The sequence below is a fragment of the Callospermophilus lateralis genome, chromosome 2, assembly GCF_048772815.1.
Source record: "Callospermophilus lateralis isolate mCalLat2 chromosome 2, mCalLat2.hap1, whole genome shotgun sequence".
Taxonomy (NCBI): Eukaryota; Metazoa; Chordata; class Mammalia; order Rodentia; family Sciuridae; genus Callospermophilus; species Callospermophilus lateralis.
This window is the reverse complement of record NC_135306.1, coordinates 74,129,953-74,202,041: the sequence shown is the minus strand read 5'-3', so window position 1 is coordinate 74,202,041 and position 72,089 is coordinate 74,129,953. Positions and strand designations below refer to the sequence as shown.

Sequence of the window (72,089 nt, the reverse complement as noted above, 5' to 3'; positions counted from 1 at the left end):
TGCTGCTATAGCAAATTATTTGAATATGAGGTGAGGGGTCATGGGAATTCTGATTTATAGTCATTGGTCAGAAGCCCTGGAAGACAACCTGGGATGTATGATTGGCGTCAGAAGTGGGGGGCAGGCTGTGGGACTGATTCTTTAATGGGATCTGATGCTATCTCCAGATATATAATAGCAGAATTGAACTGAGTTGTTGTTTGCTGCAAAAGGAATTGATTGGTTGCTGGTGGGGAGAAACCTCCACATGTATTTTGGTGACCAGATTCACAGAAGTATTCTGTGTTGATTATTCATGAGAGTAGAATAGGGGGAAAAAAGACCTTTATTAGTTCCTCTTACTACTATTAATTATAAAGATAAGAGCTATATATAATATCTATATAGATATTTTATATCAATAATATTTATACATAATATTATATAGATAATTTTTGTATATGTCTTCTTTTTTCTTTTTATTGATTTTTTTTAATACAAGACAGAGGAATGCATTACAATTCTTATTACACATAGAGAGCACAATTTTTCATATCTATATATAAAGTATGTTCACGCCAATTCATACCTTTATACGTGTACTTTGGTTTTTTTTCCACATTACAATTCTTATTACATGTATATACCACAGTTTTTCATATCTCTGTATTTGGATAATGATGTCCATCACATTCCACCATCCTTGCTAATCCCCTGCCCTCTCTCTTTCTCTCCCACACCTCTTCTCTATCTAGAATTCATCTAATACTCCCATTCTCCCCCTCCCTACCCAACTATGAGTCAACCTCCTTATATCAGAGAAAACATTAGGCATTTATTTTTTTGGGATTGGCTAACTTCACTTAGCATTATCTTCTCCAACGCCATCCATTTACCTGCAAATGCCATGATTTTATTCTCTTTTATTGCTGAGTAAAATTCCATTGTGTATATACGCCACATTTTGGTGAGGATATTGAGAAAAAGGCACACTCATACATGGATGGTGGGACTGAAAATTGGTGCAGCCAATATGGAAAGCAGTATGGAGGTTCCTTAGAAAACTTGAATAGAACCACCATTTGACCCAGCTATCCCTCTCCTCCGTCTATACCTATAGGACTTAAAAACAGCACACTACAGGGACACAGCCACATCAATGTTTACAGCAGCACAATTCACAATAGCTAAACTGTGGAGCCAACCTATATGCCCGTCAGTGGATGAGTGGATTAAAAAAAATGTAGCATGTATCTGTCTTTTAATCTCTATCTATATTTAAGATCCACATCTTGCATTTTGGTTTTAAGATATAGAAAATAATAGTGAAATTATTTTTATACATTCTATCTTCTCTTGAGAATAATTATTTTATTTTTGCATTTGGATTTTAAAACACATTTAAAATACTATTAAGACATTTTAAAATGCAAATACTGTCCAGCCCTTTTACATTTTGACTTTCCAATATTTGTCACATTGGTGTTAGTTGGATGGAATGCATCTTGAGTTTTTTCTGAGCTAAGTATGTAAGTAGTCAATTTTCTGGGCTCTTTTATATCTGAGAATGTCTTTGTGTTGCCCTTATATAAAAATAGTATTTTTCTATTATAAAATTACTGGGCCATACCATTTCTCCCAGAACTCCAGGTGTTGTTTCATTATTTCTTGGAATTTAATATTATAGAAAAGAGTTTGGAGCAAATTGATTTTTATTTCTTTGTTAGAAATGTCGTTTTTTATTCAGCTTGAATACCACTAAGGTATTTTGTTTCTATCCTGACTTCAAAAAATTTTTCCAGTCAGTATCCAGAAATAAGTTCCTTAATTAGTTTTGCCTGTAGTGACCTTACTCGATACAAAGCTCTTCCCTTAACACAGGAATTTTTTTTTTCCCTGAAATTGCATTCATTCATGACTCTAGCCTTTCATTTTCTGTAAGTTCTTTCAACTATTTTCTTCATTTTCAGTTCTTCACAGAAAAGTTCTCAAGTTTTGCTCCTACAGGATCAGAGCTGATCTTTACTCAATCAATAGTGTGTTTTTTACTCTGACACTTTTAAAGTTTTGATTGTGTAAATAACACCTTTAATAAGTATATGCGTGGCTGAGCTTGATAAAATGAATGCTCATAATGAAACCTCCCCCTAAGAGCTGTGGAAGGTACTTCTTACCAGAATTAGCATGACCTTGGACTTCGTGTTTCTAATCCCTCTGATTTTTTTAAAAGAACTCTTTTATTTTATAATGGTTTGAGAATCACAGAGAAAATTGTGGAGATAGTACAGGGAGTTCCCATATAGTCCTGGCTATTTTAGTTAACATGCTGTAATTTGGATTCTTTTCTGATTGTTTGAATCTAATCTGTCTCATTTTTACCTAGTTTTCTTTGGACTGTAATAGAGTCCAGCTGCTCATATTTTATAGAAGATACTAGACAGTTTGCTGAAATTTTCATGCGTGTCCCTCAAGTAATCTTTTTTCAAGTGTTCTTCTTTTGAGCCCTCGGGATGGTGATTTTCCCTCTTATGTTGGCAGCAGTTTTTAATAAGACTCGTGTTAGTGTCCTAACTTTGCCCCAACAAAGCAGAGCCAACGGAGTGGCTAACAGAGCAGAAATATATTCTCTCATGGTTCTCATGGGTGGAACTCCAAAATCAAGATGCGAGGCTTCTAAGGATGACCCTTCCTTCTCTCCTGCTGCTTCTGATAGCGCAGGCACTCCTTGGCTGGTGGTTGCATGGGTGACTCCCAGTTTCTGCTCCATCTTCCTCGGTTTCTGTCTTCATGTGGCACTGCTGTGTTTGTGTTCCAATTTCTCTCTTCTTAGAAGGATGCCAGTCAGATTAAGGGCCCACCCTCCTCTAGCATGGCCCCATTTCAAATGAACTCATCACGTCTGCAACAACCTCGTTTCCATATAGGTTCACATTCACAGATGAATTCCCTGTCATATTTTGTTCCCGGTTCTCTTCTTTTCTTCTTCCCTTTGCTTTTCTTCATTTTTCTCCAGAGCTGCTACCATACTGAGGATATCTGTATTATCACTCATGTCCATCCTCTGATCCTTTGGTTTCTGGGATTTTCAATATCTCCTTAGTTGTGTGATGATAGGAATTGGGAAGGAAGGGTGGGGAAGGACTGCTCTGCAGAACCTGGAGGTGGTGCGATGAATATTGGCTTAGTGGTCTTGGTGATTTAGAACCAGAGGAAGGGGAGGGAAGCTGGGGTGACTGGCGAGTGGGAGCCCCACCAGCTGTGCAAATTCAGCTCAAGTTCTGGTGTTGAATGTTTCTTCAGTCTTAGAATACAGTGTTGTTGATGATGTTTGTCTTCATTCTTTATCTTGTATCTTTATGATAATTTAAATATTTACTAGAAAGTTGAATGTGTGGCCAAGGAAATAACATTAGAGACAGTTTTCTTGTAAATCTTTCTCTTTAGAGCTGATACTTTTCATTTTAATATTGTTGGCAATTAGAGAACTAAGACTGTTTAATTTTAAGCATATAATTTTCAATTTGGGAAACTACATAGTTCTGTAATAGTGCCCTGTAACAAATTACCACAAACTAGGTGGTTTAAAACAACAGAAATCTATTCTCCCATAGTCTGGAGATCAGAAGTCTGGAATCAGTATCCCTTGGCCAAAATCAAGGTGTTATTAGGGCTCTGCACCCTCTGGAGGGTGGGGGTGTGGGGTGGAGTGTGGAGTGGGGAATGAGTTCCTTGCCTCTTCCAGTGCCTGGTGACTGCCCACATTCTCTGCCTTGTGGCCACTTGTCAATCTCACCTTCCCATCTCCTATTCTGTATAAGTAAAACCTTCCTCTGCTTCCCCCTTAAAAAACACCTGTGATTGCATTTAGTATCTGAATGATAAATCTCATCTCAAGATCCTTTACTATACCTCAAAGTCCTTTCCCTGTATAAGTAAAAATTAAAGGTTCTAGGCATTAGAACTTCATATCGTTGAGGGATGCTTATTCTGCTGACCTCAGGCACCATCTACAATGAGCCAGCAATTGCACACACACAAATACATACACACACTCACACACTTCTTTTTTTCCCACCCAAAGTCATGCAAATAAGAGTTCATTGAAGCATGAACTATAGCAGTCAGAAACTAGAACATCCCCAAATCCATCAACAGTAGAGTGCATGAATAAGCTCTGATGTGGTTATACAATGGAATACTTTACAGCAATGAGAATGAAAGTACTCAGACTACATACAGCAACATGGATGAATCTCACACATGTAATGAGACTGAAAGAAGACAGATTCAGAAGAGTGATCCCTTTAAGAGTCCACTTGTATAATAGTAAAAGCTGGCAAAAAGAACCTGTGGTGTCAAAAGTTGGAATCATGGTTTCCGCAGAGGGCACTGGCCAGAAGAGGGTTCAGGAGGGTTTGGAGGTGCTGGTAAGATTTCTTTGGCCTGGATACTGGTTCCTCAGGTAATTTCACTTGGTGAAAATTTACAGAATCTCTCATTTATGTATATTAAAAAAAAAGAATAATTGGGTGGAAAAGAAAACTAACAGGTCACTCAGGATCAAGCAGAATTTTCAAGGACAGTGACCAACCCTCTGGAGCCAGAAGAGGAAGATGTCAGCCAGACTTTGGGTCAAAGTCAGGGCTTCAGGAGTTAGAGGCTACCAGAGCCTAAGAACAGATGGATGAAGCAGATAATATTTAAAGAAGTAGCAGATCTTCTCAAATTCTTCACAAAAACACAAAATAAATGAACCAGTTGGGATAGATGGACCGTGAGATAAAGCAGACGTGGGGTGTGCAGGCAGGAAGTTGGGTGGGTTAAGTCAAGAACTATTAAGGATTATGCTGTCCGATATGATGCCAATTTCTACCTGTGGTTATTGGTTACTTGAAATGTGGACAGTCCAATACGAGATATCTGTAATCAGATTCCAAAGATATAAAAAGAATAATATCTTTTTATATTGATTTCATGTTGAAATGACAATTTTTGATATATTAGATAAGATATATATGTATTATATAAAATAATATATGTATAAAATTAAAGCAAATTACATGTTTTTTTAAATTTAAACAGGTGACCACTAGAACAATTAAAAAGATTTTATATGTCTAGCATCTATGATTTGCTTTTTTTTTTTTTCTGTCAGGCAACATTGATCTAGACCTTGGTATATGTGATAGACAGTTGTTAGGTATGTGAGTTATTGTTTCTTCCTCTTCTGGCTAATGTAGGACTTGGACGAGGACCTGATTTGGTTTAGCTCTGAAATGGAAAGATTAGAGAGACTGAAGTTGGTAAGTGAACAAGAGAATTGTTAATTCAGACTTTTTATATCCATGGGAAACCTAATAGTTCAAGCCTGTGTGTTTAAAACTAAGGTATCAGTGTGAAATTGTGGTTATATAAGCTCTTAACAAATAAATCCAGGGTATAGATTATTATAAGCATCTTTTTGGGAGAAGATGGTGAAATAAAGTGGGCAGGGAACAGTCATTGAAATCAAACATTCCCTAATTGCAGCACAGGCTCTGTACTTGCAGGCTGGGTATACTTCTGGGACATCATTTCTCTGGATCTCATTTTCACAGCTATATAATAGGCTTATTAATCTCTACCTAGTAAGGTAGGCGTTAAGTTTAAAATAATGCATAAAGCATATAGCATGTAAATGACTGTCCAAACGTGGTAGTTATTTTCATTCTTGAGTTCATTCATTGAAAAGTCTACATAAATAAAATGTCCTAGTGGTTAAGCGCCCCTGGGTTTTAATCCTTGGTACCAAATAAATAAATAAATAAATAAATAAAGTCTACAGAAAACACAATAAACATTTTGTAGGCCTTTATCAGAAAAATTGTAAAGGTTCTTCTTTTGTACATTCTTGGGATACTGTACGGCTGTCTTACGCCATTCCAAACATTTGGTTTCCCTAGAAAATAAGCTCAGACACATACAGCCAGGCCACAGGACATCTCCCTTTTCACCTTGTGTACTCTTAGCTTTAAGGAATTAGTGCCTGGATCACAAAGAACTACTCTGCATACAAACCTGCAGTAATGACAGCTCCTGCCTTCTAGTCCCAGATGCGAATGGACCACTTCATCAATCATCCTCGCAGCCACCCATCAGTCTGTCATTGTGGTATCAGAGATATGTTTTGGCAGGCTCGCTGCAGGATACACGTAATCAGTAGAGACGCCACACTTAACTGTGATTGATGCCAGTCTTTTGAAAATTTCTCCTGCCAGACCCTTCCATCATTCTGCGGCACTGTTTTCCTGAGTGCTAAATAATTTCTCTGAATTATCACAGTCACTTTATAGACTGACTTGCAGAGATGTCTTTTGTCACAGCTGCCTTTGGAAGGATTTTAATCTTGTATGTTCCTTTTTAAACTTCTGATGTGTCTTTCCATGTTTCCATCACCCTCTCCATTCATCACAGTAGGATATATTTTTTTGAGGTAAATAAAAGGGACATTATAATCAGTCGAGCTGGGCAGATGTTTGAAATCCATTTCCAATTCTTCATTTGGCTGGCAGCATGACTTTGAAAACATAATTATTACTATGCCTTCATATTTCTTTTTTATTAGGCACTATGAGTTTTAAGAATTTGAGATTTCAGACTGATCCAAATAACATGGCCCATTCCCTCATAATCTGGCATTTGATGCTGGCCACGGGAACCTTCCAAATTCAGACTCATAAGAGAGAGCCTCAGTGGACCACTTTCCTTCTCCTTATCTTTAACTCCAACACTAAGCCCAGATGTGGAACTGTTACGGGACTGTCAGTAGATGGCAGGTTCAGGTGGTCTCAGTCACCCTTCTGTTGCAAGAGGAGGCCTTTAATTGACAGCTAGAGATATGCAAAAATAAAACACTTACTTTATCCTGTTTAGGGAAGAATAAGCAGCACTTTCATGTAATAGTACCAAAAAGACACGGAGAAAAGGGATAGCAATGTTCAAATAAATTTGAAAATATTTCCATCACCCTGAAATAAACTGGACCTATTAGCAGCCACCGTTAAGTTTTCACCCACCTCCCTTGCTGAAGTCAACCCTTAATGTACTTTATATTTCTATATGCTTATCTTTTCTGGACATTTCATATAAATGAAATCATATAATACGTGTTTCTTTTTGTTGTTGGCTTCTTTCACTTAACATATAAAAGCTTATTCTGCACTGGAGCATATATCTATAATTGATTGATTTTTTGATGTCTTTTATTGCCAAGTGATATTCCATTGTACAGATATACTGCATTTTATTTATTCATTCATCTGCTGATGACATTTGGGTTGTTTCCATTTTTTGGTTATTATAAATAATACTGCCATTAACATTTGTGTCAAAGTTTTCTTTATGTGTACATATGTTTTCAATTTTCTTGGGTATTCTTTTAGGCACCTAGGAGTAAATTGCTGGGTTGTACAGTCACTGTCTATAAACTTGGATGAAAGTCCAGACTATTTTCCAAAGCAACTGTACTATTTTAAATTCCTATTAGCAGTGTATGAAAGTTCTATTTTTTCTACATCTTTGCTAACGCTTGTTATCTGTCTTTTTTTATTATAGCCATCCTAGTACTTTTGAAGTGGTAGCTCATTATGGTTTTTTTTTTAAAGAAAGAGTGAGAGAGAGTGAGAGAGAGAGATAGAATTTTTTAATATTTATTTATTTAATTTTTTTTTAGTTTTTGGCGTACACAGCATCTTTGTTTTGTATGTGGTGATGAGGATCGAACCCGGGCTGCACGCATGCCAGGCGAGCGTGCTACCGCCTGAGCCACATCCCCAGCCCCTCATTATGGTTTTTATTAATGTATCATTAATGACTAATTATATTAAGCATCTTTTCATGTGCTTATTGGCCACTTATATATCTTCTTTGGAGAAATATCCACCCAGATTCTTTGATGTTTTAAGTCAAGTTATTTGTCCTTTTACTACTGACTTGTTAAAGTTACTTATGTACTTTTAATGTAAACCACTTGTCAGATATATGATATGCATTATATTTTTATTTGCCCTTAAATTCAAATTTTAATTTTGATGAAGTCCAGTTAATCTACTTTTACTCTTTATTATTCATGTTTAGGTAGAATAGCTAAGAAATTATTGCCTAATCCAAATCACAAAGATAATGCTTCCATTTTCCTCTATTGAACTAATTTTTTATATGTGTTGTGAAGCATCCAACTTTGTTCTTTTTCGTGTGTACATCACATTGTCCCAGGATCATTTGTTGAAAAGACCTTTCTCCAAGGATTTACCTTGGCATCCCTGTCAAAATCGCTTTGGACTAACAGGATTGGAGAGACGCCCAGTAGGGGAAGAGGAGCTGCCTTACAATTGGAGATATATATAAAAATAAAATACTAATCAGCCTTAAAAAAAGAAGGAAATTTTGTCATTTGCTTTAACATATATGAACTTGAAGGACACCATGTTAAGTGAAATAAGCTAGGCACAGAAAAATAAAATACCACATAATCTCACTTGTATGTGGAGTGTGAAAAAAAATCATGCTCCTAAAAGCAGAGAGTAAAATGGTAGTTACCTGAGAAGGGAACTGGAAAGCTATGGAAATATTGTTTAAATAACACAGTTTCTTTTTTTAAATATCTTTTTATTTGTTTATTTTTATGTGGTGCTGAGAATTGAACCCAGGGCCTGGAGTGTGCTAGGCGAGTGCTCTATCACTGAGCTCCAGCCCCAGCCCAACACCCAGTTTCTTGAAGAAATAACTTCAAGAGATATATTATACATCATGGTGATTACTGTTAATAACAACATATTTTATACTAAAAAATTGCTGAGAGATTTTGTGTTCTTACCACAAAAATAATAAACATGGGAGATAATGTGTATGTTAATTTCTACAGATTGGTGAACTTCCAAATTTATTCCTCTTACTGATTTCTAATTTCACTCTATTGGGATTGTAAAACATATTTCGTATGATTTCAATGCTTTCAAATTTACTGAGTCTTGTTTTATTACCAACCTCCACAATTATTCCACAGTTGGATTCAATTTAATCCAAGACCTTTTCCAAGGACCAATTTTGAGGCCAGTCTGAGAGGAGGACTTTTCCTATCTGTCATTCTTCTTGGTATGCTGTGGTAAAATAGCAATTCTGTGATTTCACTTATTTTTGCTTCCACAGAGCTAGCAATTTATTTTTAATTGCCCAGAACCAAAATTTCCATTGTTTTAAAGGGGGTCTTTAGGTTTAAACCTCCCCATACTCTTTTTCAAACTAACTGCAATTTCTTTGGGGGAGACCTTCAGAGATCTCTCTTCTCAGGTATTGCTTCTTCCTTTGCACAAAGCTCAGAGCTGTAGGTCCAGATTCAGGAGTAGGAATGATGCTCCTGTTTTACAAGAGGGCTCTGGTACTTTAGCTTTTCTCTGGGGCATGGGAACTTCCCTATAGGTGAGATGGCCTATCATGCCACCTTAAGAGTGGAAAAGGAGAAGCTTGACCTCTTTACCATGTCTGCCAGAAATCTAGCCCCTGTAACTTGGAGCTAGAGAAAATGAGAAGTGCTTGTTGCCTGCCCCTCCTCCATGAGATATTGTACCCCTTGATTGATGGAGGCAGAGACAACCCTGTCTTCTTGTCTATAGCTATCCAGAGTAAAATTTCCATCAACTTTGACTGGGGGAATGAAAGTGATTCAAGTGACACAAACTCTTGTTTTTTTTTTTTTTGTACTAGGGATTGAACTCAGGGGCACTTAACCATGGAGCCACATTCCCAGCCCTTCTTTGTATTTTATTTAGAGACAGGATGTCACTGAGCTGCTTAAGGCCTTGCCAAGTTGCTGAGGCTGGCTTTGAATTTGCGATCCTTCCTGGACCACTGGGATTATAGAAGTGTGCCACCATGCCTCACACTCTCTCTCTCTCTCTCTCTCTCTCTTTTTAAAAATAATATTTAGTAATTTTTCATGAATAAAATTTTTCAAATTGGTATTTCTCGTTAAGACAATTTCCAATAGTTTTAAAGGTTTTTTTTTTCTTTTAATATATTTTTTACTAATTATGGTTATCTTTCTGGAGACTAGGTCTATTGGGATCCTCATACCATCAGTCCAGACATGGAACCCCTTAATAGCATTTGTTTAAACTTTACATTTAAAAATGTAAAAACTATTCTCAGCTCACAGGCCATACTAGAACAGATGATGGCCTAGATTTGTCCTGCAGGCTGTAGTTTGCCAATCTGTGCTCTATAGTCATAATTCTGATTTCCATGTCATTTATGGCACCTGCCTTAAAAGTTTCTACTCATACTTTACATTTGGGGTTTTACATACTTTTTTGTGCTATCGGTGAAGGGTTTCATTCACCTGGATATATATTTATGCTTCAGGTTACATAATTCTGGCCCTACTGTTTACTACTGGTGATATTTACCCCTTGATGTGACTGGAGAGGAAGGAGGATAAGGATACAAAATAACTTCTTACATGCCTGTTCAGGCAAGGGTACTATTCCCTTTCCTGAAATTATCACTGTTGCTCTAGTTGAGGTCCAAAATCTCTGCAAGGATCGGTAATTTCTTCAGTAAGCCCTAGTCATTAAGGGCTAATACGAGAAGAGTTTGCTTAGGGATGAATGGTCCCCTGAACACTCTGCTGTCCATGTGGAGGACTGACACTACTTCCTGCTGAGGCCGCACCTCCATTATCCATACTGTGAAGTTTCCCAGCCACCTGCAGCCTTGAATCTTGTTAATGCCCCAATTATGAAGGGCATGAAGGAAAGATGGAGTCACCCTTTATGCTTCTTGGGAACATAGCTTTGGGAGGGGTTTCCTTGCTTCCTCAGCTTTCCACGGTACCATCTCTCACCCTGCCAATGGTCTTTCTGTGCTCTGTGAGAAATCACAAGGTCGAGTGTTTAGGAAGACATACCACCATGGAGTAAGAGCCAGTACCCCTCTTGAAGTAATCATCAAATGTTAAATGAAGTTTTCCTAGAGGACCTCTTCCTTATCGTCAAAGTTTGGAATGGAGTGGGGGCAGTTTTGATTATTCTCCCATATCTGCTGGGAAGAGGAAAGGAGACAATGTATTTTTTTCAGAAATTCTTTGATGATCTTAGCCCTTTCCCATGTTGACCAGTCTGTTAGTCACAATTGTGGTGGAGGGTCCACTCTGCCAGAACAAAGCCATACAGTGAGTCATGTGGGGCGCTGTCTCATTCCTAAAGCTTGAGGGACTCTGAGATTATCCTGAGACACTTGGTGCCTTTTGTTATCATCTGTGGGTTTTAGTCATTTTCCAAAACAAGAAAGATAATCTTTTTCATCTGCTCCATCATCCCACTGCAACAAATCAAAAACAGTAATCAATCTACTAAAAAATTTTGAGGACTGAATATACTCAAGACATATACAAAAGAGATTATTACTGTTGTTTGGCTAATCACAAAGCAACAAGAGAGAGTTTATTGTTAGCCAGATAAAATAGCACCTAAAAAAATACAATGGGATGGCAGAACTGAGCAGAACAAATCTCTCTCTTAACCATTTAGGTAGGGATTTCTTGCTGTTGAGGAAAGAAGTGGTGCCCTTGTTTCTGACTAGTTCCAGATCATTGCTGTCTCTGCCATGAATCACTTCTTATTTTGCTGCTGGTCATGGATTTCCAAGACTTCAATTCTTCCTTGAATAACAGCCACAAAATGACCTCTGAAATGATGTGGAGAAGATGTGGGAATGGTGCAGAGGGAAACTGTTTTCTTCTCTACCAATGTGTTAAGCATGAGCACAGTTAATTTCACACTCTGCTGCCCAAACCAGGATAAACCTTTAGAAAAACCTCCTCAAAAATTTGGGTATAAAAGGAGGGAATTATACATCTCAGAGGAGCTGAAATCCACATGGTATGACTGATTGCTTACCCACAAGGAACCACCCGCTTCTCCTGGGGCCCATCTTGACCCGGACATTCTGTGTTATTTTACAGCTGCTTCCTGCAGGGACAGCAGACAACTGTTTTTGTTCTGGTTTGACATAAAAAGCTGTGATATTAGAGGAGAGCTCTTAATGTGTGAGTGATAAGAGGGGCTTATAGAATGAACCTGTGTGGTTCTCTTTAGTGATTTCTGTAAGAAAGAAGTTCCCCTAATCCAAAAACATATGCAAGTAGATCAGCCTCCACCTTCCATAGCAACCCCAGGGACATGACCTGAACAGAAGTAACCATTCCTTCTAGCTAGAGCCATGGTCTCCTGACTCCCTCAATCTTTGAATTTGAGGGAAGTGTCCAGCACAGGGTGACTCAGTTTCTCCCTACTAAAGTGTAAATCCTAATCCTACAAATCAACTTGCAAAAGAAATACTATCTAGAGCAGGCTGCATTTATCTAATTACAACAGTAGGTCTTTAAAAATAACTTAAACTCCAAATACCAAGAGGTTTTAATGAAATGAGTCCAAGTAAGCAGTTTTTTTCAGTCCTACATCAAGCTCTGAGCTTGACACTCTTAAACTTCAGGGTTCTCAGGGGATCCCAAAGCCCAAGTGAGCCTCCCATGGTGGCTCACTAATTCCCAAAGTGAGATTCAGGCTTGGGGAAGAGAGCTCAGTAATTCCAAGTCTGCTCTATCACACATTTTTTTTTTTTTCTCCAGTGGTTGGTATCCAAGGACTGTGTTGCAAAAGGAAAAGCTAATTTACTATAAAACATTTAATAAAGAAAAGAAAACAAAGAAAATCCTCTTTTAATCACATTGCATGCTCAAATTACCATTCATGGTGAGAATTGCTAAATTGAAACCACAGACAAGAATGTCTTAAATTTTTTCTTTATGGAAACAAAAGAGAGCTATTCATTTTTTTCCCCCAGTAAACATCTAATCAGTGTTCTGTTCAGTATTCACCAGGCACTGGCCAAGGCATTGGTGATACAGTAAAGAAAGAGGTTTGCTCTCTGACTGCCAGCAATGCATATTGCCCTACAGGAACCACCTGTGTAGTTTCCTTTAGTATCCAACAGAAAAAGCAAATACAAAATAAAAGTACAAGTATAATATTGTGGACTCCCAGAATCAAAATAAAGACATTGATGATAGGGGTTATGATAAGATATAATATGATAGTTGAATTTATTAATTCAGTTAAGTGATTTAAATGTATTGTACTATTGAATCTTTACAATTCTTTGGGGGAGATGGTTATCTCCTTTAATAAATTTAGAGATTGGGGCATGCAAAAGAGGGTATGGTCAAGTGGATTTGGAAAAGACAAAGAGACGTTACAGAGTAATATTATTCAAGCCCAAAGCTGGGAGGATGACTGGGATTTAGATAGATGGAGGAGGGCAAAGGGAGAAAAGGAAGGAAGGCAGTCTGGGCCTAGGAAACAGCACAAGATAGAAACAAGAGGTCATAAGCAAAATTAGAGGACCAATTGTGCTGAGAATGGAGAAAGGGTGGCATTAAAATGGATAAAGAAAATGTGGGGCATATACATAATGGAATACTATTCAGCCATTAAGGCATGGAGTCAGGTTGTTTTTGACAACATGAATGGGCCTGGAGGACATCAGATCAAGGGCCATGAATCAAGCATAGAAAGACAAGCACCACATGATCTCATGAATAAGTGAAATCTACAAAGGCTGATCTCATTGAAGTTGAGGGTAGAGTAGTGGCCACCAAACATTGGAAAAAATAGTGGCAAAGGAAGAGAGGGTACAATGTTATTGTTAGATAGGAGGAATAAGTTCTGGTGTTCTGTGGCACAGCAGAGTCAATATAATTAACAATGAATTAGGCATTATATACCTTAAGATGTTAGGAGAGAGGAAACTGAATGTGCTCACCATAAAGAAATAATATAAGTTAAAGTGATGGACATGCAAAGTCCCCTGAGTTGATTGCTACCCAATGCAGATGTGAGTCAAATATCACACTGTACCTCAAAAATATGTACAAATATAATAAGTTCAATAAAATAAAAACATTTCCAGGATTTAAAACATGGAGGGTGGTATCCCAGGCAAAGCAGACTTCAACAAACACCAGTTGTAGGTTAGGTAAGTGAATGGATCTCTGGGTTCTAGCCACACACTTTTACTTCTACTGGGCTGCATTTATTGATATTCTCTTTTTACTTGTGCCAAAGGCGTTTTTATTGTAATTTTTGATCTCTTAACCTGTTTCATAATTCCTTTCCTCCTTCCCATAAACAGAAAGAGAATGCAATCACAGCTGAACAATAGGCTGGTACACCAAACAAAAGCTTGAAAGGTGAGAAAAGGAAAACATTTATCTTGTCAGCACATCAGCAAAACTGAATCCAAGCTGCCACACAGCTATGGCTTGGAAACTGGGGGGAAACTAGGAGGGAACATGAAAGATTAAAAAAATAAAATCTGCTCCTTTTATGAACATCTACTTTGAGTCCCCTCTTCATTTCCACTGTCTTTCCTAACTCAGCCAACATAGCGCTAGGATTACTATTTTACACCTGAGAAAAGTTATACTCCTGAACACAAAATTATTGCCAGAAATCATGGCAGTTGGTAATATTAGATTCAAGTTTCCAAACACTGTCTATCAGACTCCAAGTCTTGTATGTTTTCCATTATGATATGCTGGCTTCATGCAAATTAACAGTCATTCAGCTGTATTAGTACATGTAAGTATTTATATATATATATATATATATATATATATATTACATACAAGTATATATGCATATATGTATAAACTTATACATGTATAAATTATACATATAATGTATATATAATATGATATGAATATTTAATACTTGAAGTATTGCTTTCTGAAACCATGAATGGGTTTTGAGTTAGCTAAGCTTTGTGATCTCATTACAAGTTTTCATATGTAAGTACTTGAGAAAGAGTAATGAGTAAAATAGATAAAATACTGGCGCTATTTACTATAATATATTGGTTTACTAAGTGAGAAGTATGAAAACAATTGGGTAAGTACTACTCAAAATATTCAAACTATGATGGGGCTGGGGCTGGGGCTCAGTGGTAGAACGTTTGCCTTGCATGTGTGGGGCACTGGGTTTGATCCTCAGCATCACATAAAAATAAATAAAATAAAGGCATTGTGTCCATCTATAACTAAAAATATATTTTTTTAAATACTCAAACCATGACAGATTTGTAGTACTTTTAACCATGGTCTTAAAGTTAAAATGATTAATCTTTCTCTTTGTGTGTGTTGCTTGAAATAATAGTTTATTTGTTGTTCATGTAAAATTCAAAGAAGGGAAGGTCTGCTCTTGTGCAATAGTGATGGAGGAACTCAAGTTCCTTCCCTCTTGTAGTTCTGATGCTGAGTATGAGGTCTTAGAGTCCTTAGTACCTGCCTAGTGATGGGGAAAGAGACACAAGGGAAAGCATCCCTCTTTCCATTCTTTTTTGTGCTTTTTTCCTGTTTCTTGTTTTTTTTTTTTTTTAAAGAGAGAGTGAGAGAGGGAGAGAGAGAGAGAAAGAGAGAATTTTAATATTTTATTTTTTAGTTTTCGGCGAACACAACATCTTTGTTTGTATGTGGTGCTGAGGATCGAACCCGGGACGCACGCATGCCAGGCGAGCGTGCCACCGCTTGAGCCACATCCCCAGCCCCTGTTTCTTGTTTTAAAAACTTATTATATTTTAAGCTGGGAACAGTGGTGAATGCTTGTAATCCCAGCAACTTGAGGGGCTGAAGCAGAAGGATTGCAAGTTGGAAGCCAGCCTAGACAGCTTAACAAGTCCCTTAGCAAATAAGTGAGACCCTCAGAAGCTTAGAGGGACCCTGTCTCAAAATGAAAAGTAAAAAGGCCTAGAGATGTAAGTGTCCCTGGGTTCAATCTCCAGTAAAATATGGTTAATCTTTCAAAACATGGAAGAAGCTATTGAATAGAACTGGGGAAAACACTGGATGAAGGCTGGGGAGTAGCTTTCTCACTGCATGCAGGCCTGCCTCAGACATTCTTCCAACTCTCTGACCTTGAAAGTGTCAGTCTTCCTCCAGAATGTAATGAGTTGTCAAAATTTCATTTTCTTAAGGCAGAGAAAGCTGAAATTTTATCTAAATAGAAGCTATGCTCTCATTGTGAATTGCTGTTTGATTTAAAATTTTACTCAAAAGCATTTAGATTTGCTTTATCTTTGTAACTGAAAAAGGGATAAGAGTGCAATGCTATTGATTAAACTGTACACATAGGAATAATAGATTTGTGTTCTTTATCTGATCCTAACCATGCCTTATGTAGGTGCAGGGCTGTGTAAATTTCAAAGCACTTAGATATATTTATTTTTGCATTGGATTTGGTTAACATTCCTATAGTGTAGAGAGGGTAGGAAATGGAATCAGCATTTGATATTATAAAAACTTGACACCCGGAGACAAGCAATATTTCTTTGCTCAGAGTTAGGGAATAGTTGGTGAGAGATAGACTTTTTGTCTCCATGATTCCTAGTCTAGTGTTTTTCTCCTGTTCTAGCATCTTAGAAGGGGATAAGTGAAGTCACTACAGATCTCACATCCTTTTTGGGGGAGGACTCTAAAACCCCAGAGAGGGGTGTGACCTGAGGTTGATTTCCTAAAAAGTGTCAGGGGATTTTTGAGCAACAATTTTGAGATAATTCTATTTGCACAATCAAATCTTTGGAAATTCAGGCTCATTAATTTTCAGAGTGAAATATGAATAAAAAGGATTTGATCAGGTACTAAGTGAGGGTAGAGTGCTCCAAGTAGAGGGGATATTTTTGCAATATCCTGTAGGTGACATAGAGCCTGAATCACACAAGGAATGGGAATTTTTTTTTTTTTCAGAGTTGAATGGCAGGTTGTAAGGGGAGAGTGGAATGAAGTGAAGCGCAAGAGATAAGCCCTGCCAGATCATTAGGATTCTGGATTGTAAGGCTTTGCGAGAGATGACCAGATTTGTGTTGGAGACATACAACACAGGCTACTCTGAAGAGTGAGCTCAAGGAAGGAGTGTGGAGAGGCAGGAATTTTCATGAGGAAGCATTTTCCTAGCACAGGTATGAATAGGGTGGGTTTACTAGCAGTGAGGATTGAGACAAATGGATATATTTAGCAGAAACATCAGGGTTTATGTAGTGATTGTATGTTGGAATTAGAGAAGGAGGCTTCATGGATAATCTTGAAGTTTCCATCTTGAACATTTGGGTCAATGATGGTTTCATTTCCAATTACTTGAGTAGGGGACACAGAAGAAAGTTTGATTTGGAAGGCTGATGGTGTTTTTGAGAGCTTGTGGCAATGGAGCAGAGTGTTTCATAGGGAGTTTTATGTGTGTGTCTGAATCTCTGGGCTGGAACCATACATTGAAGGGGCACCACTGGAGTTCTATGCTGCGACTAAAGAGACAAGATTCACCTTCCTAAACCCTGTTGATCAATTGGAAGATGCTGTAGGAGCAGCATAGTTTTAAATCTCCCTGTGTCCCCATGTGGAAACAAAGACTGGGATAAAGAGTCCATGATCAACATCTACAATAAAACTAGGTGACAAACTATTTCAGTGAATCTGAAAATATTACCTGGCAGAGAAAAACCACTGGCAGGGATAAGAACTACATGAAATGGACAGCCATAAGCAGAAGCAAAGGGAAGCCGCAGGACATCTGAAATAGGGATTCAATTAAAAGCTCTAGGGACTGGCAGGTAAAAGCAGAATTTACAATGATGATGAAAACAAACAGGCACTTCCCTCCAGGATATATAATCTAATATCTGCTACAGATAACCGAAGTTATGGCCACAGTCCAGGGTGATGGTAAAGGTCTAACACTATGATATCACAGGAATGCAAAGAGTCTGCTGGAAGGTTTGGAGGGGCTGGGGGAGCCAAAGACCACAGATGTTCAAAGCTCACTGCCCAATGCTCCCTCAAAAATGAAGCTCCACCTGAGGGGCAAGTGCTGGGGGTGAAATTCACACTGAGAAGCCCATGCTCAGTACAGACAAAGGAAAGAAGATCTAGATAAAAATGGAATGGGAAAGAGAGCCAGGAGATTTCAGAAAGGAAAGTCTCCATATTTTTGAAAACGACACAAAACGACAGATGGAAAAACTCTAGAATGTGAAGTTAGGGAAGTTTTCTTAAAGCACATTTAAAAGTTCAGGAAAACTTATTTCATGTAAAAGTGATCAAGGGGGTGTTTCAAGGTCAAATCCCTATAATATTATTTTATAACAAGAGAGAATCAAGGAATGGAAGAACATCACCATGAAGAATGAAAGAACTCCAGGAGGACAGGATACTAAAACAGATCAAGATTCCAGTGCAACCACGTGTGTGTGTATGTGTGAAGCATATATATGTATGTATGTATACATATGCACACACACACATATGCATAATGCAAATAGAAATTAGATCACATGCAAATATATATATATATATATATATATATATATATATTTAGTTTTTTTATTGGTTGCTCAAAACATTACAATGATCTTGACATATCATATTTCATACATTTGATTCAAGTGGGGTATGAATTCTTATTTTTACCACGTGTACAGATTGCAGGATCACATTGGTTATACATCCACGTTTATACATACTGCCATACTAGTGTCTGTTATATTCTGCTGCCTTTCCTATCTCTTTCCTATCCCCCCTCCCCTCCCTCCCCTCCCATCTTCTCTCTCTACCCCATCTACTGTAATTCATTTCTCTCTTTTTGTTTTTTCTTTTCCCTTTCCCCTCACATCCTCTTCTATGTAATTTTGTATAACAATGAGGGTCTCCTTCCATCTTCCATGCAAATATATTTTATGTATTTTTTACCTTGTTAGTAATTATATTTTGAGGATAGTATTGCTATCCTTTTGTCATAACTACTCTGTGTAAATAAAGCAAATTAATCTTTTTATTATATTCACATTCTATTATTCTGTAACTATTAGAATCCAAATTCTTAGCGTAAAATAAAGGACATGCAAATATAAAACAAAGGATGTTAAGTAAAATTCCTGCAGTCTTGAATTGGAAATAGTAGTATAAACTTCAGAAATAATCCTATTTCTAACTGAAAATGATTAGAAGCAATGACTAATCCCATAGTCACAAACATTCCTGAAGTCCAGATGTGGTCTTTCTTTCAAAAAGGGCTGATGCCAAGTCTGATACAGAAAATCAACAAAATGAGCTTGGAGCATGTTATCATGCCACAGAGCAAGGAATCTACCAAAATCTACCCAAGTCATGACAAAGGGATTCAGGAGCCAACTAGAAAAGTCTCCTATGGCTAGAACACCTCTTGAGCGCCATAAACCTAACTGAAGTGAGATGGAAACATATCAGTATGTTTAAACCTTGAGTTCATGATACTAAAAAAGTTAATTGTTCAACATCTGGAGCATACCAGGAAATCCACCTGTTATTCTGAAAACCAGTAAAGAAAAAGAAAGAAAAAGAATACTATTGATTGCCCTGGGAAATCATCTCAGATCAAACCATTTCTAAAGTGGGTACTAGGGAAAGATTGGGCAGTGCCAAAGTGATCAGATCATGTGATTCATATATTTGTGAATCTTTTTACTTTAAGACATTTCAATTATTTCCAAAAATACATGTGATATAGTAAACAAAAAATATTTAAGGAACTTAGAGCAAAGGGAAAATATGAGCAAGAAAACCTGCAAAATATAAATCCTGAAATCCTGTATGTTTGCTGAGCTGGGAAAACATTTTATTGTAGGCATTATAGCAAAAAAGGAAAGCAAACACTACCAGCTAACAATTGATATCTCATGTATCCATGAGACAGACAAAAGCAAAGCAAAACAAAAACACAAATGCTCCAAAGCTATTTGCATTAAAATCAAAAGGAAATTCATCCTATGGGTACCGTGGTGTGATGTGGTAAAATATTTTTAAGAATATTTTAAACAGAATGTCGGGCACCCTCTCAATGTAGGGTTATGGCAACATATCTAACACAATTAATTTGCAGAGAAAACACAATTCTATGATCCAGGAGTAAAATCTGTAGTAAAAGGGTAACTCTATCTTCTCTATAAGGTCACTAATACATTTGTTTCTTTTCATCTAAAGTTCAATTTGGAAGTTCCTAGCATTTTTCAGGAGTTTTTGACTGGGCAGGAGCCTGGTGCATATCTCCATTGATGAGTAGGTAGACATCTCTCTCCCCAATCTATTTGTGTTCATTGGATTTCTCTCTCTCTCTCTCTCTCTCTCTCTCTCTCTCTCTCTCTCTCTCCTTTCTTCTTTCCATCCTTTCTTCCTTTTTTTCCTTCTTGCTTTCTTTTGATGAGGGGAGGTAAGGAAGGAGAGTACATCAGGATACATCTCTTTGAAAAGTCAAAGCTACTAGGATATTAGGAGACAGCTGATAGAATGATCCTGACTGAGATCAGGTGTTAGAGAGGAACCAGAGTCCCACTCCCAGGTTAATCTCATCGTCCAGAAGAAACAAGTTTGGTTTGATGAGCTGAAATTCATAGTGGGGTCCACATGGATGTTGGAAGTACAGGGTCCTGAATACAGGGCTTGGATCTCTTCTGGTCACATTTACCCTGGCATTACAGGGAAAAAGCTTCATAGGAACCTGAACTAGAATGATTGGTCACCAGTATCTTCAGAATGAGGAGCCCAGAGATACTTTGGGCTAAGTATCCTGAGACTGAGTGTAACACTTGGAAGAATAAGAGGGATTAGCACATGAGGCTTTCTTTAGCCAGCAGTTAGAGAGCGGTGCGTTAAAGGGTTCATCTCGGTACCTGCACACTTTGTCAATACGACAGAGAAAACTTGACACCTGGGCCAGAATAAGAAATCCTGAATGTTGTTGAGGTGCCAGGAGATGAAGAATCCCAGAAAGAAACTTTGGTTTTCTGGCTCACAAACAGAATTTGAACATTCCAACAAACTCAATTTGAGTTCGTCTGATGTCTTCCCATGATTGAAATGAGACTATGCATTTTTGAAATGAATACCACGAAAGCAATGCTGTGAACTTCCTAGTACATCATGTGGAGTTTCATGATGTCAGTATGTCTTATTAGTAGTGTTATGGTTGGATGTGACATGTCTCCCAAAAGCTCACGTGTGAGACAATGCAAGATGGTCCAGAGGAAAAACGATTGGGTTGTGAGATTCTTAACCCAATCAGTGAATTAATCCCTGATGGGATTAACTGGGTGGTAACTGGAGGCAGGTGGGGTGTGGCTGGAGGAAGTGGTTAATTGGGGGCGTGGCTATGGGGTATATATTTGGTATCTGGAGAGTAGAGTTCTCTCTGTTTCCAGTTCACTGTGATGTGAACTGTTTCTCTCCTGCCATGATGTTCAACCTCACCTTGAGCCCCAAGGAATGAAGCCAGCCTTCTATGGACTAAGACTCTGAATCTGTGAGCCCTCAAATAAACTTTTCCTCTTCTCCAGTTATGCTCCTTGGGTCTTTAAGTCAGAGCAGCAAAAAAGCTGACTAAAACAGCGAGTAATATTAGTCTTGACCATTTGATTAGTGTATGTGTAAGTCAGGGTTCTCCAGAGAAATAGAACTAATTAGGGAGAGAGTACAGGAAAAAGAAGGGAGAAAATAAGGAATTGGATCACAATTATGGAGACGGACATGTTCCAAGTTCTGCATTTGGCAAGCTAGAGGCCCCAAAAGTGCAAAGACTTAGTTTCAATTCTAAGTCCAAAGACTGGGAGAGCCAGTGCTCTCCTGGAGGTTGGCAATGTCAAATTCAATGTTTTCATGTGATTCCAAAAGCAGGTCAAAACCTATGTCTCAGTTTGAAGAAAGTGAGGCAGAAGCAGTCCCTCTGATTGGCTATTTTTGTTCTAGTTAGGCCTTCAACAGGGACAAGGCCCATCCACACACATTTAGGACAGCAATCTGCTTTATTCTGTCTATCAATTCAAATGTTAATCTCGTCCAGGCAGTCTTAAGCATTCAGAATAGTGTTTGACTGAATATCTGGGCATCCTGAGTTCCAGTCAATTTGGCATATAATATTAATTGTCACAAGTGGAATCACCTGGTGGTTTTTCACTGACATTACTCTCACTGTGATACTATCCATATACTTCAATCACAAGTGTCAAGACCGTGGAAGACAAGAAACGAATAAGGAATTTTTACAAATCAGAGAAAACTCGGGAGAAATAACAATTAATTGCAGTGTGTTTTAATGCATAGGATCCTCGAATGGAAAATAAACTTCAGTAAAAAAAAAATGGTGAAGTCAGTTTGTCATATATAGTTTAACCAGTAGCTTGTACCAGTGTTAATTTTCATAGTTTGATAATTACATCATGTCTATTCAAGATGTTGACATTAAAGAAATGTTATGAGGGATGTACAGATGTTTTCTGTAAGTCTCAAAGCTATTAAAAATGAAACTTCTTTTAAAATTAGAAAAAAATCATTTTGTACCCTTTTCTGCATATAGCTCACACTATGGTACATTCTAGCATTCTGGGCTCTGCCTGTCTGTGGCTGCTTTCTAGCCATGGGAAGGACAGGTAGGTCATTAGCTCTCCACAAGCTTCATTTGTTGAGGGATGACTTTCCCAGAGTTCCTCAGCCCTCAGTAGAACACTGATCTATCGTGGTCTGTGCATGTTTCTCAGAGGGTTCCCAACTGGATCAAAACTCGGTTGTCACAGCAGTAACCCCACATGAACAACTGGGGTACTTGTAAATGTTTAACAATTGACACCAAAAAAAGAAGAAGAAAAGAAAAGAAAGAAAAAAGGCCCAATAATATTTGCCAATCTCCACCAAGGCTGCTTTGAAGCCACCAGTGTTATACCACTGAACATGGAGTTAGGAAGAAAAGTGAAGATATACCACCCCATTCTATTTCTGACCTATAGCTACAATGGCAATACGTGACCTCAAGAGAATAGATACTAGTGAAATAATTAGAAGTGATGATGAGTATTTTTGTTTTTTAACATAATTGAAAGTTTATATGTCATCATGCACCGCATAAAGGCATTTCAGTCAGTAAAGGACTGCTTATGCAAAGGTGATTCCATAAAATTACAAGGAGGTTAAAAGATTCCTATGACCTAGTGGTGCATGGTCACTGTAATATCGTAGCACCATGCAGTAATCACGTCTATGGCGATGTTGGTGCAGTAAGTAACAAACTTACTGTGCTGCACATACAATTGTATACAGGACATTATTCTTGGTAATGATAATAAATGACTATTACTGATTTAATATTTACTATTAATAATTAGAGTGTTCTCTGTCTACACACACACACACACACACACACACATACAAAAGTTTACTATAACGCAGTTTGCAGTGTTCTGTTGCCTCATTTAGCTCATGTTCACTGTGTCTCCTGACTGCATCATTTTCCTTAATGCTTGACTTACCGTCATGTGGTTCTGTTCATACTGGCCCCAAAGTCTACAAAATCCACTGCAAAGTTGTCAGTTAGAGGCCATGTCAAATGATTGAACTAGAAACAAAATTAAAAGTGATTAAGGAGAAGAAAGGTGGAAAATCAAGAGATGGTTATTGCTTGCCAGCCAGGCATGTCCCCTTTACCAGAGTGATGATGTTGAGGAACAAGAACAAAGTGACAGAAGCTATTAAAGGATCCAATGAGGCATTGAGACTATCAAAAATTCAAGAAGGACCTGTACTTCTAATAACCTAGATTGGAGATCAGTTTATTATCACCATGACAATCATAGCCCAAGCAAAAAGTTTGTTTGCAATGTTGGGGAGGGAGGAAGACTGGTTACAACTAAAATGTTAAATTTACTGTTAGCTCTGGGTAGTTCAAATGATTCAAGGATGACTGTTCATTATGTAGTGTGAAAAGTATGGTAAGTCTGTGGGTGCTGATGTGAAAGCAGTAAAAGAATTTTTGGAAACTCTAGATAAGCTGATAATGAGTGAAAACACTCACAAAGCAAATCTTGCACATGGACCGTTCTTCCCATCAGCCTGGAAACAGTTATATTAAATCATAGATGTGTAGTAGGCAGTATCATCTAGGTTTGTGTAAGTACACTCTGATGGTCACACAATGATGAAATAACCTTGTGTATTGCATTTCTCAGGAGTTATCCATCATCAAAGGATATGTGATTATAATTTATTTATTTATTTTTTAAACAATGACTGTGTTTAACAAATGGCTTGCAAAATTCTCAAAAAGTTGAATGGTTATGACCTGGCTTCTGCACATGACAGTGCCATTAACACACCTTAACTGGCTTTGCTCCTCCCTATCCTCACTTCCCCACTTTCTCACCATCCCTGACATCAACTCCCAAATCAATCAATTGAACCTTTGCTTTGAGCTCTACTTTTAGTTGAACCCTAAACTGGTTAGAGGACAAGAAATCCTTAGTATATTACTGGAATTGTAGGGTTTTCTTTATGGCAAATAACTTGGAAGCAAATGTTCTATGGTGCCAGTAAGAAATAATAATAGGAAGTATTTATTCAGTAAAGTCAGTCTTCTGTATCTGAGTTCTGCATCTATGGATTCAACCAAGTGGAAAATACCAGAAAAAAAATAAATTGCTTTTCTATTGAACATGTACAGACTTTTTCCCTTGTCATAATTCCCTAAACAATACAGTATAAAAACTAAATACATGGCATTTACATTGCATTAGGCAATGCAAGTAATCTAGAGATGATGTAAAATGTATGGGAGGATGTGAGTAGTTATATGAAAATACTATGCCCTTTTGTTAAAATTTTTTATTTGTTCCATTTAGTATGTCCTTTTCTATAAAGGACTTGAGCATCTGAAGATTTTGGTATCTGAGGGGGTCCTGGAACCAACCCCCACAACTGTACTTACTCTGTGCCATGCACTGAGTCAAACTCTTCACATTGATCTTGAAAAAAACTAAAAGAGAGTAGAGCTATCATGACTCCAATGTAACAAAAGAAAACACTGAGATTTAGAGTCCTCAAGTCATGTCACAAAATCAGCAAGTGGCAGAGTAGATTGACGTGCAGCAAGTTTACTGCAGATCTGTGTTTTAGGCACAAGGTGAGATTAGCAGCTGCCTAAGAAACTCAAGGAGTTTGGCTGGAGCCTGGGATATCTAGAAGGCAAAGCCATTTGCATGACAGGTAGGGGACTGAGTTGCCAGGTCTGCGGAGGAGGAAAGTGTGCTGCTGGCACCAGTTGGCTGTTCAGACCTGCTGTGTGTGCTGGAAACAACACTTCTCCTAGGGACTGTGTGTTTAACGTATAAATAAACAATCCAAATGTAAATTGCAATCCTACAGTGCCATCCTCCCCCCCCCCTTTGGGATATAAAAAGTATCTGCAAACATATGCTTCTGCTAGATGTTTCTTTATGGTGCCCTCTCCACAATGACACTTAGAGACTGTGGGATGTTGTTGTTGTTGTTGTTGTTTTTTTCTTTCTGAGCCTGATTCTCTGATTTATCAATTACAAAGGACAGAAATATTCCATGCGGGTTGAAGTTGGTGTCCAGAGAAAGGGGCAGCCTTTGCCTTTTGCTGCCCAGGATACATTTATATGAGGGACTCAGACTCAGAAGTGAGCTTGGGGCTCTGCATACCAACAGTACCCACCTTTACTGCATGATAAATTGAACAGACTTGTGGCCACAAGGTAGGACAGATAGGTTGCTTTTAATGAAAGTGTCCTGAAGAGGAACCATCGTATGTACTTCCACATTACTTCCTGGTCTTGGGTCATTGCCATTATAACTAATGTTCATTATAATGCTGTGGGCACTTCAAATACCAATTTTATTTTTCAACTTAAATAAAAGAAAACAACAAAACATCAAAGCAATCAGAAGGGTTTTTAATTTGATGAAGGCTTAAGCTTCCTCTGTTGAAGTTCCAAATCTCTGCTGCAATTGCTAGGACAGCAGGTAACAAACAAGCAAATGAACATAAACAAAAACCCAAGGTGTTCCCTTTTCTCCTTGGAAACCTTTATACCAAGAAGTAGAGAGTAGCATTTTAGATATAGTTGAGGTACTCGGTCACACAATGGATCTTTATGGGGGGCTTTTTTCTGGTGAATTCAATATTAAAACCTAAGCAGACAGCCCTATTACAATCTGAATACAAAAGAGTTTTTGCCAGCTAGAGGTCTAGTGCAGTTTCTGAATGTGTGAACGGCATGCCTATGGCTTCCTGCTTCTCAGAAAGTCCTTTGAATGTTAACTCAGGAAGCCTAGGAAGAGTTTCCCCGACAACTAAATGACCTTTGCACAGTTGAGAAGCAAAGTGTTAATAATTGAGCTGAACTGAGCTGCACTGAATATTAAATCTAGCAGCAAGCACAGTAAATAATTACATTCTAATGTTTTCCAAAAATTAATGTACAATTTCACAACATTTTTGCTGTAGATTCAAATAACCTTTTAAAAAAATATGGTAATCACAATGTTTCCCTTCCTGGAGGCACCTGCATTCCCCAGAAGCAATGAATCTTTCCTCCTATTTCTGTTCTGATCAGTAGAGTGTTCCATGAAAACAAACAAACAAAAATGTATGTGCCCAGATCTATGGGGGATGCAATTCAAAATACACTGAATCACTTTTTTGTTTCTCTATTATCATCTTTTTTTTTTTTTTTTTTTAAATATGGTTAATTAAGGAGCAGACTTTTTCATACTTGGCCAGGTCTGGGACTAGGTGAGGTAGGTAAGGTACCCATGACACAAAATTTAAGGACCTTAAGGTCATGCAGTATTTGATGCAGTCCTGGGGAGGGATGAGGCTCCTGCCTAGGCCCACCTGCTGCAGTATACATCAGCCAAACCTGAGAGTAGCGGCCTGGGATTGCCAACACTTTACTCATTCATTTATTCATTCATTTACTCAATGAGTTATTTATTGAGCATCTGATGTACACTTTACTCTTCTAGATGTTCAGTAAACAAAAGTAAAATTTCTGGCCCTCACATTCAACAAACAATAAAAGAAATCATAATAAATAAGACCTGTAAGGTATATGAGAAAGGGATAAGTACTCTGGCTATGTTAAAGGGGAAAAAAACGGGCCACAGCCAATTAATATGATGCATGGCATTTTTGATTGAAAGGTGATGCCAGCAAGCCATTGAGATATGATTATGTTAAAAATTACATTCATATGGATATCGGACTCCTGCTGTTCACCTCGGCCTGCTGCGGGACTCCTGGAGAGTTCCCATTGGTTGGGAACGTGCAATAGGAGGGAATTCCGGGGGAGGAACTTGCTCTGGAGTTCCGGGAGGAGGCCAAGAGAATGCCGCATGTGTGGATGGGGAATCTTCCCGGGCGAGTACTGGGTATTGGCGGCTATTTCAAAAATAAAGTTTGTTCCTGTCTGAGTGGCTCGTGATCTTGTGCCCAGCCAGACTGCGGCAGAATAAAGAATAAAAGAGTGCCAGAAAGAGTTATGACTAGATATCTAGATTATTGGGAATCTGTGGGGATCAGCAAGAAGAGGAGTGAGATCATCTGTTCTTCAGCAGGAACTTTCTGACTGCTTTGTTGATAATGGACTGCATAGGAAGGCGTAAAAGTGAAGGAAGGAAGACCAGTTGGAAACTACAGTGATATTCTATGTCAAAGATGATAGTAGGTTGGACAAGGTGAAGACCTGCATTCTGATTTTGGATAAATTTGAGATTTGTGAAAGATATCTAACGGAAAATCTTGAGAAAGTGTTTGCATATGTGAATCAGAAGAGATGTTGATGCTGAAGATAAATATTTTGTTTGTTTTACATTACAGGAGATTGAACCCACGTGGAGACTACCATTGAGCTACATCCCAAGTCTTTATTTTGAGACAAGGTCTTGCTAAATTGCATACACTGGCCTCAAACTTTCCATCCTCCTGTTTCAGCCTCCCAAGTTGTATATTTTGGAATCATCAGCATGAAGAGGTTACCTGAAACATGAAAGTGAATGACATCTTGAAAGGGGTGAGAAAGGAAAAATGCAGAGAAGGGAAGAGATCTGAGGACTGAGTACTGGAGCATTCCAGTGTCAAGATAGGGTCAAGATGAAGAACCAGCAAAAGAGTAGAGAAGCAACTGCCAGGTAGGTACAAAGAAAACCAGGGAAGGTGCCCACAGGAAGCCATGTAAGAAGAGTTTCCTGGAAGAGAGATCCCATGTTTCTCACATATGTTGCTAACAGTCACAAAAGATGAGGGCCAAATGTCCATTGGTGAGTTATACAATATGGATCCCATCAGGGACATTTGGTAACAGGAGGTTGAGTGGGGCAGTGGGAAAAAGAAAAAAGTGAGAAAATTGGAAATACTAAGAATTAACAAAAATTTCAAGCAGCTTTTGTGTAAAGGAAAGTTAGAGAAATTGTATGATGGCTTTGAGTAAAAACAAAATCAAGAAAATATTTTCAAATAAGATCAGAGAAATGAGAGATGGAAAAAATAATAGTGTGTTTCTATTCTGGTGGGAACTGGCTCTTGCCAGGTTTATTATTCTGTTGGGCTCCTCTGCCATTAACATACTATTTTACCAGGAATATATTTATCTATGTAGCAAATAATTTAATTATTTTCATGGAATAAATGAATTTGAGATTATTTTTGATAGTAAGAGAAGCTGATGGATGTTAATATACAAGATAAGAAACTAAAATCAGAACCCTGGGATGGGAAAGTAGGTGGACGTAGTCAACAATCCAAAGAGTTCTAAAGGAAGTGGAGAAGATGAAGATATCAGCCAATGAAATATTAATTGTATGTTACTCATGAGTAATAAATTGCATGTCAGAACTTCATCACCACAGGAACTATAATACTATAAGGTCCCTAATCCAGTTATTGCATCAACACCAGGTAATATAATTGCTTGCATTTTCTTAAAGGAGTTCTTAAAATGGAAGTGAGATCTCTAGAATCAAGTAAACAGCAGCCATAAATTTATACTAGATATTTCAGATTAGTTCACTCTTGTCAATCAGAGTCCCAATCTTGCTAGGATGAATGAGAAATGAAATCTCATTAATTACTGGGTATAGCAGTTTTGTCAGAAATGTCCTAATGGTATAGCTAATGTCCTATGGTACAGCTTACACAGTCCAGATATTTCAGGGAGATGCTTTAACTTGTAAATTATGGTAGTCATCATGATATGCCTGTGTGGGAAAGTCAACATAATTGGTCCTTTGAGGATGGGTAACCAAGAGCATGTCTGCAGAGACTAGAAGCCTATTGTCTTTAGCCTTTCTTCATAATTAAATGCATCAATCTGCTTGTTTTCCTCATGTCAGTTTTCTATCCTAGGCAGAGAAATGGAAGGAATATGATGGAATAGGTTTTGGTCCCTGGAGGTGGTGGTGAGGAACCCTCCTTCAGTCTTGGATGATTTCTCTCTGCCCCTGATACACAATTTCTGCCTCTATTACAATTAGCACTTTTCCCCATCTTCCCTTGTATCAGTCAGCTTAGGCAAGTTATATGTTTCTAACAAGTATCTCCAAACTCTCTGTGAGCTTGTCTCCTAATGGTGTGTTTCTTAGCCATGTTTCATGCAGATTGGATATGGTTGTAATTTCTATCTTCTTCCCAGTGGATATGTGTTGTTGGAACTGCTCCTATCTGGCCTAATGGCAAAGACTACAACCATGAAATACTCTTAAAGTTTCTCTTTGTAAATTTCTCATATCACTTTTGCTCACAGTTTCTTGTCAAAAACACGTCACATGGCCAAACTTGATGCTGATGACTGGGCGGGGGGGGGGGGGGGGGGTCTGCTACTCACTGAGAAAGCCATCAAAAAAGTGGAAACAATAATACAACTATTCTCAGGGACACTTTAGGGAAACAAAATATCAAGACTCTTTCCTGGAGGTGGGGAAGCAGCAATAAGAAAACCAGTTAGCATTTTCTCTTATTGACTCCGTTTGCTAATAGCAAGTACTTTGAGGTTATACAGATTCTTGTGGAAATTTTGGAAAGTGGATTTAACAGTTCTATAATACTACCAAGCAGGCTTTAACCAAGCACATAACACACTTTAACTCATCCAACCCTTAGAACAACTCCATGAGGTAGAGACTATTTTTATTCCCACTCTTTCATTTTTATAAGTAGAGGGATTTAAGCACAAAGATAATGTCACTTGTTAGGAAAGCATCAGTAATGAATTGTGAGTGCAGGAGTGGGACTTTGGTGTTTAGCTCTAGGATCTGAGCTCTTACCTACTATTCTATAGTATTACTGAGGATTAGACCCATCGGACAATACTTATGGGATCCTCATAAAAGAATTGGTAGCAATCATTCTGTTTCATTCTATATAATAGCTTTCTAAAGATATCTGGAAAATACATGTTTTATTTTTTCTGTTTCCTTTGAAACCGAAAGTCTTGCTGTGTCATTTTCAGATTAAAGCTCAATTAAGGTAATAAAACACTCATGCTATTGGACTTTCAGTAAGGAGGTTACAGCCATAATCATTTACTCCTAGGAGTCAATTATCTTCCCAGATATTCAGCTGTGATTTTTTTTTTATTCATTTACTGGAATTTCTGAACCCAAATCTATCCATATCTTGTTGTGATTGTAGTGTCTCCAATTATTAAAGTTATAATGAAGATGCCACAGCAGAAATTTCTGCCTGCATTCACTGCTTTCTGTCTGACTTCCTCTCTTTCTCCTACACCTGATGTGAGAATTGGGGTTTATGAGTGCAGCAATCCCAGCATGCACTGTTAGAAGAACCCTTCCTCCCTCCGTCACCAGGATGGTGCTGTTCTGGGAGCAGAACAGGTGCACTGCTGTGCATTTTCCAGGATGCAATGCCACATGGCCACATCCACTTCCGTGTTTTTCCTTTACTTTTCTACACATACGCAAACAAACAGAGATCCCAACACAAACACTCTGAGATGTATACATACACATGCAGGCATGCACACACATTCCTTTTAATCTTTTGTTTTCTAGATGTGTCCCTTTCTGAATGCTAATTGGAAGTTAATGGGACATAATGCTAGGTGGAGCTGCCTCAAGAAGTCCCATACAAAACAGTGATGACTGCCAATTGCAGGTATTCCATTTTTTTTTTTCCTTTTTAAGGGGTTTGGGGACTTCATTAAAAAAAATAATGTGCTTTCTTCATTCCTTTTTACCGTAATTGAGTTATGAGCTCTTCGTTTATTACCTTATTTTTTAATTGATTTGATGCTGGCATAGAGGGTCTGCCTACAGTTTGACCAAAGTGTTCCCTTGAAACAGAATAGATTTGTATTTGGTTAAACTCTTCGGGCCTCTGTGCTTTCCACCTGAAAATATATGCCTCCGTCTCTTCTGGAAGTTTATTCAGTCACCGAACATTGAATATCGTATTGCATATTGCCCATGTCCGTTCTCTCTGTCCTCTCTTGCTTACCTCCTCTTAGATAAATGCTGGAACCTCTCACCACATCCCCACGGTGCCTAGAATTTCTTTCTTTCTTTTTCATCTCTTCAGACTCTGAGCTCCTTTCTGGAAAATTGCTCAGAACCCTCTTCAATTTACAACTGTCTCAAACAGTTCTAACCTGCTAATGAGCTATTGAGTTTTTAATTTAAACCTCCGCATTTCTCATTTCTAAAAATTGTACTTTGATTTTTCTTCTTTTCTTCTTGTCATCTTTTTTTTTCAGAATCTTGTTATTTTCCAATGGTTTCCATCTTTATCATCAATTTAGGTGTGTATGTGTGTGTGTGTGTGTGTGTGTGTATAATATTACTATTGAAGTAGTTCAAGTTCTTGGGGTTTTAATCCTGTTGTTTGTTGTGCCTGATGTGAGATTTATGGTGAATATTTCACTTGTGTTTTGTAATTAAATTTTTTGTCATTAAATTATAGTTATACATAATATTGGGGTGCATTCTGATATAATGCATGTGTGGATTATAATTTGCTCCAATTCTGCAGTTCTCAGTGCTTCCCCTTTCTCCACTTTCCTCCCTTCTCCTGTTCCCTTTCCTCTACTCTAATGGTCTTCCTTCTATTTATTTACTTTTTTTTTTTTTTTCAATTAGTGCTTTAGGGGCTGGGGTTGTGGCTCAGTGCTAGAGTGCTCACCTCGTATGCATGAGGCACTGGATTTGATCCAGCACCACATAAATATAAAATACAGATATTGTGTCAACCTAAAACTAAAAAATATATTTTTAAAAATTAATGTTTTATAGCTAAACATTAAGGTGAAATTAACTGTGGTATATTCATATAGGTACATAGGCTAGTTTGGTCAATTTCATTCCACCAATCCTCCTTTTTTCCATCTTCCCTTCCTTTCAATCCCCTTTTCTACTCCACTGATCTATTTTCATGGGATTCCCCTAATACACCTTTCCCACTTATTTTGGTCAGGCTTCTAAATATGAGAGAAAGCATTCAATCTCCTTGATTTTCTGAGTCTGGCTTATTTTGCTTAGCGTGGTGTTCTTTAGTTCTATTCATTTTCCTTCAAATGACATAATTTTGTTCTTCTTTATGGCTGAGTTAGACTCAGTTGTGTGTGTGTGTGTGTGTGTGTGTGTGTGTGTGTGTGTGACATTTTCTTTATCTATTCGTCTGCTAATGAGAATCTGGGCTGGTTCCATAACCTGATTGTTGTAAATTGTGCTGCTATAAACATTGATATGGCTATATCACTACAGTATGTGATTTTAGTTCTTTTGGATAAATACTGAAAAGTGGGATTGCTGCCTCTTATGGGATTTCAATTACTAGTTTTTTGAGAATTTCCATACTGTTTTCCAGAGTGGTTGCAATAATTTGCAGGCCCCCCAACAACATTAGTGTACCTTTTTCCCCACTACCTTGCTAACATTTGTTTTTATTATTTGTATTCTTGATAATTCTGATTGGAATGAGATGAAATCTCATTTTTTTCAAATATTTGTTGGCCATTGTATTTCTTCTTTTGAGAAGTGTCTATTTAGCTCTTTGCCCAATTATTATTATTATTATTTTTGCCTTGGTGTTAAGTTTTTGAGTTCTTTATATATTCTGGATATTAATCTTGTGTCTGAGAAACAAGTATCAAAGATATTCTTCCATTAGTGTGCTCCCTCTTCATGTTCTTTATTGTTTCCTTAGCTATGCAGAAGCATTTTAATTTGATACCATCCCACTTATTGATTCTTGACTTGATTTCTTGTACTTTTAGAGTTTTGTTAAGGAAATTGATACCTGTGGCAATATCTTGGAATGTTGAACTTAGATTTTCTTCTAGCAGTGGCAGTGTTTCTGGTTTAATTCCTAGGTATTTTATCCATTTTGAGTTGACTCTAGTGAGGTTGAGCAATAGAGATCTAGATTCATTCTTCTACACATGGATATCCAATTTTACCCCTTAAAAGACAATCTTCTTCAATGAATGTTTGTGGCACCTTTGTTGACTATCAAATGGCTGTATCTTTGTGGGATCTGTTGCTATGTCTTCTATTCTAACAGTCTTCATGTCTGTTTTGGTGTTAATACCACACCGCTTTTGTTACTATAGCTCTGTATTATTATTTGAAGTCTGCTATTGTGATACCTCTAGCATCATTCTTTTTGTTTAGAATTGCTTTGGTCATTCTGGGTCTCTTATTATTGCAAATAAATGTTAGCACTGTCACTGGAGAGTAGGCAGCTTAAACTCCAAATCTTAGTTTTTGAATCTCAACCAAAGAAAATTTAAAGCCAGACACAAAAAGTTGAGGAAGAGAATTTTAGTATGAGTGAAATTATAGTAAGGTTTAAGCAAAGAACATTCTTGAGAAAAAAATAGGTCATCTCTGAGCAGAGAAAGATGAAAGAAATAATGCTACTTCCAAATTTATTGCTGATTTATGCTGTCTTGAGAACTAGGTTCCACCTTCTGCAGTCTTCACCAATCAAATATTTGATTCCTCCTTCACATTGGATGGGAAGTTTTGACCCTACTTGGTCTTTCTGCATCTGTCAAGATGACCATCCCATTGGTGGGGGGGTTCATCTACAAGTCAATTCTCTGTTAATGTGGGTGCTAGAGTCAATGACCTGACAAACTTCATCTTAGTGCATCTGCACTACTAAAAAGATTTCCCTTCTGATATACTTTGAGAAACCTATGGCTATAACACCTGGCTGTACAATGATCTCAGTTAAACTTTTTAGGAGTTAACTCTTTTGATCTTTCCTTCTTGACATATTTCTTAATTAGCTCCCTTTGTTTCCATGTGTTTATTCTCAGGGTTAGTACTCTTGCTTTTTTTTTTTTTTTTTTATAAGTTACTCAATTGTTCATTAGCCTTAAAAGAAATTTAAAGAGGACCCTGCTACATTATTGGTTTACATTCCACTGCTACCTAACATAACTATTTTTTCTAGTTCTGTGAAGAATGTCATGGATGTTTTGCTGAGAATTACGTTGAACTTGTATAACACTTTTGGTATGGTCATTTTGATAATATTAATTATACCCATACAAAAACATGGGGAGTTTTCCATCTTCTAAGGTTTTCTGCAATTTCTTTATTCAGTACTCTGTAGTTTTCATTGTAGAGGTCTTTTACCTTCTTGGTTATATTCCCAAGTATTTTGTTGTTGTTGTTGAGGTTATTGTGAATGGGATAATCTTCTTAATTTCTTTCTCAGTAGATTCATTATTCGAGTTTAGGGAAGCAATTTATTTATGTATGTTGATCTTGTATTCTGCTACTTTGCTAATTTTGTTTATCAGCTCTAGAAGTCTTTGGGTGGAGTTTTGGGGGGTCTTGTAGATATAGGATCATGTTATCAGCAAACAGAGATAGTTAACTTATTTTCTTATTTGTATCCCTTTAATGTTTTTCTCTTCTCTGATTGATTTGGCTAGAATTTCAAGGAATATATTGAATAGGAATAGTGACAGTGTCTTGTTCCTGATTTTAGAGCAAATACTTTCAGTTTCTTCTCTGTCCAGTATGATGTTGGCCTTGCATTTGTTGTATATAGCCTATACAGTGTTGAGTAAGTTCCTTCTATCACTAATTTCTCTAGTGTTTTAAACATGAATGTGTGTGTTTCCTAATTTTTGACTGAAAATTAATTTCCCACAAGGCTTGTTTTCCATATAGAAACCCCTCGTCTTTGCTTATAGCTATGTCTCTTGTGTGTGTGTATGATTTTCTGTTCATTCCCCCCAGGCATATCACACTAAAAATAAATCCATCCAGCCCTCCAAGTAGTTGTTCCATGAGAGTTTCTGAATTAGCTTAGTTTGCCAAGTTGCCAGAATTGGAAGTAAAATTAAACTACTGTGTTTGCATTTTTCAGTTCAACCCTTTCAGTATCAATAAATCTCTGTTTCATGACAGGCATTTCTTAAAACCATTCTGTGGACACTTCAACTCTTTAACTTGGCCAGTAAAAATATTGGTCACAAGATAGTGGTTAAAAAAACCAACCTTTTGAAGTAGATAGTCCAAGCTGGAATTCCAGTTCTTTCATTTACTAGTTGGATAATTTTGGCCAGGTTACTTAAATTTCATGATCCTTGATTTTTTCATGAAAGAAAAAAATTAAGGAATAAAGAAGAGAAAAAAAGACAAAATAGAAGCCTCATTGAATTGTATAAAATATGTATATAAAGCATTTTGCATAATGCTTGGCACATAGTATGAATTTAAGAAATGTTAGTTTCTCTTCTCTGATCAGAGACAGCTTTCCAAGCTACTTTAAGTATCTCTAAAGTACCTTTGTTGTATTCTGAGCTAAGAACTAAGACTATATTTCCATTTGATTGAATTCATGTTAAACTGACCAAACACCTATGTGGTACCACGTAGCTATGAACTGAATATTAGTGTCCTCCCAACTCACATATGGAAACCCTAATCTTCAGTGTGATGGTGTTTGAAGAAGGGCAGTTAATTAAGTCATGAGAGTAAAACCCTCAGGATGGGATCAGTGCCCTTTTAAGAGACAGGAGAAACCTTGCTTTTCTTCTCTCTGCTTTCCTTTGTGTGAAGACATAGCAAGAAGATGGACATGTACACATCAGGAAGCAGGCCCTCACCAGACACTGGAGCTCGGGCTTGGTCTTCCTACTTCTAGAACTGTAATAAATAAATATATGTTGTATATGCTACCTAGTGTATGGTAATTTGTCATAGCAACACAAACTGACTGAGATACAAGTTCCAAGTCAGATTTTTCTACCAACCAACTGACAAATATGTCACCTTCTATACTCAGTTTCTTAGGGTAAAGTAAAGATGATCTTTCAGATCCTTTTTAAGTCTCAAACATCTTATAATTGAATGTATAGTCAGAAAAGTGTAGTATTTACATTCAAATTTTAATGGTTGAAGTTATTTCACAGATTCAGAAAGATACAAAAAAGGAAAACACATAGATTTTTGTAAGTTCCAGCGACTCTGACTTGGGTGGAGCTGGTGTTGAGAGTGAGGAGGACAGGCTAGGAAGCCACTCTGCAATTGAGTGACTGCAGACTGTCTAGGGCAATCCTGACAATGACATTTCAGAAATCAATTCAACGATCCCCATCTATCTTCTGTCTCCAGGGAAGTGAACTTCTTGTCAGTTGTAGCATTTCAAACAGATATTACCCAGATTTTTATAAAAAGCATGAGATACATTTGAATGGTTGTGACTGAAAGAGCTTGAATCAGCTGGCACTTCATTGTAACAGGAGTTGATTCAAAATAGACATTCGTCACCTGTACCACTCTGCTCAAGAGAATCACTCAGCAACAAAACACACTGCCAGAATCCCTACCAAAGGAAAACACTGTTCAGTAACCACTGAATTATTTGTTGAGGTTTTATGCCTGGAACACAGAAATATAATTCTCCTTCCAATATCCCCTCAACTGAAATACATATCATTGGATTTTAATGTAGCAAACCTAATCTATAGGCTTCTGACAGGAAGACAAACTTCCCATGGGCAGAGATGTCTTGGTTTCTTTGAGACATTTGTGTTATTTTTACACTTGTATATCAGCATAGGAGAGTAATATTTGCTCTCATTCTATTTCCCAGAAAAATTTAATTTTTAAAAGCATTTCAGGGGGGAAAAGTAATAATAATACAGGTAATCAAAACATGAAACAAGGTTCAATTTCACCACCATTTCCCAAGATTGCTCCCAATGTAATGTTTACCAAGAGGGACTAATTTGATAGATAAACCAGGCACCTATGCTGGGTATTAAAACCATCAAAACAACATTAGTTTGCAAATCACAGCTGAACCTTAATGAAATCATTTCTAATAACAGAATATAGAACTTAAAGCAGCTTCTTCGAAGAATATGATTTTGTCTACCTAGATTAAAATATTTCCCCTGTTAGTTGTCAGGGAGAATTAATTTATAATGAGGGTTATATAAAACAGGTTGAAATAGCTCCTTAGAGAGGACTATTTTATGGATCTGTAACCAGAGCTGAACAATTTGAGACCTTTACTAGTGCATCAGATTTATAATAAAAGACAAGTGTCAGTCTTTTAGTTCATAGTATTTCTCAGCTTTGATAGAACCACATTTCTGCATAAGATTCTCTTAACACTGCTAGAATTTTTGTTCCTTTTCAAATGAAAGCTACACACAAATTTTATAATTTTTTTTTGTATGTGTTTTTTATGCTATATTTAGTATTGGCCAAATTAAGCACCCCCTATAGGCCTCATGGTCCTGTGGGGACTTCTGTCCACCTAAGGATGACAGCACAGTGAGTCAGGGAGAGAAGGAGAGAGAGAGAGAGAGAGAGAGAGAGAGAGAGAGAGAGAGAGAGAGAGAGATATTTGTGGGTGGGAAATAGAAGATAAAAGTATTTAAATCTATGTCATGACACATATAGGTTCAAGAGTCAAGTAACTGTGGTATGCTTGAAAAATTGTTAAATTTTACCTAATTAGAGTAAGGGAAAATCCAAGTTGGTCATGGATAGTCAGAAACTGGGGAACTGTAGATTTGACCAGAATTCTGGAAACACACACAAAAAAGTTAATTCTTTATATTTCCAAATTCTTAAAATAAAAATGGCTTAACACTGATCTGCTAACAATTGAAGAAAATATACTCAGTCTCATTTTTCTGATCATTTTTTCTTACATGTACATGAATTCTGTGGTATCTACATTCGAGAAAAGTTTACGAGGCACTTCTGATGTTTGGTGTTTTGTACTTGCTGCTCTGGAGCTGTCTGGCAGTAGCATTGCTCCATTCATGAGGAACACTGCAGCGTCCAGGGCTTAGCCTTCCAGAACAAATGTGCATCTGAGGTCCTTACCTCTCTACTTCCTGCCACTTCAACTCATTTGTTGCCCCAGCATCACAGGAACTAAGAATTGTTCTCTCTCTGGAATTGAGTCACACTACTCTTCTCAAAATATCAATTTCTATCCTCTCACACAGACCCTTGCCTCCAAAGGCATTCAGGGTATCTTGTGACATTCTGGAGACACAATGGGATTATTAATCTCCATTATTACTAGGGCAAAGAATTCAGAGGAGAGATGCTTAGTTGTCCTGCCAGAAGATGAACAGAAGGAATGTTTAGCTATTCATTCTTTGCCGTATATTTAACATAAGATAATGAAGTGATATCTGAGTGAGCTCTCTTGTTATGTTAGCCATCTTAAGGAGCTTGAACTTCATCCTTTTTTAATTTATTCTTTTTAGTTGTACATGACAGTAGAATGTACTCTGCCATATTATACATACATGGAGTATAACTTCCCATGTATGTGGTTATACATGATATGGAGTTACAATGAATGTATATGAACACAGGAAAGTTATGTTCAATTCATTCTACTGTCTTTCCCATTGTCATCCCTCCTCCCTTTCCCCAACACTTCCCCCTGTCAAATCCGATGAACCACCCTGCCACACACACACACCTGTGCCTATTGTGAGTCAGCATCTGCATATCAGGACATTCAACCTTTGTTTTTTGGGGGGGATTGGCTTATTTCACTTAGCATGATAGTCTCCAGTTCCATTTATTTACTGGCAAATGCCGTAATTTCATTCTTCTTTATGGATGAGTAATAGTCCATTGTGTATATGCACCACATTTTCTTTATCCATTCATCTATTGAAGATACCTAGATTGGTTCTATAACTTAGCTATTGTGGATTGAGTTGCTGTAAACATTGACGTGTTGCAGTGTCACTATAGTATGATGATTTTAAGTCCTTTGATATAAACTGAGGAGTGGGATAGCTGGGTCAAATGGTGATTCCATTCCAGTTTTCTGAGGAATCTCCATACTGCTTTCCAGAGTGGTTGCACCATTCTGTAGGCTCTGTCTTCACGTTGAAATTCATGTTTAGGACTTCTCTCTTGCTTATTGTAGAATAAAATGACAGGAAGGAGAAAGACCCCAGTATTAGAGCCATCGTTTGGCGTTATACACAAAAGCCCCATCTGGAATGCAGAGGACTGTCCAACGTAACAAAAAATGGAAACCCAAGCAAAGGGATGTCCTCAGGATGGAGTGCAAAAGAGAAAATGACCCAACAGAGGGTACCAAGTACAGAAAGAAAGGAAAGACAATATTTTGACTATCAAGCAAGGAGCAGGGAAGATCAAGAGAAATCCAACATTGAAGATGTTGGACAAGTTACTCAGGAGCAAGACAGGAGTTTCCTTTCCAAGTGAGGTTGGTAAAAATCGCATCACACTTTAGTGTTTCCCACTCTACCCCAGATGGGGAGCTGGTTGCTCTCCCTATACCTTTGCTTCCAGCCAGTAATGTTCCCTGACTCTGTCAAGTGGGCATGGTAAAACAATATCACACAGCATTTGTTAAAATAACAGATAATATGCAGGTATTTCCTGGGCACATAGTAGGCACTTAATAAATGATAGATAATCTTATTTTGCTGTTTTAGTTATTTTTCAATCACCCCCATGTTTTTATTTCAAGTGACCACATAAAGCAAAACAATTGATTTGTTTTCTTTCTTTTCTTCCTCCCTTGTCCCCTTCTTTAATTTTTGTCTTTTTTTTTTTTCCATACTAGAGATGAACCTGACTCTCATGCATGCTAGGCAAGTGTTCTACTACTGAACAACAGGCCCGGCCATTATTTTATTTAGAGATGTAATCTCAATAAGTTGCCCAGGCTGGCTTTGAACTTGCGAACCTCCTGTCTTAAACCCTGGAGTAGCTAAGATTACATGTGTGCACGTTATGCCTAGCTCTTCAAAATTTTTAAAAATAGATTGGCTGGGGATATGTTTCTTCAGTTACAAACAAGCAACCTAGATGCCCTTCAATAGATGAATGTATTAAAAAACTGTGGCATATATACACAATGGACTATTACTCAGCATTAAAAGAGAATAAAATTATGGCATTTGCAGGTAAATGGATGGATTTGGAGAATATCATGCTAAATGAAGTAAACCAATCCCCCCAAACCAAAGGCTGAATGTTCTCTTTGAGAAGTGGATGCTGATCCATAATGGGGGGGGACATGGGAAAAAAATGGAGGAACTTTGGTGGGGCAAAGGGGAGGGAGAGGAGGAGAGCGGGTATGGGGGTAGGAAAGATGGTGGAATGAGATGGACATCATTATCCTAGGTCCATATATGACTGCACATATTGTGTGATGCTACATCATGTACAACCATAGATATGTAAAGTTGTGCTGCAATTGTGTACAATGAATCAAAATACATTCTGCTGTTATATATAACTAATTAAAAAAATGATGAAATAGGTTGCAGAAAACAAAATTAAATGGAATATTATCCTATGTACATGGTTTGAAATAATTAGTAGTGTCAAGTATCCATACTACAAAATTACAAGATGAATAAGTTCCAGGATCTCATATATAGCATAGATGATTACAGATATGTTAGTGTGAATGTGATATTCATCATAGTATGTGTACATGTATCAAATCATACTGTGCACCTTAAATATTTATAATATTTGTCAAATATTTTAAAATAAAAATGCCCATATTACCCAAAGTGGAAAAAACAAACAAACAAACAAACATTTTTTCTACCAACTTTCACTATGGAGGGCTGATGTTTCTACATGCACCAGTTAACTATAAGAAAATTTACTGGATCATCCAGCTTCATATCCATACTGGAGTGAAGAATTATTTTATGATTTTAAACTCTTCTTCCACTAATGAGTCATGACTAGATCATCAAAATTTTAAACAAACAGAATTTACTTCCCAAGGACACTCTTTTGTTTCCCCATGTTTTTTATTACATGTTAGGCATGTGGGTTCTTTGTCAAGAGTTTCATGATTCCCATAAGATTCTTAGACTGCTTGCTTCTGTGTCAGTTCCATGTTGGAGTGACCAGAGCCAAAGATCTTATGTAAAAGTGAGCTAATCAAGCAGTGCATTGGATGTCTTTTTAACCACAAAGAGTTACAAGTACATCCAAGATGTTGTTCTCCTTAGTGCCTGTATAGAGGAACAGAACATGGAAGCTAGTCATCACTGACCATGAGTAACCTCGTTCACATAACCCTATGGTTGCACAAATATGATAGTATATTATGAGTATGTGCTGTGGATACCTTAGAAAACAATAATCTAAGCAGAAATTTCCTGTTGTGGAGTTCTAGTAATGATCTCTGTGTTTTCTACTTCCTCCAACTTTTGGAAATCACCTTAAAGTCATTTGAAAAAAAGGGATTGAGAAAGAAGACTGTGTCAGTTTGGAAAACCTGCAAAGTATCTCAGGAGATAGACCTACCAGAGGATTGGCCATGCAGGTCCCAGACTCCAGCCTGTTGTGTCTAAGTCTTTAGAGTCCACATTGCACTTCCCAAGAGGAGACCACTGAGATTCTGTTCCTGCAATTCCACTTCCAGGGTCTAAATCTGCACTCATTATGATATAGATGTCTTTGACTAAATACTACAAATAATAGTGGCTTACACTAGACTGTAGCTTATTTCAGTGACACTTAGCAGTTACCACACCAGTAATCCAGCATTTGTAATGTTCAGGACCACATGATGTTCTTCCCTTTGGGACATGTCTCTACTGTGCTATAGTCTTCTCAATTTCTCCATAAGTTTTACCTTATGTATTTCTATGCTACAGTATTAGGTGCACTCAAAGTCAGAAATGTTACATCTAATTGTTATATCTTCCTGGAAAAGTTAACAACTTATCAATATACTGTAATCTTCTTTATCTTATAATACTTTTTGATGAAATTCTATTTTTCTAAAATTCATGTATTTATCTTTCCCCCTTCTGTGGTCAGTATTTGCATCATGTATCTTTTCCTCTTTTTTATTTCCACTCATTTTACATTCTTTACATTTATTTCCACTCATTTTATTTCTAATATATTTCTTATGCAATAGTATATAGCATATTTTTATTTATATTGTCTTTTGCTATTTTAATTTTTGGCACTGGGGACTGGATCCAGAGCTCATGTATTCTAGGCAAGTGTTCTGTCACTGAACTATATCCCCAAACCTAGGCTTTTTCTATTAAAAATAAAGCTGCATTTTTAGCCATGTGATGGATAGCAACTTGTAATTTTTTTTTTCCTGGTGTATCTTTGCGATAGATTCCTAGAAATGGGTTTGATGCATAAAATGGTAAATGCATATATAATTTCAGTAGCTATTCTCCTCTACAGGGTTGAAGCATTTTGTAATGCCCAAGCAATATATGAGGAGGCCTGTTTCTCCATAAACTCGCCAGCAGTGGGTAAAGAGACTATAGTATTTCTGTTGATTCCGTCACTTCAAACAATTACCTCAGTGTACCTTTATTATTACTGAAGTTTATCATCTTGCCATATATTAGAGTCATTTGCATTTATTTTTTTCCCCCTGTGAACTGTCAGCAGTACTTTAAATTACATTTCTGGCCTGGGGATCTTTGGTCTTTATGTCTTAATCCAAGCCCCAATATCAGATGATTAAAGGCCATAGTAATGAATTCTCAGAAGAGACTTTTTTCTGCTCCACCTAGAGCTGAGAAGGAAATGGAAACAACCTGTCTGTGAGATGGAACCATGGCTATTTCTCCCCCAGATAGCATCACTTTCTGGGGTCCCAGATCCATGTGGGGGTTTCTAACCTGACGTCTTCTTCTTGGGTTCCAGGTTTGGTCCTTTCCCCCTTTCACATGGGCACCTGTTTAAAACCAGCCTTTAGTACCCCAGAGATGCAGACTTTGGTGCGTGTTCTACCTTATTTCAAAGCAATTACACTTTTTATTGTACCTGATTTATAAATTCTTTGCTCCTACGTTATCAGCAGCTGAACTATGCTTTTAAATAATTATTTGAGAAACAACTTTATCCAGCATTTTCAATGTTCAAAAGCATAAGAATATTTTTAGCACAGGTAGTCTATAATATTGCAAGAAATAAAAGTTTTTGAAGTGGTACTCTTACAAATATATAAATGAAGAGTTGGTTATTGTCTCTTGTCTTTGCAATATGGTCCAGTTCATGAGGATGGGAGCGATTACTTTTTTTTCATCATCACTCCCAGACCTGATGGAAGAACCAGACAAATGGATGTTCCACAAGAGTTTTTGAATGAAAACAAATGAAGGTGAACAATATAAAGAACTTATGAATGAAATGGTGGTGGAGATGCTAGGGGTCGTGTTAGAAGTGAATTCCAACACCAGGGATGCAGCTGTATGCGGAGACCAGGCAGCAGCTCTTGGGAGCTGTGCATTTGCAGCAGGAATCAATACTACACTGAAGTAGACCCGATGTGGCAATGTAAAAGCAACATAGATCAATTGGAAAAGTGAATTAGCTGTGGTTATTGACTAGAAATAAAATAATAAAGTTATTTCCATTTCCAATTTATTTAAGAACTGGAGACAATGTGACAAGGAAGGAGATCTGAATTGGGCATTGTTAAGGGACAAAAGGGGAAAATATTGAAAGAAAATACTCAGGGTAGCTGAATGAAAGGATGGTAAGATCAAAAAACAATCGATGTCCTGCTTTCTGCCAAGATGGAATAAAGGGACTTGATTTACATTCTCACTCCACCCATCTCACCTCCAATTCATAAAGAAATAACTAGAAAAATATATAAATTTTCTTCAGATATTAGATAACAAACATGCAAAAAGCCTGCCATTGCTCCAACTTACTTCTTGGAGAGATCTTCCAGACTAATGCAGGAGGAGAAACTTCAGCAAAGCTCAAAGTTCTTGCTGAGTTAAGGAATGGCGTTAGGAGTTTTTGAAGCCAAGCCATAGAGAGCACAGAATAGCAGAGGGAAGAGAGCTACAAAGAGAAAAAGAGGGAGAGAGAGTACTCTGGAGATGCCCTTACTAACCAGTTTTTGCAGGGGAAGAAACACGTAAGTCGAGTGAAAGAACTTCCCAGAAGAAGCAGGTGAAGCAACACAGGACAGGAGCTCACACAGGGCACAGACAGTTCCTATTCCATCAGTTGGAGTAGATAAACCTCATCATCCACAGGGCTTGCAGTGGTGTACTCAGGAGGCTTCTGCCCTAATAGTGTGGCAAAATAGCCCCAGGATAAAGGCTTCTCTGATTCCACCTTACAAAGCTTAAAAGCAAACCTCAAAAAGATCCAAGAATTTTAATGTAACTTCTCTGGATCCTAGAACAAAGTTCATGGGTATTTTAAAAAATAAAAGAATATAGAACATCCATCAAAGTAAAATTCAAAGCATTTAACCTACAATAAAACATTATCAGATGTGTAAAAGAACAGGGAAGTATGACCCAAGATGATCAGAAAAATTGACTTACTGAAATGGACCCAGAAATAACAAAGATGATAGAATTAGTAACAAGTATTTGAAAGTAGTTATTATAACAGAATGCTCTATGTTTAAGACGTCAGAGAGAGGCAGGAGCAAGTTAAGAGAGATACAGAATATATGAAAAGGATCCCAATTCAGCTTCTAGGTGTGAAAAACACAATATTTGAAGCGAAAAATGCACAGGATGGGATTAAAAGGATACTAGACATTGCAGAAAATATCAGTGAATTTAAAGACATCAATAGAAACTATCCAAAATGAAATGCCAATAGGAAAATCTCTGGAAAATAATGAATATTAGTTGTGGGGACAAATAAGAGTAATTAATATCTGCATACTTTTGATGGGATTGTTCTCTACCTTGATTGCCATTGTGATTACATGATGGTGTTTTCAAAATTATAGAATTGAGCATTAAAAATGGATAGATTTTTCTGTAAGTGAATTATAACAAGAATAATTATTCTAAAATTTTAAAATAAAGTGACCAGGAGTGAGAAGCAGAACTAGGCTGAACTGCTGGTCAACAAACTGAAGAGGAGCTTCCCCTTGGTCCATCTTCCTTCAGGTTCCAGGTTCAGTGCTTTTCCTTTTAATTTATTCCTTCATGAGCAGAAAGACCCAGGTTTTCTATCACAGCTTTGCCCATACTAATGGTGAGAGCTTAGCATGTTACTTAGCCTCTTTTGGACTCAGTTTACTGATTTGAAACTAGGGATAATATGGATTCCTTCACTTACTAATTCATCCTATACTGGAAAATACTTGCGGAGTGGTGACTGTCAGGCACTGTGGAAAAGAGACCTAATAGCTGCCTTCAAGGAACTTGACCAGAGAATCACAGGATAAATTAGAGCAAACAGAAACACTTAGAGACCATTTGCTTCAACAGAGCAACTGAGGTCCCAATAGTGAAAATAACTTGCTCAAAGGATTTGTGTTCATTAGTGTCAGAGCCATGAGTTCAGTCCAAGTCTCTCTGTCTAGAAAAGCAGACCTATTGTTAACAATACAGCTCAAATTGGAAAGCTCTTTTACCCCATAAGCAAAGAATATTCCCTCTTTCAGCATGAAGCACAACTTTACATCAGTAGATGCTAACGGAAGCCATGTTTTATGGATTATTATTATCATTATTTTACCGGAACTGTGTTTTAAAAGCATTTCAATCATTCATCTACGTTTTAAAATGAAGACATTTTATATAAAATTTGGAATTTTTTATTTCATCAAAGAACTTTAATAACTGACCCTATTCATGCTGACCCATTCTGATGGGGCCATAAAGTAAATAGCACCTTCTCTAAGTAGTAGGGGCTCCAATTTTTATGCAGCCATTTCTTTTATTTATGTTCCTGCTTGGTCCACAGGAAACATTGTATTTGCTATCCCTGCCTAAAGTTTGTGAGATTATTCCTTAATGATTGGTTTTGGTGGCTTTCCAGCTGAGATTATTTTGGTCATCCTGATCTTCTCAGTGAATCGGCAAGGTAACCATCAATAAAAAAAAGCCAGCCTAAAGCCACCTAGCCAGAGGGTATTAACACTCAGTGGTCAAAGAATCTTTAGGCACAGCAAAACTTCTCCAGCCACACTCAGAGGAAGATCAATATCCATAAGTAAATGGTAAGGGTATTGCTTTTCTGTTTTGATTTGTGTAAAATGATTTTTAAAAAGCTTTGATTTATTTGCACTTTTCAATTCAGGAGTCCATATAGCAAGAGATCATTTCTTTTGCTCTTTACCAGCATTTCCTCTCTGGCTTTGCCTTGGAGTTCAGTCTAGTTCCATAAATCTGCATTACAAGGCAAGACATAAACAGAAAGGTACCAATAAGTCAAATTGACTCCCAAGAACTTAGCCTCTTCCTTTATTGGTGCTACAGAAATGTCAAAACCATTGTCCAACGGGTCTGTGTTCTCTGAAGTGTTTTATAAATGGATAAAGTGGATTATGCCTTAGAGATGATGTGCTGGCTAGCTGGCCACTCAGTGGGGTTTTAATTCCACTTCAGTAATAAATCAAGATGCAGCAGCATCATGCCAAAATATATTACCCTCCCCCTGTCCACAGGGCAAATGCCTTTCTGGAAAGGTACAGCTAAAGTGTCAGAGCAAGGTAAATGCCAAATATTGCATTTTAATAGCAGGACCCAGAGGCTCAGTATGCTAGCCTAACTCTTGTGTCTACTCCAGACCACAGATTCAATGGAGTTGGAAGCCCTAGGCTAGTTAGTGTGTGTGGGTGAAGGGGGAAGGAAGTGCTTGTGGCATGACATTGAATTGTGTGCTGGGTTCATTGATGCCCTTCAAATCCACATCTACCCAGAACCTTGGAATGTGACCTAAATTTGAAAATAGTGTCTTTGCAGATATAATTATTTAAGTTGAGATGAGGTCACACTGGATTATAGAGGATTATAGATCCAATTACTTGTGTCTTTATAGGAAGAGAGATGCAGAGGAAACACATAGAGAAGGAGGAAGTTCATGCAAAGACAGCTGCAAAAATTGGCACAAGATAGCTACTTGCCAAGGAACACCAAAGATCCCAGGCACCATCAGAAGCTAGGAAAACGGAAGGAAGGAAGAATGCATTTCTAAATCACTCAGAGGAAGAATGGCCCTGTTAGGGCCATTTTTAACTGTGGAAGGATAAACTTCTGTTATCTTAAGCCACCCAGTTTTAGGTTGTTTGTTATGGCAATCCCAAGAGTTGCATATAAATTGTAATGTAGGCATATAACTGAACGAAAAGGGTAGTGATGCTGCTCAGTGCTGGACTTGGGCTGGAAGCAAGTTTAGGACATACTTTAGAGTGTTTGGGTTCATGGCATAGGAATTGAGATGGGATTTTAAAAAAAGACTTAGCAACATTTATGAGGATTGTAATAGTTACTGATAATATGTGATACACAGTATTCAACAGCTAAAATTTTAAGACCAAGTATATGGGATCATGCCTTTCCTTTGAGCACTGTGGTCTAAATTTGCAAGTAGAATCATATTCTGTCCGGGTAGTCTATAAATTTATAAGTACTCATTTAAAAAGCAGTATCTTGAAAGCAGGGTGAGAAAGGGAGCAGTCAGAGGAGGGAGAGACAGAGAGAGGGGTGGAACACTAGCATGACATGATGCAAGTGGTTCCGTGGTCCAGAGTGAAGCTGCAGAAACAGAAACAAAAACAAAAACAACAACAACAAAAAAGCATGATCTGAGTAATTAAAAGCAACTTAGGAGCAACCCAATTCCCTCAGATGCATTTCTTGAGTGCTGAGAGAAGACCCACCACTTCCAGCAGTGCTGGCTAAGTCTCCCGTGTTTTCTTGCTCTCAACACTGCCATCACATAACATGCACAGTTGCCTTCCTCAGCTCCATCCCTCACACTCTTCCAAGTCTTCCTTATAGGCTCCTCTTTCCTTTTTTTCCCCTCCAAAGTCTTCACAACAGCAGCCTAAAGGGCCCATCTGGCAAACCAGGGTCTTCCTTGGGGTGGTTAGAGGTAGAGGGATTGCAGGCAAAGGAACAGATTAAGCAATAAAACCTATTGTCCTGTTCACTAAGCAGAGGTTCCAGACAAGACCCAGGACCTCTGGAAATGAGTAAATTTTATACCCCAATACCTATGGGGGGCCAGTTATATTTTGAAACACTAACCATGCTTCTTTTGCTGGTATGTCTTGATACTTCAATCCTTTTTCTTCTAATCCTAGTTGAGGGTAGAATCATTACAACAGAATCACAAAAAGAAATAAAGAGATGACACTCAGCATTTAAATTTCAAAATATAATTGTCCCTCAATATCTGAGAGTTATACATCTGTAGATTTAACCAACATGGATCAAAAATACTTTAAAGAATTATATATGATCTGAAAAATGTACAGCCTTTTTTCTTGTAGTGACTCCTTAAACAAAACAGTATAACTACCAGTTATATAGTATTTACATTGTCTTAGGTATTGTAAGAAATCTAGACATAATTAAAGTATAAGGTGTGCATAGGCTGTGTGCCAATACTATGCCATTTTATTTCAGGGATTTGAGCATCTGCAGATTTGGATATCCATAGAGGTACTGGAATCAACCCTGGGGAAACCAAGCTACAACTGTAAACATAAGTTGTGAAAGATACACCATTATGAAAGATAAGGTTTTTGGTCTTTACCAATAATAAAGAGTGGAAATTCAAATGCATGCTATACTCATGTGCTTAATCTCTGAGGTGATAAAGGTCTTCTGGGCTTGTTAGGATGGGATGGGGAAGTCAGAAGGAGACAACAAAATAGTAAGATGCTGGTGAGTGTGTCTTAGCTCTGTTTCTGGATGACTTGCCCTGGGGGGGTGGGGTTGTGGCCACTGGGATAAGACTATGTCCCCACTGCCTGCCTCTGAATTTTGGAGTGGTCCTAATGAACTAGCACAGCCTCATTTTGCTGTGATGGCATTCTAGGATGATTGACAAACTTCCTCCATTCGTGTTTCTACTCTGTCCTCAAGACTGCATCTGGAGGTATAACCAGAACCAAAGTCACAGGGAAATAGCATCTTCAGGGACAATGACATCCAATGGGTTAGCGTGCAGGAGCAAGTGACAGAAAATAAATAAATCCACTTAATAAATCCTGCTTAAATTATCCAACTGTAGTGTGCCATCTGTTTTCCTCTGCTATTCTGATAGATAATATATTTTAAGTGCTCAGTAAGTAATCTTTCTTTAATCTTTTCCTAAGTAATCTTTCAGAAGGACAGCTGGCCCCAGGACCATCTCTAAGTGCCTAGTTTGAACCATGTTTTTTGTTTGTTTGTTTGTTTGTTTGTTGTTGTTGTTGTTTTTTAACAGTGAAGTGTTCCAGCCATTTTTAAACAGTCCTATTCAAATGGATGAATTCTGTCACCACCTTGGTCAAGGGACATGCACATTTGCTTTTGACCTACATGAAGGAAAATATATTTGCCTTGCTTCTAAGATGTACCAAAGCATCTGTATGTTTTATAGGGAAGATAAACAAGAAGTCAACTGAACATAGCCTCATTTTCCAGATCTCCAAATCAATGTTTTTTCCTCAGCAAAAGTTCAAACTCCTCTCTGAACCTTGGACCAGTGCTTTTTAAAGCATGCCACATTTGATTGGAGGGAAGAAAAGAAGAGGGAAAAATTAACATGCACAGCAGAGTTCATTTTCCATACTCACTCTGATTAGTAAACAGTTCAAGTCATGCCTTCCAAGGATGATTGACTTTAATTTTATTCATAAAGTTGGGGCTGTTATTATGTGATTCCTTGTGAAGCTTTCTTTATGGAGAAACAGCACTGCTAAGTAAGTTCATATTCCCTGAGTGAGAAATCACTCCAAATAGGAAATAAGATTAAACTTGACAAGCTTTCCCCCCAAAGTGGTTTGTTCTTGTTTTCATACATATGTAAAAATTATATTGTGGGAGTTGCACACAAACCTCAATACAGCAAGTTGCATGATGTGATGATTAGAATAGTGTCATGAAAAACTACTTGCTTTCAATCTTAAATATATTGAAAACAATTTGGAGGGACCAGATTAGCTATATGCATTTTGACTCTTGCTGGAAAAAGAAATCTCAATAATAAATGGATTATAAACTGAAGTAGTAAAAATGGTGATAATGCTTAATTGAAAAAGAGAAAGAGTCTATCTTGGTGACCACTAATCATTAGCAAAGTCCTGGGTGAGTCCTCTGGTCCTTGGAGGTGAGTACAAGATCAAGTCTACCTCTTTCCTCTTTCTTCTCCTTAATAATCCCCTTAGTAATTATTTTTTATCAGCTTTCCATGATTGGATTTAGCAGTCATGAAATAAATTAGTTAATTTGATTCTGAATACATCAGAACCCCAATCCCCAAGTAGTGGGAGCAGTATTGTTTTGTAAATTACAAGACATTGAAAATCAGATTGCAATCAACCAGGGGCTGAAAAGCTACATGCAGACATCCTTCTCCCGGGGAACCCCTGCTGCCAGCGGGGAGTATAAAGCTGAGCACAGCATGGTGAGCAGAGGATGGTGACAGGAGTCCTGGGTCCTGTGTCATCAATGATGTGGACTCCGTTCCCTGTAAGTTTTGAGAGCCAGTAATTCTCCTTTTGGCCTAAACTGTTTTAATTGCTTTTATGTAACTTCCAAATGGTGGAATCCAAACTGATCCAAAGGCAGGAAACCTCAGTTGGAATTCATGTTTATTCATTTGATGATAGAGCTACGTCTTAGGTAAGCCTCACGTATGTCTATCTTGGGTACATCGCTGGTGCTTCAGAACTCAGTTTTAGGTCCAGTCCTCAGAGAGCTTTTATTCCGGGATACAACAGTAACATAGCCTTAAAAATGAATATGTTATTTTGACACTTAAGATATAAATTCAAAACATAATGGGTTAGTGTAGAGAAAAGATTATACCTGAGATTACCCTCAATATTGAATTAGAGTTGACCCAGTTATAAGGGCAAAGGTCAAGGGGAGAGTGATGGAAGGAGAGGTAGAGATAGAAGGAAGGAGACAGGGAAATGCATCCTAAATATTAATGTGCACCTGAATCCCTGACAGTCTTATTAAATTGCACAATCTGATTCAGTATGTCTGGGGTGGGGCCTGAGGTTTTGCATTTCCAACATGATTCCAGGTGTCATTCATGCTGCTGGTCCCCAGACTGTACTTTGAGTAGTAAGGTGCTTTAGAGTACAATCATTCCTTGGTAGCCATGGGACATTGGTTGTAGAACTGCCTGTGGGTACCAAATCTGCAGATGCTCAAGTGTCTGATGTCAAATGGTGAAGGATTTGTGCATAATCTATGTACATTCTCCTATATACTTTAAATAGCCTCTACATTACTTGTAGTACCTATTACAATGTAAATGCTATGCAAATAGACTTTTTTTTCAAAGAGAGAGAGAGAGAGAGAGAGAGAGAGAGAGAGAGAGAGAGAGAGAATTTTTTTAATAGTTATTTTTTAGTTCTCAGTGGACACAACATCTTTGTGGGTATGTGGTGCTGAGGATCGAACCCGGGTTGCACACATGCCAGGCCAGTGCACTACCGCTTGAGCCACATCTCCAGCCCAACAAATAGACTTTATACTACATTTTCAAGGGAAGATGACAACAAGAGTATATACATGTTCAGTACAGACACTTTTTTTAAAAAAATATTTTTTGAGTCGTCAACGGATCTTTATTTTACTCATTTATGTGGTGCTGAGAATTGAACCCTGTGCCTCACACATGCTAGGTGAGTGTTCTACCACTGAACAAAAATATTTTCAATATATGGTACATCCAGCTGGCAGATGCAGGCCAGACGTGCTTTAAGGAAATGAAATGATCTAAAGGACAGATTAAAATAAAAGTAATAACAACAACATTAATAATACCTAGCTGATGTTACAGAAAGAAGATATCCCAGAAAGAAGTGGATAGAAGTGAAATAAAGACAAAAGAGAGTCAGCAAAGAAAAAAAAGTCCCAAAGGTCACGTCTCTAAAGCATATTCTCATGGCAAGAAGATACCTGCTCTGCAGTTAACCCCTGTTGTGAATATGTTTGCACAGACCGTTGTCTCCATTAAATTACATATTTGTAACCCATAGTAAACTTCCGTGCTCGTGCGACAACTTCTGAATTTTATTTGCCTTTTTGTGTGGCTTTTTAATAGGAAGAAAATAGGCTCTCCTCCTGAGAGCTGTGGTCTTCACTGTAAATTATTAAATTGTTGCTATGGTTTATACCTCACAGCCTCTTGAGAGTTTTATTTGTGTGACTCAGCATTTATAGGTTCAATCATAGTGGAAGCATTAATGAGTTGGATTTTCTGAGACTATAAACGTGAGAGTGTTTAAACCACCAGGTTTAAATATTGCCACTTGGGGTCTATTGGCCACAACTGAACACTCAACTCCCCATCCCAACCACACCTGCTAGAACCAGGTACTTTCTTTGAAATTTAATATGACCTGTAATATAATGGGTCAGGACCCTGATCTTTAATTTTTTAACTGGTATTATTTTATGTTTTCTTTCTTTATTCCCCTAAGTCCATCCTGATATTGGACACAGGTTTTTCTCCATTTTTCATACCATCTTTTGATGGTCTTAGGAGACAGGCTGCTTCATTCCCATTTGCCTTCCTCCACAATTTCAGGACATTTTATTATTGTTTGTTTCATTGTGCTTTATCCCCAATTATTTCTTTTATTTCTCCTTTGCTATTCTTGACCAAAACAGAAGTGTTGTTCAAATACATTTCTTTAGCCATCCAGGGTTTGCATATAATTGGTTGTGTGTGTAATATTAGAAGGAGAACAGTAAAATTCTCCTTTCCCATTTGTAAACCTCATATCAGCATGGCACACCAAATTAGGAATCATTAGAAATGAGTATATTCACTGTGTGAAAAGCTGTCATATTTTGTCTCATGTTAATCATGAGCTTCTTGCCTTTGTGTCCACATCAATACTGAGACACTTCAGTGGCATCTTGTCAAAGCATTCATCGAGGAATACAAAAAGAGGGTGGGATGGCTTTTAAATCACTCTTCTGTTAGTTGACCATTTAATCCTCTGTGCAGTTTCAATCACAAGCCCAAATTAGTTGAGAGACTGATATTTTTATCTGCTTATTTATGAAAATAAGAGGATAGAAATTGGGAAGATGAGTGGAGGGGAAAAATGGTTTATTACAGAATCTCCAAGAAGAAAATAAGAACCACAATTTATTTTTGCCTTGTAGACTTTTGACATTGTGATACAACAGTTTAATTTCAGTTATGCAGATCTGCCATTATGTGAAATGTGACTTGATTCTCATCAGACATAAACCAGTGAGCATTTTCTGTTTGTTTTGTTCCCCCTAAACACTAGAGAAGCTAAAGATGATGTATCACTCTTAAGTTTTCTGTGCCACTTGCAAAGCAAATCAATTTGTACACAAAGTTTCAGATATCTGACTTTTTATCATGAAAGCAGACTTTTGGGATACATATTAAATATGCCATTCTTCCCTATACCATATCTAATTCTCATTTCCTTTTCTTCTATTTGCATGCATATACATTTTCAAGATAAGATTTATATTCTGGTTTGTGACAATCTTAAATTAACAGGATATTAATTGTTCAGCCCAAATATCTGTACCTTCAAAAAGACATAGAAATATTATATTAAGTGACTAAATCTGTTCCTCATGCATCTTAAGATTTTGTTAGAGGCATGGAAGGGATAAATCTCCCAGGAAGGTTATTGGAGGGCTATGTTAGTACTGGATTTCCATTGCAATAGCATGTGTGATTGTCAGGCACTGAGACCAGTGACCCCATGTTGAGAACTTCAGGAACCCCAGTCCCTTTTCCTCATAGGTGATTAAGTTCAGAAATAAAAACCTCTACCTAAAAACCATGGTGTTTCCATAACTCTCTTGCTGAATCTTTCTACTTTTAGTGGAAGTTAATCTGATTTTCAGTTCACAAACATTAATATTATAAAGAATATCAATAGAAATGGGAAAAAGATGTGAGTCCACTGCTTTTAAGTAGTCCAAGAAGGAGAACTGGGGCGCTAAATGTGCCCTCTGGCACAGAGGGCAGAAAATTCAGGAGACTTGGGAGGAATTCTGTGTTCTGTATGCTGCATCATATGCAGGAATATTGTACTCAATTGCTCATTGAGAAAAGCAGTTCTGCTGACCAGGAGGCTACATAAGGGGAGGCCTTTTTCAGGTATATCAAAGAGTATTATCCACTCAGCTGGGAATGGTAACTAATGACTTTTACCCTCCTTTAAAAATAGGTTAGATTCAAAGGCAGAAGATTTTAGTAACCAATACCTAATAGCATGCATAGTTTCAACAATAGGACGTTAGTAAACAGTTACTATTAAAATGTATCCATTTCATTAAAGACAGTAGGTAGGAAAATGTACCATGATAATTTTATGCCAGGGAACAGCCTACATTACAGAAATTGATTATTGCCTCTCTGAATTCATTCAGACCTTCTTCTTTGATAATGAGCAACCTGGTGTTTACCAGCCATAGAGCCACACATTTTGTGTGTGGCCATGCAACTTAATTCTGGCCAATGAAATAGAAGACTAAGTGTTATGTGGAGATAAGAAGAGATAACCTGGGTGTGTTCTGGTTGTCCCTCAAAACCAATTCTATGCCTTTCCCATCTTTTTTCCACCCTTCAAAATGAAATCATATGGAACAAATCAATGAACTCTCTTGACCTTTGACTTCCATTTCTGTTTGGCCAACAAGGCACCAAGAGGAGACCTTGAGAAAGTAGAGGTTTTGGACTCCTGCAAACTATAAGATAATTGGGGGTATTGTGATTTATTTGCAGTTCTTTTTTTTTTTTTAAACCAGATATTCATCACTAGGGATTTATATTCAAAATAATTTGCTCTGAAGTCACTTGAAAGAAATATCTTCTCTGTTGTACTAGTCTATAAGTTGGCCTGGTACATTTTATCATTGGCCACACCTCCTGATCTCTCTGTAGATAAGGGAGCCCTCCTTCCATCTCCCTGTCCATTCACACCTAGTGGTGGCAAGGGCTCTCCCATTGATAATCTCCGATATCTGGACTATCCTTTGTTACTTTTCTCTCAGCTCACGCTCCTCAATGTTCTTTTACTAAACTCTGCTCATGTACCTCACCTGAGCATACCATTTATCACCTCACCTTGTTCGTTAGAAGGGTGTGGGTGCTTAGGCTTATCTCCCCTCCACATTCTGCTTCCCACTGTTGAGAAGGCAGATGTAATAACTGCAGTAGCCATCTTGAATCACATGGAAGAAAGCAATGGGTAATACAGTAGCCATCTCCAATTTCTTTATAAACATTTTGTTTCTGCCTTACAATGTTCTCTTAGTGCTCACTGTTTGTGTACTTACCTCAAGGTCTGTTTTCTTCCTCTCTGGCATTCCCATTTGCTCAGTGGGATGCTTTTTAGGTTTGGAGTAGCAGGTCTCCTGAGGTAAAGTTGGAACTTGCATTTAGTCCCTAATCAAGCAAGGTCAAGTGGTATTTTGGTTTCTCTTCTTCCACATTCACAAGAATTCAAACAAAAGTGATATAAAAGCTTTTCTGTGTGTTCCTGATCCAGAGAAGTAGCCAGGAATGGGGAAAGCAAACATGTCATGTAACCTATTCCCCACCTCCAATTTCTCATTCCCACAACTGATTGAGGATGGAAGGGACTGGCAATGTCCCTTTTCCTTACATTGTATCTGGAATTTTTTCTTCTAATAGAGCACTGTAGTTAAGCCAGCCAGGTCCTGTGTGCTAGTGAGAACATAAAGGAATTTAGAGCATCTAGTTAGTCATCCTGTGATGGACTCAGAAAACATTTTAATTTTCTACCTGAAAGAGAAACAACTGTTTTTCAGAAGCACCTAAATCCCATTATTTCAGCTGGTGTATAGACCTAGGGTAATAGAATTTTTTTAAATTAATTTATTTATATATTTGGCTTCAGGGATTGAACCCAGGAGCACTTAACCACTGAGCCACGTCCCTAGCCTTCTTTATATTTTTTATTTAGAGACAGGGTCTCTCTAAGTTGCTTAGGGCCTTGCTAAATTGCTGAGGCTGTCTTTGAACTCATGATCCACTGCTTCAGTCTCCTGAGCACTGGGATTATAGGCATGTGTCACCATGCCTGGTGAGGGCAATAGAATTTAGGTAGAAAGAAATATCTGGAAACATTTAAGAGAATATAGTCCAATTGTATTGGTGTCCTTGGAGTCTAGCAGTGTCTTGCTAGATAGTTATTGAATGACTTTAGGACAGTCAGCCAGTATTTACTATGAGCATGGCACTAGGATAGAACAAAAACTCAGGGTTACTCTCTCAGGAGCATAAATCTATTTGGAGAAACAGCTGCTAACTGGCAAATGAGTTATGCAGGATGTGTTTTACAACAGTGCTTCCCAAAATCCAAATTAATGCTAACAAGGCTCATCTGGGGATCTTGTTAAATTACAAAATCTGATTCAGTGTATCCAGGGTGGAGCTAGGTAGTTTGCTTTTCTTAAACTTACCTAAGCGGCTGTTGCTTAAAAAACATGGATCTCATATTTTTAAAATTAATTAGTTTATTTTAGTTAGGTATATATGACAGCAGAATGTGTTTTGATTCATTGCACCACAACTTTTCATTTCTTTGGTTGTACATGATTAGCATCTCACCATATGTGCAGTCACACATGTACCTAGGGTAATGATGTTCATCTCATTTTACCATCTTTCCTGTCCCCATATCCCATCCCCTTCCCTCCCCTTCCTCCCCTTTGCCCAAAGTTCCACCATTTTTCCCATGCCTGTCCCATTATGGATCAGCATCCACTTATCAGAGAGAACATTCAGCTTTTGGTTTTGAAGGATTGGCTAACTTCATTTAGCATGATATTCTCCAACTCCATCCATTTACCCTCAAATGCCACAATTTTATTCTCTTTTATTTCTGAGTAATATTCCATTGTGTATATATACCACAGTTTCTTTATCCATTCATCTATTGAAGGACATCTATGTTGGCTCCACAGTTTAGCTATTGTGAATTGAGCTGCTATAAACATTGTTGTGGCTGTGTCCCTGTAGTATGCTGAGTTTAAGTCCTTTGGGTATAGACCAAGGAGTTGGATAGCTGAGTCAAATGCTAGTTCCATTCCAAGTTTTCCAAGAAATCTGCATACTGCTTTTGGATTTCATATTTTGGGCAGTGAGGTTAAAGAGGGGGAAGGAAAGAAAAGGAAAGACTTCAGAGAAAAAGAACAGACTGTAGTAAACCCTAAAGAATGAATAGAATATAGAGAAGCAGAACATAGACAGACAAATACACACACACACACACACACACACACACACACACCACAAACCATAAGAATGAGGCAATTCAGGCAGTATTAAAAGGGTGATGGTGTGAGTAAGTGCTTGGGAGTAGGACTGAGTCTGCTGAGCAGACTAATGGGGCACAGGGTTGGCAGTGGACTAGGAGAGAAGGTGGAAAACTAAGTAGAAATTGGATTCTGAGTGGCATAAACTGAGCAAATCTTACAAGCTGGCTTTGCCAGCAATGTCTTGTGAGAGAAGGATACCACGGGGTTTTGATGTCTTAGCAACTCCTGAAGAAAGGATGTATCTACCTGGGTCGGCCATAATCCTCCAAAACACAATCTCAAAGAGCATAAGTGAAGCAACATGGAAAGGTCTAGGAACAGGGGTGGAGCATGTGCTCAGCATTTGTGCGGGCCTAGGCTTGACTCCAGCACCCCATATAGATAAACAAAAATAACCCAAGAGCAAAATCCCTAGTATCTAAAATTCCCAAAGATCAAAAACTCAAAAATCTAATTCTGGAAAATAAATAATTGAAAAAAATATTTAAAAGACACTTATTTGCATATTAATGAAAAATTATTTAAAAAACATAAAACAAGGTAGAAGACTATATAGGCCACTCTATGCAATGAGCAGTAATAATATATATTTTGCAAGTATGAACATAGCTATGCTAAGATAGTCTCATGGGTAAAATAGCTACGAACAGATAAACATTACTTACTTTTTAAAAACTTATTGGTTCTTTTTAGTTATGTATGACTGTGGAATTCATTTTGATATAATTATACAAGCATGAAATATATCCCATGTTAGAATCCTATTCTTATGGATATACATGATGGTGGTATTCACTGTGTTGTTTTCATATATGTACATGGTAAAAATATGTCAGATTCATTCTGTTGTCTTTCCTTGAGACAACAGAATGAATCTGACACATTTTCATAGGAAAAGAAAAGACAACAGAATGAATCTGACACATTTTCCCTCCGTTCCCCATTGTCTAATCTACTGCACCTGTATTCTTCCACTCACCCCCCACTCCTTTTTATGGGTTAGCTTCCATATATCACAGAAAACATTCCACTTTTGTTTATTTGAGACTGGCTTATTTCACTTAGCATGACAGTCCCTCTATCCATCCATTTGCTGGCAAATGTCATAAAGTCATTCTTCTTTCTGGCTGAGTAATACTCCACTGTGTATATATTCATTCATCTGTTGAAGGGCACCTAGGTTAGTTCCATAGCTTAGTTATTATGAATTAAGGTGCAATAAACATTAATGTGGTTGTGTCAGGAACACATAAATTTTGTTCATAAAAAATAGATCATGTCAAGTATAATGACACATGCCTGTAATCACAGTGACTTGTGAGATGGAGGCAGGAAGATCATGATTTTGAGGTCAGCCTGGGAAATTTGAAAACCAAAAGGGCCCTGGGTGTAGCTCAGTGGTAGAGTTCCTCTGGAGTCAATAGCAAGTATTGTAAAATAAAAAGGAAAATGATCAAAAAGAGAAATGTGTAAATGCATGTTACTGTAGTTGGCAATTTTGTGCACCTGCCTTTATAACTGTGGTCATCTGAAATACTATGATAGACAAGCTAAGACTTTTCATGAAATAGATCAAAAACTATGATGGGTTACCACCCATATGCAGTTGTTCAAAGAGCCAAGAAATTTTATTCACAAATGCAAATACACATTTATTAAGGAAATGTCCACACTTTTATGTACACAGGCAATGGTTACACATAAAGACAACATTGTGACAATGTACTGTTATTGGAGTCAGAGCTGCAAAAATTGCATAAGATAAATTAGAACTCTCTAAAAGTTCTTATAGGATATATACCTCCAGTATTGGAAATTATGCAAAAATGAGATACAAAGTTTAGATAACTATAAATAAATAATGCTAAGTTTTTTAAATAATAAAAAAATGTTTAAAAAAGGAAGGAAAAACACTAAAAACAAAATTCAATGTGTGAAAAACTGTATTACAGGGATAGGCTGTGGGCAATTGTAGGGAGCTGGAGCATAAGAGTTGGCTGACTTTCACATCGTTAATTGTATTTGAAGGCTTGCATCGTCATGAATACCTGCTTTTTTCTTTCTGGGCATACTCTTCTTGGAGAAAACATTCACATTCATTTCTCTATGTGGTCTTGATCTTTCTGAAATTCTATGATTGGCTATATACATATACCAACATAAGCATTTCCTGTTAGATTTTCCCATTTTGTGTGTCATGCATCTAGGTTGTTTGGGTATTTGGAAATTCATTCTGCACGCATTCATGTACAGGCCACAGATTTGGTGAGAACAATACTACTGACTGAACAGTAACACCATTGCCTATACGTGTCTTCTTATCCTACTGTGTACATAATTATTTTCCAACCAGTCAGTAAATTTTCTGTCTTCTTCAGGAAAATGTGGCTTTAATTTATTAAAGGCAACTGTAATTTCTTCAACTGAAAGGAAGGCCAGTGCAGACATTTTAAACAAAATTTTTGTTGCTGTATCACATGGATAATCCCTTCCTTGGAACTTATTTCTTTTTTAAAAAAAATTATTTATTATTCAAATTAGGTAATATGACAGCAGAATGCATGTTGATTCATTGTACACAATTGCAGCAGCACAACTTTTCATTTCTCTGGTTGTACATGATGTAGCATCTCACCATATGTGAAGTCATACATGTACCTAGGGTAATGATGTCTGTCTCATTTCACCATCTTTCCTGCCCTCATAATCCCTCCCCGACCCTCCCCTCCCTCCTCTTTGCCCAATCAAAGTTCCTCCGTTTTTCCCATGCCCCCCTCCCCATTATGGAACAGTATCTACTTATCAAAGAGAACATTCAGTCTTTGGTTTGTGGGGATTGGCTAACTTCACTTAGCATGATATTCTCCAACTCCATCCATTTACCTTCAAATGACATAATTTTGTTCTCTTTTAAAGATGAGTAATATTCCATTGTGTATATATACCACAGTTTCTTTATCATTTATTGAAGGGCATCTAGGTTGGTTCCACAGATTAGCTATTGTGAATTGAGTTGCTATAAAAATTGATGTGGTTGTATTACTATAATATGCTGATTTTAAGTCCTTTGGGTATAGACTGAGGAGTGGGATAGCTGGGTCAAATGGTGGTCCATTCCAAGTTTTCCAAGGAATCTCCATACTACTTTCCTGATTGGTTGTACCAATTTGCAGTCTCACTAGCAATGTATGTGTGTGTCTTTTCCCCCACATCCTTGCCAACACTTCTTGTTGTTTGTATTCTTGATAACTGTCATTCTTATTGGCATGAGAGGAAATCTTAGAGTAGTTTTGATTTGCATTTCTCTAATTACTAGAGATGTTGAGCATTTTTTCATACATTTGCTGATTGATTGTAAATCTTCTTCTGAGAGGTGTCTGTTCAGCACCTTATTCCATTTATTGTGCGGTTTTTTTTTGTGTTAAATTTTTTGAGTTCTTTGTGTATCCTGGAGATTAGTGCTCTATCTGATGTGCATGTGGCAAAAATTTTCTCCCAAAAGGTAGGCTCTTTCTTCACCACATCGATTGTTCCTTTTGCTGAGAAGAAGCTTTTTAGTATGAATCCATCCCATTTATTAATTCTTGATTTTATTTCTTGTGCTCTAGGAGTCTTATTAAGGAAGGTGGGGCCTAATTTGATGTGATAAAGATTTGGGCCGCTTTTTCCTCTATTAGGTGAAAGGTCTCTGGTCTAATTCGTAGGTCCTTGACCCACTTTGAGTTTTGTGCATGGTGAGAGAGAGAGTTTTAATTTCATTTTGCTGCATATGGATTTCCAGTTTCTAGGAACTGATTTCTAACCCTCTTACACAGTCTTTTTTTTTTCCATGAGATTTACAGGTTTTTAGGATTTTAATTCTCAGATTTCAGCATTCTGGACTTTAATTCTTTGGGATTATGATTTTGGGGATTATAGACTTCAAAGAAATTTTGATCTTTTGGGATTTCAACATTTTGGATTTTGGCATCCAGAATTGTGTCAAGATTATGACCAGCATCAATCAACTTAATATGGGAAGAATCCATGCAAGAAAACCCAGGTAGCCATTGGCTTCCTGCTCAGCCCCCTGAGAGAAAGGGTACTAACCGTATATAGGAAAAGGACAGCAAGGCCTGCTACCCTTTACAGTGACCAGTCTTTCCCACTCCTGTATGGTCACAGAGCTTCAGTAAATACTCTCATTTGGGTCTTAGTGAGTGCTATCTGTAAGACCATTAGCAATGGTTCCATACATTTCTTTATTTGAAGTGTGAAGAAGGCAGACAAGAGGGAAAGAGAGACTGTGGAGTAGAGTTCTCTGTAGGGGGCCACCATATTGAACTTGAAAAAATCTAAATTCAGATCATTTTGATCTAAGCACAGGAAACACTAATCATTATACTTATCCCATAATGGGAACAACTGGAGGAAGTCATCATAAAGTGGGCAAAATCCAACCTCTTTGAACCAGAGAGGCTGTGCTTACAAATCCCTGAGACCAGCCATCCTGTGTTGGTGGCGGTTGGCAACTTCGATACACTGAGGTGAGATGGCAGAGGTCTTCAACTGCTCACAGCTTTGTACTGATAAGGACTGGAAGCTATCTTACTTCTGTTTGGTCCAGCTGGAAATCAACCTTCTTAACCAGCATGAAATTTGGTGGCCAAGATTTTTTTTTTTTGTCTAAAAGAACAGTGGTTATTGGTCTGTTGAAAATCTCAGTGTTCAAGGGGTCCTTGTTTGTTTTTTCAGGCTACTTTTTCATTTTTTTTCAAGAAAGCTTTTAGCTCCATTTGTTGTAGAAAATTTAAATCAACAATATGGGAAGCTAGATGTGCTACGACTATCAGGTAGAAGAGTTTGCTCTGGAATATACAGATTTAATGTAGAGTCCAGCCTCTATCACTCACTCTGTCACTCACTAATTACAGGTGTATGCCTAAAGTTACTGTACTTTGACACCCAGAAATGGTATTTATGGTTTACCTCTGTGGGTGCATCCATAGTTAACACCACTCAAAAGAGGTCATCCTTGGAAAGTCATGTCTTTTTCTTACCCTTCCAGCAGCCACATTGGATAGTAGTGTCTTTTGGAAGACACCAAAGAGGCAATGGACAGAGGAAGGGTACAATCCTAAGAGAAAGCAGGATAGGTACCTACCTGACCCACAGCAGGTCGTCCAAGGGCTTTCAAATGTCTTCCTCCAGGGATTGTTCACCAGGGAAGAGAGTGATTCACATTAATGCCCCTCCTAGGATGCGAATTCACCATCTGAAAAAAGAGACCATATTAACCATAAATAGTCCTTGCTAGGATTACTTGTAGAGGTCACAAGCATCAAAGATAATGATTCTAAAGTTTTGTCTGTGAATAGAGGAAGCTGGGCAACCAACGAACAGCATGAGAACAGTAAATACCTATAGAAAGGTGGAAAGAAAATCCCATTGAAGACAAACTACTTCCACAAAGAGACACATGAATAACATACGTGTAGCTACAAGGTCCTAGTGTCCCATTAGAGCATTCTTCCCACTATTTTCCTTAGGCCAATATTCTTTGAAGTTAAGAGAGGCTATGTACTATCCACCTCCTCTGTCCCTCACTTCCTGTTGCCTCTGTTAGTCATTTCTGGGCTTATTTGTCCACCCTGGGGCGAGAGCAGGAGCATAAAATTTAAATACATGAAGGGGAGAACAAGGGACAGATAATCAAAGTCCTCATGGACAAGAACAAGCGGACATGAAGAGCACATGTATGCAGGGTTGGAGAGCATTGCAGGAAGTGGGGAAATAAACATGGGGAGTGTCATAGTGAAACATTCATGTTTGAGTCAAAGAAGCCAGGAGTTTAACAGACATCTAATTTTAGAAGTCAAAAAAGCCCCAGGGTCACTGAGGTCTAAAATCCTTCCACCTTCTCTCACATCCTTGGCAGCTGGTAAATCAGAGTAATCTCCACCTTTAGCCAGCTTTCATTGTAAAAGAGTTCTTCCTTATGCTTTTACTATATAAAAACATAGTAAAGTTCATGGTTTTAATTTTACATCTAATATCAATTTTAAAATCCAACACTAAGCTCTGGTATACCAGAAGGCCAGCGGCTGAGTGCCGCTCAAACTCCAACTATGGGGCTTCAGTTACTAAAGATACTCACTTTGTCTTGCTTGTACTGACATCCAGGGGTGTTGTTGAGCTTTATATTTAGAACCTTTTACATCCAGAATATAAAAAGGAAAGCTGTTTCTTCTCCAAATATTACTAGCTCAAAATATGAGCGCTTTACTCAACTCTGCTTACCTGGAATAGTACTGAAAATGTCTAGGTAACAAAGAAGAAAACCTGTAAGTCCTGTGTTTGAATAAATTATGCTCTATAGAATAATTTACAATAAACTTAACTTGTTCTTAATAAATATACATTCTACAGATTCTGGACAAAAACCTAAAGTAAAACAAAATGACATGCATCCGGTTATAGGAAGACCTCTCAAAGATTATTCATCAATAAGTGATTCTCTCAGATTTCCCAGGCATTTCATTAATTTTTCTCCATCTTTCCTCTCTCTCTGTGTGTGTGTGTGTCTCTCTCTCTCTCTCTTAGAAAATTTTAACATGTATTTTCCATTCAAAACAATAGCTGGTGATTCTTCCTGGCACCTTGGAAGGACAGAGGAACTTGTGTAGGAACTCTCATTTTATACAAGACGGAACAGCAGCAAGGGACAAAGGAACTGGCTAAGCTGGCTGCTCATGGAACTTCAGGGGGACAGTGTGGTATTCTTCAGATCACATTCCACTGCCTCATCCCTCCCTTCTGAATTCTGAACAGCACACATTTCAACCAAAGCAAACAACTTTCTAGAATCCTGTAATGCATGGTGACTACATATGACTTCCACAGTGCTGCTCTCCCACTCGGGCCCACAGGCTGGTCTGAATGGCTGCCGCAGCCACGGGAAGGCGGAGTCAAAGCACACATCCACACCAGGAGACAGAGGTGACTCCACATCCTCCCAGAGCAACATCCAGAGAAAGGGATCTAGAGCATTCTGTAATTTTTTAAATTTTTATTATTTATTTATTTTTTAAACATCAGAAATTTATTAGTTGCTCAAAACATTACATTGATCTTGACATATCATATATCATACATTTGTTTCAAATGGGGTATGAATTCTTATTATTCCCACGTGTACAGATTGCAGGGTCACACTGATTATACACCACGTTTATACATACTGCCATACTAGTGTCTGTTGTATTCTGCTGCCTTTCCTATCCCCTTCCTATCTCCCTTCCTCTCCCCTCCTCTCCCCTCCCCGCATTCTGTAAATTTTCCATACATTTCTTATGGAATTCTCCATGGAAACTTTACATCACGGGTTCAGAGACTGCCCTCTGTTACTGACCTGCCCAGTGTCTCTCTATGTGTAGACTTTCACACAGTCCAGCAACTGAACAGACAATGGCTTTTTTACCCTCAGAATCTCACTCCCAAGACTAGTACAACTCCTTGCTCAGACACGTCTCTCTCATGGTTCTGGAAGCCCTTCTGGCTGAATTCCCCCAGTCACAAGAAGGACAGCACAGGTGCCAATATCACCAGCACATCTGGGAAGGCCCTGGATACCAAGCACTTTTGAATTTTAGCATCACCAATTACTATTAAAGCAGTAGCATTTCATTGGAAAGAACTGTCTACTCTATAAAGTTAACATCACCACCAGAGGACCAAAGCACTGCACCTCATTCAGGACTAGCAAGAAGAACCTCATTATGTTTCAAAGGTACGTTGCAAGGTAGGAGATCTTCAGGGAAGCAGTTTGGGGTATAACATAAATATTTAGAAAATCAATCTGAAATAACATGAAACTCTGTTGTGGCCTTCTAATTCCTTCTTCCTAGGACATTTGTAAACACCTTGCCTGGGTGATTACCTGAAATATTTCTACCCTGTCCAGCCAGTTCCTTTTGTTTCTCTTTCCCAGCTCCATCTCCTTTCCTCTTCCCTTTCTTCCTACCCTCCATCCTACTCTCTCTCTCTCTCTCTCTCTCTCTCTCTTTCAGAGACACAAATTAATGCATGGTCAAGGGAGAATGCCTAGGTAAGAAGCTTTGGGAGTAAAGCAAAGAATTCACACACATTCAAGGGGGGATATGGGCCATCTCCAGAGGGACATACGACTCTTTCTTTCTTCTCTTTTTCCCTTCTCTCCTTTCTTCCTTCCTCCTCCCCCTCCCAATACCATCTTTATCATTTCTATCTCTTCCTTAAATAAATGATATGTAAATTAATCAGAATTTCCCCCCTTCTTCAGGGAGCTTACGAATTCAGCAGACAATATGAATAGTAACGCCTGTTGGTGTGTTCATTGCCTTAGGAATGGAAAAGTCTCTTCCAATTATTTGGGAAATGGTCTTTGAAGTAGATAGACTTTTAATTAAGTTTTGAAGGGTTGGAAGGTAATTACAAAGCTAAATTTGAGAAAAGTGGCATGAGCCTGTTTAAAACAATTTCCTTTGCGTCAAGTTTCTCCTTTTCTTTTCTTTTCTCTCTTTTCTTTTTTGTATTTGGAAGGAAGAGAACTACAACTACTTTGGAGAATAAAACAGTCTATTGCAGATGATCCATTTTGTTGTAAGGAAGGGAAGCCAAAGAACTGAAGTTAAGGATTATAGCTGAGCATTTTAGTTTAGTGCTAGGGATCTGGAATGTCTCTGGTAAAAATTATCCTGGAGAAAACTGTTTCTGTAATATGTGTCCAAATTTGGGTGTAACCAGGAGGGAAGCCTCTCTTATGAACCTGAAAATACGCTGGAGAGCACTAGCCTTCTCAGGAGGCCATTCCATAGGGCTGGGAAAAACTAGGCACAACGAGGACTTATAGAATTAACAGGGTGAGAAAATTAGGCAAAAAGATCAGAACCGTGTGCATATATGATGGACTCATTATTCATTCATCTTGAAACAACCAGGGGCCCATGTGTGTTTGGGCAGGCGTACCTGTGTTCACTTTTGCAGCTGCGGTGGGCAGTTGTCCGACTGCAGTGTGGAGTTTTCTACGGCCTCCTGGATGTTCCCATGACTAAAGTGCCAAAGGGAAGAAGTACAGGAGGGGAAGTAGGACAAAAAGTAGTAGAAAAGCAGCTTACATTATGAGAGAGGCCCACGAACAATGGAAAAAGGAAAATAGAAGAATGAAGAGGCCTTGCGTCTCAATCTTATTGGTGGAAAATTGTAGTGGTTTCAAAATCATCTGGATCCCCCCAAAATGGGGTATTCAATGAAAGATGCTTGTGAAGTCATCAAAGGTATTTAAATAGAGTTAGCAGGGGCAGGAGCAGATTGAATTACATAATGGTATCAAGGACGAACAGGGAAGGCAGTTATTCCCCAGAAACAGAGCAGTGGGTAGCAGTAAGAAGGACGTGGCCTTGAGAGCACAGCCATTTTAAATGCAAACAATCTGAAAACCTTTAGGGAATGGGATTTTTATCTGAAGAAATTAACAAACATTAAAATAAGAAACCTTTGTGCTAATGATGCAGTTCTTGATAAGGGCAAGAGGAAAACTATTTTAACTACAGATAAAAATTTAGGGAAAATGGAAACAAAAGGTGAATCAAAAGACTCAGATGAAGAAATGACTGCAGTAGCCTTATAGTCTTTACTTGAGTTAAAAATAAATAATTTGAGAGCTTCACATCACACTCCTTAATTATGGCCAATAACTGTCTTTAAGAATTCACTATTTAACTGACATGAGAGTCCCATTTGCAGTTTAAAAATAATGTTATGATCTTACTTAAAAATAAAGGTTGCTTTCTATTTACATGAAGTTGCTAAAATAGATAGAAGTTGTATTAGTCTGTTTTCAAGAACTATAATAAAGTACCTGAGGCTAGGTTACTTATAAAGAAAGGATGGTTCATAATTTTGGAAGCTGAAAGTCCACAAGTAGGATAGCATTGGCTGTGGCAAGGCCTCTGGCCAATTACTTTATAGTAGATGGCATACAATCTATGCGGGAGGGCATGAGAGAAGGTGGTGAGATAGGACACCAGACAGAGGGGAGGATCAATAGTGACCTTTCACTAGGGTCATCTTTTAAAAGTACCACCATTTCTTAACATTGGGGACTAAGAGTTCCATTTGTGAGCCCTCGAGGGACACTTTAATCCATATCCAAATCTGCCACAGTCTGGCTGGGCACAATTCACAAGCCACTTGTCAAGCAGAAACGAACTTTATTTTTAGAACACACAGGCTGCACCACACGAGCTCTTCAGGAATTTCCTCAGAGCCCAACTGCCACCACCGGCTTCCCATGAGCCTCCCAACCCCCCACTCCTCCTGCTCTTGAGGCCAATTGGCTGGGTCACGTGGGCGGAGCCAAAAGAGTCCCCCAATGAGCAGCTCTGTGGTCTGAAAGGGTGGGGAAACAGCCCAATGTGCATCACCGCAGAGGAGCCAATCAGCTGGTAGCTGGAAGTTTGCTGGGGCCGCTGTGAGCCAATCAGCTGGAAGTTTGCTGGGGCCCCTTCAGCTGAGGCTCTCAACACAAGTCATAGCAGAAGTGATCTCCAAAAGACATTCAATCTGACCTTTGTGCAGAGGAAAAACAATATGTGTGAGGGTAAAAAAATGTTTTGAATTTTTTCTTTATGTAGATTTAGGATTCCCTAATTTCTCCAAATGGGCAAATGGTCAGTGACCTGTTTTCTAAATGTCCTGCGGACATTACTTGAATTGTGATAATACCAAAATTGTTTTATGTTGATTCTTCTCTTAAATATTAAACCTATTTGCTTTCCTTATAAAATAGGGAAGAATTTGATAGCAAATTCATATTCATCAATAAATTGTGCATTATTATTTATTGTCTCCTGAGCCAGAGGTAAAGGACAGAAAAATAAGCAGTCTCCATGGTTATGTTGATCCCCACACTTAATCTGTTTTCTTTTGACAAAGAGAATACATGATTCAGTTTTGCTCTTTTTAATTATATATTGTTTTCTACTTTCTCATTGTGAGAAATGCAAAATTCCTAAGAGGTTAAATTGACATATAACAATATTTTAAGTGTCATGAAATACTTGGATGTACTAGCGTTTTGTTATTCACGGAAATTGTTAAATGCAAGTATCCTTAAGTGTGTCTTTTAAAGAATGTGATGTAAGCGTATTTGAGTGTTTTCAAGAAAAGAAAAATAATCATTCATGGTATATGAAGTTAACTTGATATCAAATGCCTTGTTAACTGTTTATATAAAGTGTTATAACTTTTTTACTTCTGAAAATCAAAAATAAAATTTATTTCAATAAAAAAGAAAAATTGAAATGAAGACCCCTGCCCATTTTACACTCTCTCTCTAGCCTTCTGTTTGAGCTGTAAGAATTAGTCAAAATTCAAGCTGATTATTTCAAAACCTGCCTGCATGGAGGCCCCTCTTCCTCTCATTCTCTGCTGAAAGTGATTTGGGTCATGTATTCATCTCTGGTTGGAGCTGCTTGTCCTTTGAAACCCGTTTACTGGTTGCCTTGAAACCTCAGCTCTCTGAAGGGCTCAAGGAGTACTCTGATATTTGTATGATTTTGTTTCTCATTGTTAGATTGAAAGGGAAGTGCTTCACAGCATTCAACATCTTAAAAACATGCTGAGGTTGGTTTTGACTACTAGAAATAAAGCTGCCGTGAACATTTGTGACCAAATCTTTGTGTGGACATAGATTTTCTTTTCTCTCGGGGAAAGGATTGGAATGGTTTTGTTGTCCATCAAGCACATGTTTAACTTTTAAAAAAATTATGAACTAATTTTCCAAAGTGGCTGCATCATTTTACATTCTCATCAGCAGCATGTGATTATTTCAAAACCTGCCCATACTTCCTGTTATCAACCTCTTTTATTTGGCTACTTATTCCATGAGTAGGTGAGTATTCCTTGTATGGTTTGAATTTTCATTTCCCTGATGACTAATAATTTTGAGCATCATCTCATGTGATTATCAGGCACTCATATAACTTTTTTTTTGCTGAGTATCTGTTGGTAAGTGTCTGTTTATATTTTTTGCCCATATTTGTATTGTGCTGTATTTATTTATTTTGGTGCCAGAGATTGAACCAGGGATGCTTAACCACTGAACCTCATTTCCTGCCTTTTTATATTTTATTTAGGGATAAGGTCTTGCTAAGTTGCTTAGGACTCCCTAAGTTGCTGATGCTGGCTTTGAACTTACTATCTTCCTGCCTCAGCCTCCCAAGCTGCTGGAATTACAGGTGTGGGGGCCATTTTTATTCTTATTCTTAATGAGTTGTAAAAGTTCTTCACATAATATGGACACAAGCTCTTGGTCAAATATAAAATATAAATATTATAAATATTTTCTCCTTTTTTTTTTTTTTTTTTGCAGTTTTGGGGATTGAACCCAGAGACTTGTGCATGCTAGACAAGTGCTCTACTATATCCCACCCTGCACCATTTTTTTTTTAACTTACTTTATTGTTTTCTTGATGGTGTCTTTCAAAGAGTGAAAATCCTTAACTGTAAAAGACTAACTTTTTGGTGTTTCTCTTAGTATTCATGTTGCTTTTATTCTACTAAGAAATATGTGCCTATCCCAAAGTCATAAGAATTTTCTCCTCAATATTTCATATTATTAGCTCTTATTTAGGATAATCTTTTCTCCATTGGTTTTGCTACCAAAACTAATCGGCCATGAAAATGTAAGTTTTACTTTACCCCAAACCTTGTATTCTCTTTCATTGATCTTTTTGCCAAAATTAAACTGAACTCTGGTATTGTGTCTGAAAACTGGAAAACCAAGAAACTCATTTTATAATTCAGTCTAACTCTGAAGGCCTAGAATCTGGGAGATATGGACTGATATAAATCCTGAAGTCTGAAGGCCTAAAATTTGGGGACTCCAATGTTTAAGGCAGAAAAGCTCAAGAAAAGAGAAATAATTTATTCTTCTTCTGTCTTTTGTTCTATGTGGGCCCTCAGTGGATTGAATGGTGCTCACCCACATTGATAAGAATAGAACTTCACTTTGCTCATTAAACGGATTCAAATGTCAACCTCTTCTAGAAACACTTTCATAGACATACTTAGAAATAATGGTTTACCAGCTATCTGAGCATCAGTTAACCTAGTCAAATTGATATATAAATAAAATTGACCACTGCAAGTTTTAATTAATACTGTTAAATTTGTAGATAAATTTAGGGCAATTTGACATTAAACAATTTGGAATCTTTCAATCTATGAACATAGAATATCTTTTTATTTATTTTCATTTTATTTTATTTTATTCAATAATACTTTATAATTTTCAGTATGGAGTTCTCATATGTCATCTTAAATTTATTGAAGGGTATTTTATGTTTTTCTACACTATCATAAGTGAATGATATTTCAAGTTTAATTTTCCTTTTTTTTCCCCCTGCAGTTAGAGTAAAAACCATTGATCTGCAATATTAACTTTATATCTTGTACCATTCCTAAGGGTATTAGCTCACACTTGTAATGTTAGTACAATTATAAAATACCCTGGTAATTGTTTCATACAGTTGGTATGAAATCTATATATCATTTCAGGGTATACTTTGATAATTATTTTATACATTCTTGAAATTATAATTACAGCTACAATGGTGTTTCTTATATTCACTTGGATTTTCTATATAAGCAATCATACCATATCAAACCAAATCATACCATTTCATACCAATCACACCATATCAAACCAAATCATATATATCATACCAATAATACCATATCATACCAATCATACCAAATAGAGACAATTTTACTTCTCTGATCTTTTTGCCTTATGATTCTGTTGCAATTGTTAAGAACTATAATAAAATGTTAAATAGATGTTATGAAAAAAAAATCATACTTGCTCTGTTGCCAAATTGAGGGGAAAATAACTAATATTTTCCACATAAAAGATGATATTAGCTATAGGCCTTTTTTTTCAAATACATCTTATCAAATTGAGAAAATTCCCTAGTGTTGCTGGTTTTCTTATTTAGCATGATTGAATATTGTATTTTGACAAATGCTTTTTCTGCATCTGTTAAAATGACCATATATTTTTTCTCACTTTTCTTCTATTAGTAAAGTGGATTAAATTGACTGGTTTTTGCTTGTTAAATCATCATTCCCTTGTATTCCTAAGATAAATCATACCAAATTATCATATATTATTCTTTTATGTATTGTAAAAATTTTAAGTATAGAGTTTTCTAGTACTTTGTTTGAGGAATTTTGTGTGTAATTGTTCATAATTATTATTTGTTTGTACTTGTCAGGTTTTGGTATTAAGGTTCTTTTGGTCTCTCAAAATGCATTACAACAGCTGGAAAGAAAAACATACCAAGTTCAAATATGACAAGAACAGCAAAGACAGTAAAGGAGATCAAGCAGTTTAA

At 37.6% G+C, this 72,089-nt stretch overlaps 1 pseudogene; it reads left to right on the top strand.

Moving 5' to 3' along the window:
- The first annotated feature begins 64,528 nt into the window (after nucleotides 1-64,528).
- On the top strand, nucleotides 64,529-67,318 carry LOC143386374 (translation machinery-associated protein 16 pseudogene; annotated as a pseudogene).
- Nucleotides 67,319-72,089: the final 4,771 nt, after the last annotated feature.